General features: G+C 42.0%; 2 protein-coding genes across 3 annotated transcripts in view; one reads left to right on the top strand and one right to left on the bottom strand.

Annotated features, from left to right (window-relative positions):
• Positions 1-6,901, bottom strand: part of ALDH7A1 (aldehyde dehydrogenase 7 family member A1) — a 20,379-nt gene extending 13,478 nt beyond the window's left edge. Inside the window, exons 1-5 of the mRNA XM_061369126.1 lie at positions 6,697-6,901; positions 6,525-6,578; positions 5,635-5,700; positions 4,847-4,927; positions 2,679-2,802 (exon numbers count right to left, since the gene is read on the bottom strand). Of these exons, the coding sequence (XP_061225110.1) occupies positions 2,679-2,802; positions 4,847-4,927; positions 5,635-5,700; positions 6,525-6,578; positions 6,697-6,870 (499 nt within the window). The 5' untranslated portion in view covers positions 6,871-6,901. The remainder of the gene's footprint in view (positions 1-2,678; positions 2,803-4,846; positions 4,928-5,634; positions 5,701-6,524; positions 6,579-6,696) is intronic.
• Positions 6,902-37,619: 30,718 nt separating this feature from the next.
• On the top strand, positions 37,620-61,783 carry FEM1C (fem-1 homolog C). 2 transcript variants are annotated; one of them, XM_061369142.1, is made up of 3 exons: positions 37,620-37,715; positions 38,225-38,949; positions 57,692-61,783. In XM_061369142.1, exons 2-3 carry the CDS (start codon positions 38,406-38,408, stop codon positions 58,999-59,001), a joined length of 1,854 nt encoding a protein of 617 aa, XP_061225126.1. In that variant the 5' UTR covers positions 37,620-37,715; positions 38,225-38,405; the 3' UTR covers positions 59,002-61,783. The 2 variants fall into 2 exon arrangements, with proteins under 2 accessions (XP_061225126.1, XP_061225127.1); XM_061369143.1 differs by lacking the exon at positions 37,620-37,715 and adding an exon at positions 38,042-38,138.
• Positions 61,784-72,089: the final 10,306 nt, after the last annotated feature.

Here is a 72,089-nt window from a genome sequence, read left to right as displayed (position 1 = left end):
CAGACTCTGGCCTCTTGAGGAACCTGCTTAGTAAGGTTCCATGGGATAGCCTCTGGAGGGGCCCAAGACTGATGGTTGATATTCAACGATCACCTGCTACAAACTCAGGAGTGTTGAGTCCCTACTAGGTGGAAGTGCAGCAGGAGGGCCAGGAGACCTCCTTGGATGGGTAAGGAGCTGGTGAGGAAACTTTAAGGGAAAAAAGAGGCTTATAAAAGGTGGAAGCAAGGACAGGCAGCCTGGGAAGAGTACAGGGATGTCATCCGGGAAGCTAAGGTTAGGAAAGCCAAGGCCCAGTTAGAATTAATATTGGCTAGGGATGTGAAAGTTAACAGGAAGGGATCCTACTGTTACACTGCCAATAAAAGACAGACTAGGAAGAATGCAGGCCCTCTCCGAAGCTCTCAGGAGAGCTGGCTACTCTAGATTTGGAAGGCTGAGTTTCTTAAATGACTTCTTTGCCTCAGTCTTCACTGGCAAAGGCTCTGACCACAACACCCAAGTCTTGGAAGTCAGATGCAGGGACTGTGAGAATGAAGACCCTAGGTCCCCTGGTTCAAGAACATCTTAAGAACCTGAACTTGCACAAGCCCATGGGACCTCATGAAATCCATCTGCAGGTCCTGAAGGAGCTGGCAAATGAAGTTGCTAAGCCAAGCCACTGTCCATCATATTCAAAAAATCATGGCAGTCAGGTGAGGTTCCCAACAACTGGAAAAAGGGAAATGTAACCCCCATTTCCAAGAAGGGGAAAATGGATGACCCAGGGAACTACAGACCAGTCAGTCTCACCTCTGTGCCTGGCAAAATCTTGGAGCAGATTCTCCTGGAAGGCATGCTAAGGCACATGAAAAAAACCAAGGTAGTTGGTGACAGCCAGCATGGCTTTACTAAGGGGAAATCCTGCCTGACCAATTTGGTGGCCTTCTATGATGGGGCTACGGAACTGACAGACAGGAGTAGCACAGCTGATGTCATCTACCTGGACTTGTGCAAAGCATCTGACACTGTCCCACACAACCTCCTTGTCTCTAAATTGGAGAGACATCAATTTGATAGGTGGAGCACTCAGTGGATAAAGAACTGGACAGATGGCGGCATGCAAAGAGTTGCGGTCAATGGCTCAATGTCCAGCTGGAGACCAGTAACAAGTGGTGTCCTTCAGGGATCAGTGTTGGGACCGGTCTTGTTCAACATCTTCATCATTGACATGGACAGTGGGACTGAGTGCGCCCTCAGCAAGTTTGCCGATGACACCAAGCTGTGTGGTTCAGTTGATACACTGGAGGGAAGGAATGCCATCCAGAGGGATCTTGACACAATTGTGAGGTTGGCTGATGCCAACCTTATGAAGTTTAACCATGCCAAGTGCAAGGTCCTACACCTGGGTCGGAGCAATCCCAGGCACAGCTACAGGCTGGGCAGAGAAGATATTCAGAGCAGCCCTGTGGAGAAGCACCTGAGGGTGTTGTTCGATGAGAAAATGAACATGAGCCGGCTTCAGTGTGCGCTTGCATCCCAAAAAGCCAACCTTATCCTGGGCTGCATCAAAAGGAGTGTGACCAGCAGGTCAAAGGAGGTGATCCTGCCCCTCTACTCTACTCTTGCGAGACCTCGCTTGGAGTATTGTGTACACTTGTGGTGTCCTCAATATAAAAAGGACATGGAAGCATTGGAACAAGTCCAGACGAGGGCAATGAAGATGATCAGGGGACTGGAGCACCTCCCGTATGAAGATAGGCTAAGAAAGTTGGGGCTGTTCAGCCTGGAGAAGAGAAGGCTGCGTGGAGACCTCATAGCAGCCTTCCAGGATCTGAAGGGGGCCTATAATGATGCTGTGGAGGGACTCTTCATTAGGGACTGCAGTGATAGGACAAGGGGTAATGGGTTAAAATTTAAACAGGAAGTTTTGATTGGATATAAGGAATAAGTTCTTTATTGTAAGGGTGGTGAGGCACAGGAATGGGCTGCCCAAGGAAGTTGTGAATGTTCCATCCCTGGTGGTGTTCAAGGCCAGGCTGGACAGAGCATTGGGTGACATGGTTTAGTGTGAGGTGTCCCTGCCCATGGCAGGGGTGTTGGAACTACATGATCTTAAGGTCCTTTCCAACCCTAACTATTCTATGATTCTATGTGGAAAAATCTAACAACATGCAACATGAAGTTTCTACTATTGAAACTATTCAGTTAACAGAATAGCAATTGCTTGCTGATCAGTAACTGACAAAAAAGTCTCTCATTTCTATGTACATTATTGAACTTTTTACATACTTTCTGCCAGCACCTTCATTAACCAAGAAATCAGAGAATCTAATACTTCAAGGAGTGGAGAGAGAATCTATTGCCTCTCTTGGTACATGCCACAGGCTACGTACATCATTAGGTGGTACTTCTGCCTACGAGTGTTATCTATTCCTAGACAACATGTTCCCTAAATAACTCCCAGAACAGAGATTTGCTGTACTACATCACTGTATGTTTCAGACACAACTCCATCTCTCCACCTGCACTCAAAAAAAAAAAAAAAAAAAACCTCAAAACCAACTATAAAACCAAACCAAATCAAAAAACCCCAGAACCAACTAACCAAAACCACCAACCCCCCCAAAAAAAAAATCCCAAACAAAACAAAACAAAAAACCACAAACAACAAAAACACAACATACAGAAATACTTACTTTCTGATGGCAAAATAGGTCCACCAATCATTCGGGACAAACCAACAGCATAGTCACAGACATCAACATACTCCTGCACCTCCCCAACACCCTCAACTAAAATCTTTCCCATTTCCAAAGAGACCTGAAAAAAATAAGAGCAAAACCAAAGTTTCTGGTTTTCTTTTTTCTTTTTTTTTTTTTTAATTCCCTTGCATCCCAAATACATTTCCCTCCCACTAATATCAGGTATATCTGTACACCAAAGACAATTTAATTTTTTTTTTTTCATTAGAAGAGACTCACCTTCACCTCAGTTATTCACAGCTTAGAGAATGAACATGGTTCCAATAGGATTCCAAAAGGAGGAAATTAGAAAAGAAAATTAATGAACAGAGGAAATCAAAAATGATCTACTGAAAGGAGTATCCTACAGTAATGAGGTTTATAGATATAGATCACTGGAACACTGAATTTCCATCAGGGCATTTTCATATATTGTGGACCAGGCATTAAATAAATTGGAAAAGAAGGACTACTCTGCTCCACCAAAAGAAAATGGTCATTTACATTTTTCATAAGCAAACTACTTATTTTACAACATCTCAAAGCAAGTTTCAGACACTGCTGAAAAAAGTCTACGCATCTTCAGTATTTTAGTAAACTGCAATATTTAGGATCAATATCCTTTCTTTTTAGCTGAAGTCAATCCTAAACTATGTACTTCTATTAAAAGCATGTTTGAGGCATACAGCAAACATACAGATTATCAATGGAAATAAGATAGTATTTGAAGACTTTTTCCTCCAAAAGTGAGAAAATTAATTAACTTAGTAATTAAGAAGTCACCCATTTACCCCCATTTAATTTTACAATCATGCTCTGATATCTAGGTGCAACTTTCATGCCGATATCACCTACCAGTTTAAACTGTTGACTGTTCTTTGGAAAAGGTGTTAAGTGAGGAATAGGGTTTGAAGGATTGCCACAAAACTTTAATCCGCATACGAAGGTTAAAATAAGGGTGACTAAATGTATTTCTATGTATTTCTATGATGCCTGTGGTCATCTTGAGACAGAAGGATTTTAGCCCCTATCTGTGACCAGAAATGGAGAGACATCAGGCATATTTACTAAGAACCAGTGGTAAGTTTGTAAATGCAGTAGAGATGCATCTAGATACTTGGCAAGGACATTGTCAGGCAAGGCTGGAAATCTGCAGTAGCATATGAAAGGGTGAGTTGCCACACAGTTGCCTTTTACATAAAGCCAAGAAAAGCCTTAAAATCTAGACGCTTACTGCACAGTTTTCACCCTTAAGTTCACACTCTATCCTGAAAGAGCTAGAGAGACCTATCTGTTTGTGGAAATGAGAAAAATGCTGTGGCAATAAGCAACAAGTTTTGTTCAAGGAACATACAGCAAACCTCTGTCTGTCCACACTCACTAGGGAAACTGTGCCATTTTTTAATATAAAAGTACATTAGCACTCTAATTCCACTACAGAAAATGCTGAGGACACATCACAGGAAACTGCTGGACAAAGTTTTGTAGGTTAACAATATGGGCTTGGCTATACTTAGTTATTCACTGAAAACTGTTTCTGAATAGCAGCACATACAGGCAAGCCCTGTAAAGTGGCAAGTTGCCATCTTGTATCCTTTTCCTCCCTAGCAACTGGTAAGTATTTTAAAGAAGCAGTCCTTCAACCTTTATGTCCTGCATAGATCTCCTGCAAGAGATCTCCTTAAGACCATCTCACCTTCTGAAGCCTTACATCTCCACATGTCAGTTCGCAAAATCCTGTGGACCTCCAGAAAGAACTCAAGGTTAAAAGCTCTGTATTGGAGTAAGGTCTTTTTCAGGACACTTTCAGTATTAGACAGTGCCCTACCCGACACGCTGGTGGGAAAAGCAGGGCAAGGGCTATAACGCTCCTCCCAGAGTACAGGCTCAGAATGAATTACACTTTTTTCCCTATTATATAGTATCATCTTCACTGTAGGATGCCAGAATGCAACCTTACTTCTTCTTTTTTAGTTAACTTTCTGTAGGCAAGCTAACAAAACTAATAGCATTTAAACAATTACTAAGGTTAGTATTGCAGAATGGCAAGTTACAGAAAAATAAGAAATACAGTTTTGACCCCTCCCCCCACCAAAATTAAGCAGCTTCTTAGAACACCTTACCAAGCTTCCCAGAACTTTGATTTTTTGTCTCAGGGCATCACCAATCTGTCGTACTATTTCTCCACGCTTTGGAGCAGGGATCTAGTCAAAGCAAAAGAAAACAGAAGCTACTTCAGATTGAAGATCTGTGACTTCTGCTGCACATATACGCTGCTAGTTTTCCACCCCTGCAACAAGATACCACTGGTTGCTGCGCTCTTCCCTCTATCTTCCGAAGGCATTGTTACTTGTTCTTTTCATGCACACTGCCTTACAAAAACTGTTTCCTGCCTCACAGAGACTTATACTGCACACATTTGTGTCCATTCAAGACCAGTTCTACTGAATACTGCCAGAAGCATTCGGATTATTAGTTCTGCTACTTAAGTTACATTACCACAATGCACCCAAACAATCAGCTGCACCACAAGAAACAAGCAACAGTGTTCTCCCTCGAAAAAAACATGTAGCAACACAAAGTTAAACACAACCACGGGGATAATTTGCTTGCGACAAGTTTTCTGAACTTCAGCAGATGTGTTCGCAATGGCTTACAGGCACAAACCTAAGTGAACTTGCCAGGCTTTTCGAAACAAACATTTTCCACAAGCCGATGTCCTCACCTCTGTACATCAGCAGTAACGTACACAAGTTGTCTGGGTTTGTTTGTTGAGATCCATATTGCAGATTTTTGCTTTAATGCAACATACACAACATGAATATGTTTCTACACCTCCACCTGACAGGACAATTTAATGGGCTTTACCTGCCAGAGAGCTGTTATAAAAGACAAGTCTTTGTTAACTTACATCAGCCCAAATCTTCCATGCCTCTTTAGCCTTCTTTACTGTTTCTTCATAATCCTCCAAACTAGCCTACATGGAGAAGCATGTCAAAGAAAAGGTTAGGAAAATCAAAACCCCAAAACAAATGCCACAGAAAAGCTCTTGCATCCAGCTCAAGACAGTTCTAGTGGGTAGTACTGCACTAGAGAATACACACTTTCACATAAAGTTTACGTCCTGACAATATGGTATGTTGAGCTGCCTGAAGTTACTGTTGAGGAAAAGCATATGTGTTGCCTGAACCAATTAAAAAAGAGTGAGCATATGACAAAGATGATGAAGGACACTCCACACAGGATGGAGGCTGTAAGGGAGGCATCATATGTAAATTCACATGTCTGCTTTTATCTTGGATACTACCACTATTAAGAGTATTAAGCAAAAGCTGTGAGTAGTGCCCTAATCCACCAGCCACACTAGGCATCAACAGCTAATCGAATCCCAGCATACCAAAGGAGTAGGTTAGAGCCACAGCCCTATTCCAAAAACAAAAAAGTTCACAAATTCACCACTTCATGCCACGTCGCTCTTGTTCATACCTCTCCTGGACACTGCTCCACCGAATGGCCACAAGCCATCCCTATTCTGCAAGGCCAAACAAAGAAAACAGGCCCTCGCTCGTCCCAGCAGTAGCTACGGTGCAGAGGGAGACAGGAGGATGGGAGGTATAACAGCCTGGTTTTCCTACCAGAAGCCACACACCATCCGAGCAGCGGTGAGCCTCACCGCCAGCCTCAGGGCCCAAAACTCCATGGCCCCTGCGGGTCCGTGCCCCCCGCCGGTCTGGCCGACGGGAGGAGCAGCTCTCCTCAACAGCCCTTTGGAACACCCCCGCCCGAACTGCCCCCGCTCACCTGCCGGACGCTAGCGATGGGTTCGTTGTTGGCTGGGCAGAAGGTTGTCACCACCTAGAGCACAGCAGAGCGGCGGAAGCGGGTCAGTGCCCAAGGCCTTGCGGCTGCCCGACCCTCTCCTCCCTGTGCCCAGGGGCCCGCTGCCCGCCACAGGCCGCGCCGCCGCCCGCACCTGCCCGCGGCCGCCCCAGCGCCCATTGTAGACGCCCGGGTTCTCCTCCTGAAGTCCCAGCTCCCGCAGCCAGGCGTAGTCGGGCTGGCTGACCAGCAGAGTAGACATGGCGGCTGTCGTAATCCCGGCCCGCAGCGGCAGCAGAGCGGCAGCACCCCTCTGTAACAGCAACATCGCTAAATGCTGACGGGCAGGGCGGGCGCAAGCGGTGATGCGCTCCCCGCCTCCCTGCCCACAGCGGCGATTGGTGGAGGGGCTGCTGCGCCCCCCTGCCGGGCCCTGCTCCCTGCCGGGCCCTACCCCCTGCCCCCTGCCTGCCGCCTGCCTGCCCCCTGCCTGCTGCTTGCCGCCTGCCTGCCTGACCGCTGACCGCCGCCTGCCCCCTGCTGCCTGCCTGCCCTCTGCCTGCTGCTTGCCCCCTTCCTGCTGCCTGCCCCAGCCCACTGGGGGTGGAGGCAAGTAGAGCAGAGCACAGCTGGCACAGAGTTCCAGATCCCCCTTCCCGCTTACCTCCAAGGACTGCCACACACTCCCATGGGCAGAAGGTCTCCCAGTCGAGTATTTCTATTTGCAGGATAAAATTGGAGCACACAGGCATCAAAACAGATGGGAAACATAGCTATCCTTACTGAACAAAAAGGCAGTAATAATAATGAATGATTATAATATGGAGTATGCATTACCCTTTTCTTTAATACCATGCTTGAATCTCAGTGAGAAGACGTGGCTCGGCCTCCTAGGCTGGCCACTTGCCCACACTCCAGTGTTTGTGATTTTACAGTCTTTTTATGTCTCCCTCTGTACAGGGCTAACACACTTCCCTCACTTGATATGGACTCACCTTGCAAAACTGCAAGTGTTTTTTATCCTGTTTTTTTAAACTTCAGAGGCTCTGAAACTTTAGAGGACTTATTATGATCAAGAAATATTGTTTGTTTTCAGGAATGCAATGTTTTCTGAATGACCAAACCAATGAGGAATAAACCCCAAGACTGAACTTTAAGTGTCTTAGCACATAATTAAAGGATAGAAGAAAAATATTACTGATATCAAAAATGCCATAATTTATGCTTTGGTTTCCACAGCCGTGCTCGTTTTCTTCTGTAGATTGTATTACATATAAATAATGTGCTTTTTAAGAAACAGTTGTTCAAGTAATTTTGTTGAATGAAAAGTATCTTTGGGTGGTGTAACCATAGTAGTGTTATAAATTAGTCTGGCAACGTTCAAGAGCTGAATATGCCGTTGGCTTCACTGCATGCAAGATCAAATTGTCACTTGCACAAGGAAACCAGGCTTGGATACCATAAAACTTTTATCAGAAAGGCAGCAATCCGTTCACCTTTGAGGGGAGTATATAAAGAATCTTGAGCAAAAGCAACCCAAAACGGAAATTAGTACATCTGAAAGGCAGAACTCTTTTTAAGCAGGGGGATGATACATTTCTCCTACCTGGAGAGCAAATGCCATCAACAGAACATCAGCGCAGCCTTTCTGCCACTGCTCTGACACCATGTGTTTACAGCCTTGACCTCAAGACGCTATCCTACCAGTGCTGTGGTAGATCAGCTCCCAGATCTGTTCATTAGAAGGTAGCAAAGCCTACCAAAAACCTGATAGACAGGTGTCCATCACACCTGAATGTGAAGAGTTAGTATTAAGAAATAGTAAGACTAGTTGTATTATAAGCATTTGTAAAATAATTCTTATTTCCTCTTAGTTCCTGAAAATTCATTATATATTGAGTAACATACTGATTTCACTTGTTCTGCAAGGAGCTCTAAAGGGTTTTGACTGAAATTTTACTTTCTCCCAAGGGATTCTCCCAACCAGTGTCCTAAACAGGCCAAAGTCAGTCTTCCAGAAGCCCAAGGTGGGGACGTTCTGTTCTGCTGTTCCTTCTTCCTGAAGGACTGTAGTGATAGGACAAGGCGTAACGGGTTAAAACTTAGCCAGGTTAAGTTTAGATTGGATATAAAGAAGTTATTTAATGTAAGGGTGGTAAGGCACTGGAATGGGTAGCCCAGGGAGATTGTAAATGCTGCATCTCTGGCAGTGTTCAAGGCCAGGTTGGACAGAGCCTTGGGTAGCATGGTTTAGTGTGAGGTGTCCCTGCCCATGGCAGGGGTTTTGGAACTAGATAATCTTAAGGTCCTTTCCAACCCTAACTCTTCTATAATTCTATGATTCTATAAATCTTATCCCAATGTTGATGATGAAGGCAGTTAAACAAATGGGGATTTTGTATAGCTATCATAATAATCTTTGCAAAGGTTTTTCTCAAGTGTAACTTAGCATGTAAATGTTTTTGTAGGTGGTAAGATAGCTGTGAAAACAGCCAACAGCCTCCTCCTTTCTATGACTTTAATTATTCACTGCTTTGCTGATCTGCATTGCTTGTCCTTTCAGTAGTATTGCTTGATGAGAAAGACTGGCTGTTCAGCTCCTACAAGCCTTAGGCAGAGTTCTTTTTAGTGATTCAGAAAATTGCTATAGGGACATAAAAAATAAAATTAAAAAAAAATGTCATCCAAGTCTTAGCTCAGGTGACTCTGGATTTCGTTATTACAACATTGTGTATTAGATTAACAGGGGATAAGAGGTTGTAGAAAAGAGGCCTGAGAACATGACGATATGGTGAAGGGGTTAATGAGGTGGCAGAAGGCAAGAGCATGACCCCACTTTGCAGACAACAGGACAGGCTTGCTCTTCTCTCCTCCCCAAAGCAGGGTCACCTCTTTGGCAAGGTTTGCAGTTCTGACTGGGTCAGATCCTATCAGGTGAAACTAAGCTTAATGAGCTACCAATTGTTTTTTCCACGTAAGCTCAATTAATTGTGTCTAGCTTGGGATTTTAGCACTAATGCAGTAAGAATTTATTAATGGCAATTCTAAATCTTCAATGGTATTTCAATAAACTGCACTAGTCATGAATCTGTAATCATGAAAGTTCTTAACTGAACATGACTGAATGCAGAGTGTCAGATTGGTTATAAGAAATTAAGCTACAACCAGCCCCTCTCATCTCTAAGGACTGACCGGAACACAAGAGGGGGTATTTTCTGTCAAATTTCTATATTCTTGATCAACAAGAGCTTGAGGGAAGAGAATATTCAAGTAAAAAAAAAAAAAAAAAAAACAAAAACCCCATGGTATTTTACAAAAACTAGCATTGTATCACTGAGACATATGCTTGAATTCAAGCCCAGGAATATGTCCAGAGGAAAAGAAAAAGGTATTTATTTTTTATGCTTCAATACCCACCTCAATCAAAGCCTACAAGCACTGAAGAGACACTTTCACAACAGGTCAAAAGGAAAAGGAATTAAAGGGATTAAATTCCAGGTGAAGCCCCACAGGTTTTGAGGAGCAAAGATTGTCCTAAGAAACCTGGCTCAGCAGCTATTAACAAGCTCGCCCTCCTTCTCTCGTTCCCTCCCTCCATACAATATTCCCAGGAATATTACAGGCTTTGGGCAAAATGTGGCATATCTGGAAGGGCTTTGAGTTTGTTGCTGTGGAATAGGTTGCTGTTAACTCCTAAAAAAATCTGGACAAAACCCAAACCCTTCCCCTGCCTATTTTGTTAAAGGAGAGAGGGCTTGTATTTGACCTAATCAGCATCCTTAGAGCAAATGAACATGCAAAGCCTGGCCCTATGTGTAAATCCAATGGTTATGGGTCTTTCTAGGCTGAGAAAGGCATCTCAAGAAGGACTCAACTGTTTTCTTCCAACATAAAGTGGAATTACTTAACACTCCTTTTGAAACCCTTCAGTTGAGCACTAAGTTCTTCACTTAATATACTTATCTCCAAAATGAAAATACCCACTCCTGGACATCTGTATCAGTCAAAGTAATGGTTTGCTTCAATGCTTAACAAAACATACAGGGTTAATTAACCCTTCATGTTGACCCTGAAATCCCTTTGATTTCCTGGCAGCTTAGAACTGATGGGGACAAAAAAAAAAAATCCACAAAACCCAATGTAATTCCACTCAGAAAGTTATTGAAAAAAAAAAAGATGATATCACTATTCAGCTGCTTCTTGCAGTGGAGTATTCATATTTAATATATGTATATCTTTCAGCCCACACGACCAACCTTTCAGTGTTTATTTTGGGTTTTATTTTCTTTTTTTTTGCAGAAGACAATAGATCCAAACAGCTGTAGATTAGAAATTTTGTGGTAAGATTTCATTATAAGATGGAGAAAATGTGCTTTGGTTTTTCAAGTTGGTAAATCAATTAAACACACATCAGACTACATTGACTAAGCCTAAACCACTGGGGTTCTGACTAAGGATGTTCTTAAATGCTTTGAATTAAGGCACTAATTGATGAATAAATATCTAATAAAATGTGAGAAGTTAACAGAACCTTCTCTAGTATGATTCTGAGATTTGTCTTTCCACAAATTTATGCTCTCTGACCAGTCTGAAAATAGCTTAATCACTATTAATTTTAGGAAATTAATTTTAGGAAAACAAACAAGCCTGATGAGCGTTTCAGAGGCTGCTGACAGCTTGATTTGAAAGCAGTGAAAGATAATAAACTATTTCATAGGAACTGACTGGTTCCATTTGTATCTAAATGATAATTGAAAGCTTCTGAGAATCCTTCTTTAGTACTATGTGTTAGGATACTAAGAAACTTTTATAGTAATTTTTATTATTGTTTACATTTAAATAAATAAATAGGAATATGACGTATTTGGTGTGTGATAATCCTATAGAGTTCTTTCTGGCATGCTCATTTTTATTTTTTTCCTCCATCTCGTGTAACCTGCATCAGCTCAGAATTAAGTCACCTAGATAGTAGCTACTTTAGCAAATGAAATAACGGTTTTTGTGGTTTAAGCCCAATCAGTAACTCAGAACCACACAGCTGCTTTCTCACTAACTGCTGTGTTTTCCACTTTAGTTTGAGAACACAGCACTGCACCAGCTACTACTGTTACAGCTGAGCCCAGGACAGCATTGCATATTAATAATAGTAATAGACCAATAAGAACATCAGAAAAAAAAAAACCAAACAGGAATTATTTTACCACTTTTGTCACTAATTGCTTTAGAAGAGCTTTGTTTTAAGTTTTTTATTTAAAGAGTTTTAAATACTTCATCCAAAATATTCAGTTAGTGGCAAGAGTTACAAAACAGAGATGACACAGTCTAGTTCAAAAGAAAACAGCAAATAACACGCGTTTTAAAATTTTGCCTTTAATAACCTGTTCAATAGAAAAAGAACTTCAATTTAAGCAAATGCTAAAATTCAATTGGCCTAAATCCTTAGGTGGTAATTAGTGACAGTGACTTCTTTTAAGACTTTTATATATCCTGAACACACAAGGGCTACTCAAATACGTTGAAAATATAAAATCACCTTGATTGTTATCTTTCGTATCAGTGTTTACTATATAATGAAGTTGACTTAGTGGGAACCTTCTGCAAAATTCAGCTCTATGGACCGTGCCAGTGTGTTCAGTTCTAACTGCTTCAGTTCAAACACACCTCCCATTTGGGCTTCTGGGGAAATGAGGAGGTGTTTCTAACAGATTGGAGCTTAAATTATACGAGAATTGAGAAACCTGAACTTCCTAGGGAGTGCTTTGGAGCAGACTGCCATGAACTTCAAATCTGTGAGGCGGCAGGCTTGAAGGCAAAGCTTACTTCCTTGGGACCTCAGGTCTCAGCAGCTTTGTGACTGAGAGGAGCATGAGTTCCACTGGGCAGCTGCAGCATCTGTGGAACCACTACAAAGAGAAATAAAGAGTCTGTATGTATGTGTACATGACCTGAAACAACATTCTACTGGACACCTGTAGCAGCTAAGTAAGGCTTGATTTTACTCAGTGGCACAATGACAGTCAACTAGAGGGTCTTCCTGCCACTTATGTTCTTAACTAGTGGAAACACACCCCATTAACAACTTGCTTCAGCACACATAATAGTATTCAGTGAGGAGCAGGGCTTGCCTGGAGGCAAATTCTGCAGGTGGTAGTGGGCACACTTAACAGAGATCTCCCCTGAGCCAGGCACCTGTGTGACATCCATGGTCAGAAGCTATAAAACCTTAATTTCCTTGCACTTCCTGAAGCATTTACTGCCAAGACAGTCTTGTCCAAAACGCTTTTTCACATGAGAAAAGTTTAATGTTTCTGGAAGAGGTTCTTAAGGTTAAAACTTCTACTATCCAGCAAGATGACCGTAGAATCAAAGAATGGTTAGATTTGAAAGGGACCTAAAGATCATCTAGTTCCAATCCCCATGCCCTGGGCAGGGACACCTCACACTAGTCGAGGTTGCTCCAAGCCCTGTCCAGCGTGGCCTTGAGCACTGCCAGGGATGGGGCAGCCACAGCTTCTCTGAGCAACCTGTGCCAGTGTCTCACCACCTTCACAGGGAAGAACTTCTTACGAATATCTAACCTAAATCTCCCCACTGCTGGTTAAAGCCAACCCTGTTTGTTCTATTCCTAAAAAGTCCCTCTCCATATTTCTTGTAGGCACACTTTAGGTATTATAAGACTGTTAAAAGGTGTCCCCTGAGCCTTCTCTTCTCCAGGCTGAACAAGACCAAGTCTCTCGGCCTGTCTTCATAGGAGAGGTGCTCCAGCCCTCTGATCATCTTCATGACCTCTTCTGGATGTACTCCAACAGGCAATGGAGAATGGGATTACCTGAAAAGATAACTTGTGTTTTCTTATGCATAGGTGACATACTGTAAAAGACAGACACATTTTTGCATGTGAAAAAGCATTCCTTGCAATATAATCATAAGGCTGCTTTGCAGTTTGTATGAATGTCCTTAGTGCACAGCGTGTGAACACACAGGCTGATAGCAGTCATGTGAACATACACAGAATTGATACTAAAATGTTATGTAGGAGTCATTTCTTTACATTCAAACAGTATTCTGAATGACTCGGCCTCCCCTTCTTGAAGTTAAAGCTGGAAGGAGACTCGTCCTCAATAGCAAAGCTCATATTTGCCACAAAGGGTTACTGTTATTCACAGGATCTACTTTTCTTTCAGCCTTTCTGACACTGGTAATAGAAGATACATGCACGTATGCTACAGACTAAAATCTTTATAGAAAGCAGTTGAGCCAATGCCTTGGAAGTCTGCTCAAATATTCTCCCAGAGACTGAAAAGCAAAAATAACTCTTTGTAAGAAAATTGCTTTTACAGGGTAATAAATGCAAAGTGGTTGGTGGGTTTATAAAATATTGTATAGGAAAATATGTTTTTCTGTAGAAGTGTTATCAGGCAAATCAGTTTTCCCTCACAAACGTACTGAGCTAATCAACCTTGTCTTGGAGAAATGTGACCTCTTACATGCAATTCATTATTTTTCTAATTTGGAAAAAGATGTAAAATGTTACATTTTTCTTTGGTACAAGACTCTTTTCTCCATCTTCTTTGAGTGAGGGTGCTTTGATGTTTTTCTGCTCTTGACAGCCTTTATTCTGTTTTCTTTCCTGGAAGCCAGTTGTGCTGCCAAGACAGGGCAGCAACCAATCGAGAAGCTCCATGCTTGGTCCTGTATTGGGTGACAAGGGAATTTAATTTAAAGGATTGTTAGCACAGAAGCTTTGTGTCTTACTATAGTTACTGCTCAGTGTACATAGCCCACTCCCAATTCATTCTTACTGCAAAAGCAAACCTCTGAATTGTTCTATTTTCCTCATGTTGTCTTTCAAACAAAAGAAATAACCCCAAATTTCTGCTGAATCATTGGAAACCGAGTTCTGTGCCATGCTGGACAAACAGGCACTGTCCTGGGGCTACTATATAGAAACATTGACAACATACCTGCATTTCCACAGCTTTACAGGAGACTAAATGCACATAAAAATCCAGTGTACAGCTACAATGTATCTTTATGTCTGTGTATAAGACATTTTAATGTTTCACGCTGTTACCTTCCTACTGCAGGCTGCATTACCATAATACACTGCTCTGTTTTCTAATGAACAGCATTTTGTCTCAAGTCCACCATTCCTGTAAGACCCAAAGCCACCTCCTTCATGTGTAAGGCTGCATGATCAGCTCAACACGTATGTTTGAAGACATACTTTTTCCAATAGTCATTGATTTGATCCAGGTTGAACCTGCTTCAAAGAAGAGAGGAAAAAACCAGACAAACAAAAACCCCCAACAAACAAGAAAACCCACAAATAAACAAATAAAAACCAATTAAAACCTAAACAAACAAAAAAAACCCACCAACCTGGTTGGTTTTAATGAAGTTTATTATTTTTACTCCAAAAGGAGGTGCAGTGTTTTGGCCCCTGCCTCTGAGGACGTACGGTTCTCCTGCCCATATTTTTGAGTTTACAACTTTAAAACACATCATTCACAGAGGACTTCCACTTAATGAGGAAAACATCTGGTCTAACAGAAAATGGAGGCTCTGCATGACTTTTGTGTTACTGCAGGATAGGAGTGTTGCTGCTCTCTGGGTCTCTGCTCTTCCCCTGTCAAGCATGGACACTTTCACTGGAAAACACCTGAAGCTCTACTGGTAAGATGAAACTGGCACTTAAGGAGAGAAGTACACTGTGCAGAGCTAGACAGGGATAGAACAGTGGGAAAGAGTCAGGTGGTGGATGTCTCCTGCCACTTGTATTATACTTAGACTTGAATGGACTACTGCACAGGAAAGGTGTCCAGCTGGTATCAAGCCCATGTCAGAGACCTCTCTGGCTGGCCAAGGAGAGCACCCATGGTCTGACCATGCCATGCTCGTTTTCTATCAGATAGGAGGCAGTGGCAGCAACAAGCTTATTAGTGGCAAATAGATTAAAAGAGCAGATGGCAAATGCAACATGGGAGCAGTGCGGTTATGCCAGGCAGACACCACTTTCTGTGTGGGTGCCACTGCCTTCACTGTCTGAGGCTAGACTCTGCCCTGGATGTCCTCTATTAAGCAGGCAAGGGCAGTGAAGCCCAAATTAATTTAAAGACCAATTCAGTTGCCTAAATTCCCTGGCAGGTGTGAGCGTTGACTGCACTTTCATGCTATATCTAAATCAGTTTGGCAGCTGCTGAAGGACCGCTCCTGCCCTGCTCTCCCCTGGGGGGTTTCCTCAGGTCTGCAAGCAGTGTTAGCAGAATTAAAAACCCCAGCGCCTTCAACTGCTTTGTGCAAATGGAGGATATTCCTGTAAATTCAGCTCAAGTTGTGCACATGAATAAGAAATAAACAGGAATGAGACAACAAAATGCTGGCTGTTCAGTTTTCTGCAGGTGATGTGCCTTTTATCACCTCTCAGAGCTGATGTATTGGCTTTGTAATGCTTCTGGCAGCTGGGAAGCTCCTGTTTAACTGTCACTGATTTTAGTTGGAGGTTACACGCAGGATGGATGAGATTCCACTCTGCCATCCCTACGCCAACATCTTCACCAGCACAGCCACAGGAGCTGGACCCCTGTATGGACTTTCCTGTTGGTGGCAGCTGGTGGGTCTCCATGGCAAGTGCCTGGCCTGCTTGCAGGCTGGATTTCTCATCAGCAAAAGGGCCTGGAAATGAATGAATTTGAATATCAGATTTCTCCCAGCACTTCTGCCTTCTTTCATTAGCACAATAGCATTCTCCAATAACTTGGTTTTTTAAAAAAGGCAAGAAATTCCTTTTTTACATTGTCCTAGCAATCAGTACTCCTTTTGTCTTTCTCTTTCCTTTTTTAAGAATGGAGAAAGCAGACATTATTTACACTCGCCAATCATTTTTGGACATGTGTGGTTTTGTAATGGGCAGTAGTAGCTCCAGACAAACCACTCTCGGCAGACAGCAGCAAAAGGCTAACAGCTTGAATACAGGTCTAGGACACTGCAAGCCAATTAATGACGTCAGGCCTCTCTGCTGAAATCAGGGGACCTACAAGCAGGACTTCATGAGTTTGCAGCAGTAACAACTGAGTCCGTTTTCTAGTTTTGTGACTCTGTGCACTGACAAAGATGCAGAACCTGCTGCAGAATAAATTTGGTGTTAATCACCAATAATCTTTGCAGTGAGGGCTTGTAATGAACATGTCTTGAAAAACTTTAATGATGGTATCAGTGGCTCAGCATGAACCATTATGCTCTGGAAAAAAAATCGTGCATGCATCTTGGTATGTGTTTCAGTCTTTCATCTCTCTATTAAATGCTCTTAACAGCAGAAATTACAGTTCTCTGATACGTGGGAGGCCACTGAATAACCGTGTTACACAGGAGAAGACTTCTTTTTTTGTCTTTCAGACTATTAATTCCCTGTAGGAGGATGGTCCTGGCTTTGCCAAACAAGTGGAGAAAATTTTCCACCATTCTACAAACGAACAAGAGTGAGAAATACAAAGCAACGAAAGGATGAAAAAGAACCTAGTACTTTTTATGGCAAAAAAACTGTGAAGACAGAAGAATAATGCAAAACTTATATTCCGTGATCATGTTTTATAAAGAAAGGGAAACTCTTCTTTCAGTTAAACTAATGGTAAAGTTCTCCGCCAAAGCATGTTAATTAAGGACTGCTGAATGTGTGCCATATATGAAGGTACACCTGTCACTGTGTCTACTTGTAATTACAAAATGCTGCCAACTGGAAATCCCAGCAATATTTGGCTTTATCTTGTGAGTAGTGCCAGAAATATGCTGTTTTCCAATAATGACATACAGCTTTTCACATCTTATAGCTGATACTGAAAAATATTAAAAAAAAGAAATACCTGTCATCACAATGAAATCAGAGCATTATGAATGGCACTCTACGAAATATGCTGTTACTTTGAGAAATGGGTACTTCAAAGATTCTTTAGTTTTGTTATGCTTAGGATTTTTGCTATAAAGTCAACATTTGCCGATTTGTTTTGTTGTTTCAAGAAACATTTTCTTGGCTCTGACTAAACTTTGTCAGGCATATTCTTTAAGGGAAAACATTAGGCAAATAGTGAAAAAAGAAAATAGTGTGGGAGACCAGCTTAAGGACAACTGTTCTTAGGTGAGTTTGGAAAAGGAAAGCCACAGAAATGTCACCTGTTTTAATTACTTGTATTTTGTGCACTTCACTTATCCCAGTTTTTAAGCATATTAAGATGGATCTTCAGTGTTCTTCTTTCCTCCTGTACTTCATAGGACCATGAGTGTTATGATTCAGTAAGCCAGCTTGCATCAGGTTTCACTGTAGTTTTATATTGATGATGTGGAATGTAATTCCTAAAATAGCATTGGTAATCTTTGCTTTTCTACTAGAAATTAAACTAAAACATGACGGTTGTTTCCCAAATGACTGAAATCTTGTTATTCCCAGTGTAAGGATTGTCATCTCTGAGCTAAACAATTTGCCCCTTACTGAAGACAAAAAGCAGCAAGAGGGGCTTAAGTGTCTGGATCAGCATCAATGCCAGGCTTGTAGGAGGTAGCTGACTTGACAGCTGTGCCATTGCTTGCATACGGTGTGATTCTGGACACAGTATTTTGTGTTCTGCCTCTGTTCCCTGCTTTGCAAGTGAGGACAATAACAGCTATGTATCTATGTCTCAGAAGTTTAGGGTAAGAGTCAGTTATGGACAACCATGTGTCCAGGTAGGAAGGTTCTCTTTTAATCACCCCCAGTGTCCCCAGTGCTATGAGTGATTCCTATCAGAAACAGAGGGGTGCTTATGATCCCAGCTCTGGCCACCAGTTCTCAACAAAGGAGAGTGGGGACGAGTCTCTGCTCTCCTCCTCTCCCCTTGCGCAGTGGGGTGGACAGAGATGCCCTGCAGGAGATCCAAAAGCACCACAAGCATGGGTGGAAGGTTTCAGCTGTGGGGTGCTTTCAGAGTTTTCACAGTGCCTATTCATTTAAGTGCTGTCTACAGTACTTTCTACCTTTTCTTATTCCCCCCACAGCGTAAATGTACTTTATCCTGTAATGTTTAAAACAGTAACAGTAAGACTACCTGTCTATAAACCATCTATCAAGTGTATAAACCAAAACAATGGGAAGATTATGCAAAAAAAAAAAAAAAAAAGACGGAAGGAAAAGTGAATGGGAAGAAGTCTAAAAGAAATAGGAGGTGAGGTGGTCAGTTCTGGGCTGTTACACAGCTAAATTCTTCCAAAAGGGGAAAGCAGTTATCAGGTTTGGATAGAATCTCAGCAACCAAGAGACTCCTCTTCCTGAGCTAACAGGCTGCTCCATTGCTGTTGCTAGTCATTTCTTCCACCTCTATAAAACCATTCTTTCTGACTGATCCCAGCACATAGCAGTTGGTTTGCTGGCAAGAAACCCACATTTGCAGTGATAACCCACTGCACTGCGCTCAGACAATGTTTGAAGGTTCAAGTTCCCAGATCATTTACACTCTAATGTTCTCTTTCAGCAGCTAGTGCAGAAAAAGAAAAAAGGCTGTTCCTGTGAGTTTTGCTGTCTCCTGCATACTGCCTGCAAGAACCACACAGCTATCTCGTACACTAGGTGTCTCATTTTCACGCAGAAATGTGTGCTTTGTCTCTACTGACCACCACCTGTCTTCCTGGTGGTCTCAAGAGGCTGCCTAGTGTGCTCCAGTCCTGATGGCTGACAGCTGCCTAGCCACTAAGGGAGAGTCTGTCTGGGAGCTGCATGCTCCAGTTGAATAAAACTCCTGTTCCTTGTCTTAGGCTGCATTTGCTGCTTAACAAGGCTCTGCTGTACCTCTTTGCTGCACAGTTGCCTTTGTAGATTTCCCCAGCACTGCAGCAGAATGCAGTACTTAAAAGGATATGTGGGGATAGTCTGGCTAAAGGAGGAAATTTATATCCTGCAGGAAAGAAAACGTGGAGGAAATATATATCCTGCAGTAACAAAAGAGCAAGAAATGCATGACATCTAAACATGACCTGCCCTGGGTCTCACACTCATGGGTAACCTGAGTGACCCTCCCTGTCTTCGGTAAAGTAAGAGAAAAACAGCTCAGGAGTTTTGAGCATACTGATGTGTGAGCAATACTGCATTACAAACCACATACACAGAATTATATCTGAAGCTGAATTACTGCTCTCTGGTAGAAGCCAGAGCACTGTTGCCATGATTACTGCATTTGCACGTGAGCCTTTTTCCTGTACATTAGAGCACCCTGCATCTGGCAGCCTCTGAGCTGCCTCCTCTCTCTGGAAGTCCCAAATGTCACCTTGACACCACCTATCTCCTCGATACACTGTCCTGGCAGAAGTCTACACAGCATCAAGAGTGTGGACAGACCTCGGGAATGCTGAGCATTGCATTGGATGTGTGCAAAAGGCTCCTGGCCCTGCTGAGGGGAGGGGTTGGTGGTTTCCTGGTACAACTACGGTACTTCAAGTTTTAATAGTTGGAATTAACGGCAGTATTAATGCAAAAATTATGGCAGAATTGATGGTAGTATTAATGGTTGGAAATTGGACATACCCAAGCAGACAAGGAAGTGGTGAGTCCAAGGGAAGGGACAGCAAGGCAGCAAGCTGGAAAAGTGCTCTCTGGTGTCAGTATCACTTTCCTCTCCTTGTAGTCTGCTTGTAAAACATTTTGTATTTTGTAATGTTCAGCTGTTAAACAAGAACAGCTGTCACAGAATACTACCTATATTTTATTTACCTTATGATAGAAAGCAATGCACAATTGGAAGAAGAGCTGGCACACTCCATATGCCTAATGGTGTATTTGGCTTTCTCTGCAATAGGTTATTTGTGATTTTAGATTTTCCTTTGCTCTGCCTAAAGGCCTATACTTCACCAAAAAAAAAAGCCAAGACTTATTAACTGCAATAAGCCTTTTTTTTTTTTCTGACTTAAAAGTACAATCCTATTGCAAAATTTTGGCTGCTACCTTGCCCTGTTCTGCATTCATCCCTTAGAGAAAGAGCAGGGTAAATGCAGCAGCTGTTCCTCTCAGAAAACATCAATTTCATTTGGTGCAACCACTAGAAGGGGCAAAAAATGCAGCTTCTCCTCAGATTTCAGTGCTGGGGATAATTTGCCTCTCCAGCTGAAAACAAGAATATGGGGGGTACACAAGGAAAAAGTGCCTGAGTATCCAAGGTACTAGTGGCATAAATCCAAGAGATTTATAAATCTTAAATAAGCTAAGGCAATCTGTAGAGAACAGTTTTAATGAGCTCAGTGCAGCTAGCGTTAAAAGCCAAGCAAACAGCTCCAATCTGCTCTAACCGGATCTTCTGAGGCATATTCGTGAGAAGCCCCAGTAAAGTGCATTTTAGTAATCCAGCCTGCAGAAGAAAATGGAGTATATATACTGCAGCAGTGGAACAGGCAGCCTAGATAAGGCAGGAATCAGTTACATGGAAGTCTGTTGCAGACTCACTCAGAAATGCACCACCGCGCTGTTAAAGGCAAGTGTTGGAGAGCTTCTGAGTTCTCCTCAGGCAGGTCAGGGGTCCTGAGGAGGGAATGCAGGGCAATACCCAATGGATGGCTGTGGCTGATGGCAGCTCGGCAAGGAGAAGAACCACTACTGAAATTACACCCATCTTTCCTATCAGAAAACCACCAGACAGGCAGAGACATCCTGCACAAGGAAACTGAGAAACTCAGACATTAAAAATAAAAACAAACAACAAAACGAAATGTCTGCTTCCTAATTTAGAATTAAGCCAGGCTGGGAAATAGTTTTCCTGTTACCCCATGTCCTCTGTTTCTTCAGGGTCAAGCTAGATTCAACAGTCCTTCTCACAATTTAACAAGAAGTTATCACAGTATCACAGTATCACAGTAGGTTAGAGATTGGAAGGGACCTCAAAAGATCATCTAGTCCAATCCCCCTGCCGGAGCAGGAACACCTAGATAAGGTTACACAGGAACGTGTCCAGGCGGGTCTTGAATGTCTCCAAAGAAGGAGATTCCACAACCTCCCTGGGCAGCCTGTTCCAGTGTTCCGTCACCCTCACTGAGAAGAAGTTTCTTCTCAGGTTTAAGTGGAACCTCTTGTGCTCCAATTTGTACCCATTACCCCTTGTCCTTTCATTGTTTGCCACTATTCCCAGACATCTTTTCCCTAAGAGGCCACACACTTGCCTCTGATCAGCTGCTTATGGAAACGTCTAGTAGTCAAAAAATAGAGGCCGAAATCTCCAAAGGATATGCATATGTGACTGCATGCATGTGTGTGTATGCACACACCTCAGTTTGGACAGAAGCCGCTGGGAAATAGGATTTTTTGCCACAGACAGAATGATTCCTGGATACATTTGGGAGTGTAAGATGCCACAGCCAGTCTGAACTGCTCAGTGCTTCTGCAGGCTTCAATGCCAGTTACAGCTGGAGATAGCTAAAAAGCTGGGATGCATATAGCACTTTCATCTCAAGCCAAGTACTGAAATACTACTGACATGCTCCCAGCCACTGAGCAGCTTCTTCAGGAGCTGCAGCTCACAGCATGTTGCAATCCAGACTGTTGCCTAGCACTTGTACTTTGCTCTCTGTGCGCATGCTGGCTGCTGCTCATGATAAATGAAGTATTTCTCTGATTACACACACACACCTGCCTTCTACTGACATCTATTTCAGAAAAAATACCTTTACTATAAAAATGTTTGCCTCCAACCATTTTGGACACCCTGGACCCTTTTATGCTTTCTGACCTCCAGAGTGCTCCCTGGCCAATTAGCTCCATAGTTTTTATCTATAGTGAATTGGCAGGGTGGGGACTTAGAACAGCATATTCCCAAGAATCATGACTAGCCTGGTAGATTTCATTATAGGTGAAATGTCTGTTCTATACTTGGAAAGAAGAGGATGTTATGTATTTTTCATTCCACCCACTGAGGAAATCTTGTAAATCCTATAGCTAAAATTCTGTATGTTCATCAGCATTGTTGGTTTCATTTTTTCCTTCATCTGGGATCAAAGAAAGGAAACTAACAAGTGGATAATAAATATGGGGAAATAAGAAGGGCATCAGAGAAACTGTAAGCAGCCTGTTCTGCAAGTTTCATACCAACAGTATACAAGAGCACAACCCGCAGTTTAATAGAGCAAACGATTAATCAAATGAATCTCCTGTAATCAAAATCACAGTGCATGTCCAACATGTCTCTGGCAAAGGATCACACTATGCCAGGGCATGGCTTGACCCCAGCATGGCTAACAACATGAACACGACTTCCTCTACCCAATAGTGGCATAGTTAAAGTATAGTGAGCTAATTTTTAATGGCAAGCTAATTTTTTTACCACATCTTTTATCTACAGCTTAACCAACTGTTGACTTGAAACAACAGTACTGATAAAAATGATGTTATTTTGTAAGGTGCAAATATTGCTTTGGCAGAGAATTTTACTCTGGCAGTTGCTTTTATTGCATACACGTGTACAAATATAGAATTTTGTAGCTATAAAATTAGTATGCTTTGTACCAGCTTTTCATAAAATTTGAACAAACTCAGTATCAATTTCTTCGTATTTCCCTGTTTTCATACTACAGCTAGATGAAATTAGTGAACCAAGTATTGTTATGGATACTGGGGCTAAAACCCTGGCTCAGCAGACTTCACTGAAAACAAAATCTTATCCTTACACACCAGGATGAATAAGCAGAGATGCTTATTTTCTCTTGAGAAATTAGTTACTTCCCCAGGACCAAACTTTTCTGTCTTGGTCTGTGTCAACAAGCAGGCTGTAAATGGTTTTTGCTATTGGTTGTTATGTGCCAAAGGACAAGGAAAGCTCACAGCTTGCAAACCTGCCAGAAGTTTTCAGTTCCCGCAGACTTGCATCCCTAGTGATTTTATGTCTTTTCCAACAATTTTAACACTAATCTGCACCCAGTTTGTCCACTTACACAAATACATGTCCAAGAGTTCTGTAGACAAGCAAGGTTTACCAGTTAAAGAAGAGACTTTATCATCTGGCTTGCCCAGAGTGGACCTGCATAAGAAGGTTTTAGAGAAAAGGGTGACCAGCTGGATTACTGATGTCTCCTAAAGGGAGCAATCACAATTTAGGACACAGCCTAAACATGCAACTCCCGACTCAAGCATGTGCTCAATCTCCCCCTCTCTCCAACCGGAGCATCTGTCTGATTTCTGCAATTGCATAGTTGTCAAGTCTTCTCAAGGAAAACCTAGGATTCATGCTGTGCTTTAAGAGGTGTTCCAGTTTACTGAGTATTTTGGCCTCAGATCATATGCTGGGAATTGATCACAGATGCCTTAGGCATCTCTGTTAAACTTACTCTTTTCTCCCGCTCCCCTTCCTGGGAGCATTCCAATTCTTGTACTCTATATTCCCTTCTTGACCCAACTCTCAGCCAGTTCTGTGTACCAGACGGGGTGCTCGTTTAGTTAAGATGCACATGACATACAGTACATATTGCAGCCGGACTGCATGTCCACCTTGCAATATGCAACAGTTTTCTGAGTTAGTTGACCTAACAGAAATAGAGTCATGCTGGAGAGAGCTTCCTTACCAGGATATTATTTCTGAGCTTAAGGATGTGCTTTCTTCCCTTTATTTTCCTCCCAATTACTGTTGACTAAAGCTTGTAAAACTCTTCAAATAATTTCTCTATTCTACTCATATCTCTCAAAAAGATTCTCTATTCTTCTTATCCCTACTTATTTCTAATTCAGCATTCACACACAGTTGCATCTTTTAATCTCCCTCCATAAATTTGATTCAGAGAAATCTCAAAGGAACTCACCAACAAAGTTTAAGTTGACAAGCTGATATTCTTTCTTGTGGCACCGGGAGACATGGGGATCGCTCCTCCTGGCGTGTCTAATCCAAGCATCAACCAGGCTGTGATTATATTGTCCTTAAACATACATATTCATTGGGTTACATACATTACATCTGTAGAGGCAGTGTTCTCACAGGAGAACGGGTAATTGGTACATAAACTCTGAATAATCCTGAAAGATACAGCAAGGCCATGAGAGGCCCAAGGAAGCTTAAGCAAGCAAGATAAGAAGAAGCTGGAATTCACTGAGTTATGAGAACTGTGGACTGTTGGCAAGCTTTTGAGGTCAAGTTCTCACACTTGTGCTTAACCAATTGTATGTTAGTCACTAAGGGTCTTCAAGATATGTATCCGATCATAATATGCCAAATCACTGTAAGTGCACGTAAGAAATAGTATATAAGGAGTTAAGCCTTTGTAATAAATGGCTTTTGTGTGATCATATTGATCTGTGACTCGGTCCATATATTTCCCACTGCAAATGATGCCCAACGTGGGCCCCCCCATTTTTCATATTGAAACTGAATTAAAGCGCATGGCACCGAAGAAAGTAGAAAACATAGAGCCACAGGGATGTCGGCTGGGTTCGATCCTGCAAGACCAGGATCGGGAGGTAGACACCTTGGAATGGAGCCTTGTGAGCCCGGAAGACACGGCGCAGTGCAAATAAGGTAACAGCTGACGGGTCTGGAAGAGGGTTAGGATGGAGAATCAAGTAAGTAGATAAGAAACGGCCATCCTTAAGCTCTTCCAGCATATCCTCTCAGTGAGAGGGATAGAATATGATGATAATTTGTTAAAAATACTATTGCTCTGGAGTAAAGAAAAGGAGCTGATCAAAGGGGTTAATGAAGCTTTTGATCTCGGGACTTGGGAAAAAATTGGGGCATGCCTGTGGGATGCAGTTACTTGTGTGTCTAAGGAGGCGAAGTCTCTTCCTGCCCCCTGGTGACTACTGAAAGAGACTGTAGCCGCAATGAAGGCTGAGAAACAGGCAGCAAAATCAGCTTTTACAGCTCTCTCTGACTCGCCTTCACAACAGCAGGGGTCGGCACTACAGCCATGGTAGTGTCGTCTGTTTCGGGCATAAAACATTCTGGCCAAAAACTGGCGCGCCATAAGGTACGAATGTTTGAGAACCCTGCGCCATTCCCCTATTCTTTGTCGACAACGCCTTTATTGGCGGTAGCTCCAGCTGATGGTTGAAGAGCCAGTAGCAGCTACCGGGCAACCGAAACAAACTGATGTCAACCCTTTTCGTGCTGCTACTGCCCCTAAACTTAATCTCCAAGATTTTTTTGCCAGGGCAGGAGTCTCCTAAGGAGGAGAGTGTAATTCTGAATACACCAGTGTAACTCTGAATACACACCTACACTACCGCTTTCATCGCTCCCACCGGAGCCACAAAATGAGTAGGACTGGGGACAATGGACAAAATCCTTAGATAAACAGTTACAGGACTTGCGAGACCGTCTGGACAATTTGGGGGAGGAGAGGGAGCAAGCCCCAGAAAAAAAAGGAAAAAAAAAAAAAAAACCAGAAAAACCAGAAAAAACGGGTAAGATCAGTCCTTGTGATGTGCCGATACCACCAGCTCCTACATCTAATAAAGTTAATCCGAGTGCCATGAGATGCAGAGGCTGCATTCAGGATGCAATAACAGACGGTACTATTTTACCGATAGATATTCCCCCTGCATTTCCTGTTATTATAAATACTAAGGGACAGCCTGTCTGGACTCCTATGGACTGGAAAGCTATGAAAGAAGTTAAGGGAGCAATTACTCAGTATGGGTTGTCTTCCCCAGATACACAGCAAATGTTATCTGCTTTCTTTTCTAGTACTGTTCTAACTCTAAATGATTGTCTCAGAGTGGCTGCAATTTTATTAACTCTTTCACAGCTCCTACGTTTTAAAAGTGGGTTTAAGGAGCTTGCTGCAAGAGCTGCAGATGAGAATTCAGAGTGTAAACCTCATCACCCTTTGCATGGTGTTTCATTTGAAATGTTACTGGGAAAGGGACAATTTCACCCTGATAGGAGTACAAGCTCATATGAAAATTGAAGTTTTAAAGCAAGCACAGCAATTGACTTTAGCTGCTCTGAAAGCTGTGCTGGAAGCACGAAAACCTAATCCTTCCTATACATCAGTAAAACAGGGACCTACTGCACCATACATGCAATTTACTGACAGATTGACAGAGGCTTTTGAAAAGAATATTGATCTGGCATCTAATGCTAAAGAATCGATGCTTATGTCTCTGGCTATAGAAAATACTAACCCCGCTTGTAAGTGTATTTTGCAGATTTTGCCAAAATCTGACGGTCTTCAGGAAACGATGGATGCATATTCTAAAGTGGGCACAGCAGAGGAAAAGGCTGGATACATGGCTACTGCCTTCGCCACTGCTGTTAAACCCCTTCTACAACAAGGTCAGGGTGATCGTGGAGGCACTAAAGGTATGAGATGTTATAATGGTGGACGGACGGGACATTTAAAAAAAACAGTGTACTGTAAAGAAAATTAGTTCAGCAACCCGCCCCCCTCAGGGTGGTGTTACTGGTTTTGCAGATAAATGTATTAAATGTGACAAATTTGGCCACAAGACAATTGAATGTCGTTGCTTTGCAACCTGGCTTGCCTAGGCCTTCAATAATACCTCAGGGTGGGGATTTAATAATAATTGATTTAAAAGACTGTTTTTTCACAATTCCTCTACACCCAAGCGATTTTGAAAAATGTGTTTTCTCTGTCCCAGCAATTAACAAAGAAGAGCCTGCTAAGAGATACGAATGGGTTGTTTTACCTCAAGGTATGAAAAATTCTCCTGTTATTTCTCAACTGTATGTTGCCTGGGCATTGCAACCAATCCCACAAAAACTGAAAAAATGCGTAATCTATATCTGGATGTGTAATCACTATATGGATGATATCCTAATTGCAGGCAAAGATTTAAACAAGGACAATCTGATCTGCCTGCTATCAGAATTAGCGAAAGCAGGACTGGTAATTGCACCAGACAAGGTGCTGAAGCCCCTTGGAAATATCTGGGGTTGATCATTTCCAGAACTAAAATTAGGCCTCAAAAAGTTAAAATTACCACACAGATAAAAACCTTGTCTAACATGCAATTGATGGGTGATATCCAATGTATCTGCCCTTTGTGTGGAATCACAAATGATGATCTGACAGATCTCATACCCCTTTTAAAGGGTGAGTCAAAGGCAGAAGAAAAAATATTTCTATCAAAAGCTCAGTATGAGGCCTTAGATCACATCAAAAATCACTATCTCTTATGCTTCTCAATGGAATCCAGATTTACAGGTTATTCTGCTTATTGTCAACAGTGAGTATCATCTATTTAGCCTACTAGCACAGTGGGATCTTCAAAAAACTGATCCTTTATGCATTTTAGAATGGATTTTCCTGCCTTATCGATTATGCAAAACTGTAACTACTCGGTTAGAAGTATTTGCTGTTTTGATTGTAGGAGGTCGTTCACGTTGTCAGGAAATTATGAGCTGTGATCCCCACAAATTTGTTTCCCACTTACCAGGGTATGGTTAGACTGGGCACAACAATCTAGCTCTGCTTTTCAGTTGGCTCTTATAGGTTTTGTTGGTGCTCTTAATATACATTTTCCATTTCATAAGATGTTTACAGTGCTAAAGAATAATCAGTTTGAAGATGTTACCTTTTATCCTAGTAAACCTGTTGTAGGATTAACTGTCTTTACAGATGCAAGCAAAATCAATCACACAGCCAGATATGTTTGGCAAACAGACGATGGTTGGAAAGAGCAGAAGATACTTGGTCATTTTTCTGATTCACTACAAACACTAGAGCTAAATTCTGTTATTGCAGTATTTCTGCAATGGCCTGACACCCCTTGTCAGTGATTGAATGAATTGAAATTTGAGCTTAGGACATCAGTTTTATGGATGTTTTCAGTCCTTCTTATAGTGAAGGGAGCAACCTTTTTTACATTAAATTAAAAAAAACAAAAAACAAAAAAACAAAAAACCCAAACAAACAAAAAAAAAAACCAAAACAAACAACAAAAAACAAGCCCCCACCCCCACCTCCGAACCTCCAGGGAAACAAGAGCAGTGCGGGATACAGATGTATTGTGTGCTCTTCCGGTGGTGGGAAGATCTCTCGTATGCTCTTATCAGGGGTTATTAGGCAGACAGTGATGGACCGTGGACTTGGGACCTCATATACAACTCATTTGATACAGTCTCTCTGTGATACTCATGTACTAGAAGTTGGTAAAGATAAGTACGTCCAGGTTTCTATCAACCTTTGGAGACCTTTATAGATATTGCTGGCCACTTCTTCAAACATAGGCTGGCCACCTGTGTCGGAATGAGTGTGCATTTTGGTCATTATAAAAGCCCAAGCCTCATGCGATGTGGGGGAGGCAGAGCCTCTGCGGGGATGCCCACTGAGGCTGAGCCTGCCACCTCGCACTGCGGTGATGCTTCTCAGAGCTGGTTTACTCTTAGTCTTCACAAGGTCCTTGTGCCACGTTCTGTACGTGGGACTGTGTAGTGAGAGTAATGATTGTCTGGATTTTGCGCTTCAAATATTGTAGTTGTGTGGAGTGTGCTTGTGGGATCCCATACGTGTGTGTGTGTGTTGGGGGCAGACAGTGTTCTGTGTATTTTTTGTTGTCGGATTCATGTAAAAGTTTTTAACGGGTAGCAGTTTAACATTTTAGGCAAGAAAGGGTTAATGAAAAAGTGCGGTTGCCGGCAGGTGTTTATGGCTGCTGCTGAAGCAGGCAGACAGCTGTAGCTGCTGCTGAGCAGGCAGGGGCAGGCGTTTGTAACTGCTGCCGAGCAGGCCGGTGTTTGTAGCCATGCAAAGCAGGGTGAGCGACTTTGGACAAAAAAAGAAAAAAAAAAAGAGAAAAAAATAAAACAAAAAACGTAATCCTCTCGATTTATTGAAGTATTGAGGCAGTTTGTAGAGACACCACAAAAAAAGCCTAAAGAGAGCCTGCAACAAGCTGGGTGCATGATAGGAGCCTTGCTTAGTATGTTTAAAGAAACCTGGGGTTGAATCCAAGATTGGAGGAACAGATAGATCAGCTGAAACAAGAACTGCTAACTGAAAAAAGCGAGAGGTGTAGTGCAACAGTTACAAGCCTTATGAGCCCTCACCTAAGCAGCATCAGGGTGGCAGAAAAAAAAAGGGGGTGGGGGCAATGATGCAACAAACTCCTCGACTGTTAACAATGTGCAGTTTAACCTGTCTACTTCTCAAGAACTGATAACCTGGAGGAGGGGGTGTATTTGTGTCCTCCTGCCTACAGGTCCATGGTGACTGCCTGCAAAGTTTGTCAAGCCTTGCCATAAGCTGGACAGACGAGTGGAGGAACCCCATGCCTCAGCTACAGGAGCTGACCGTGAATACCCCAAGCAGAATGAGATAGAGGAAGAGAAAAACCAATGATTGCAAAACATCATTTGGGGGCAACTGAAAAGTAACAGCCTGAATATATGTGCTCGTAAAGTAGCTATTATTAGATGCTGTGATTTTGTGTATAAAACCACCCGTATTTACTAGCCAGTTGCTAATAAGAAATTACACCGTGTATTATATAGACTTGTCACTTGTAAAAGAGATGTTAGAGTATGGAAATTTGCAGGAGCTGCTAGAAAATGCTAAGGCAAAAGCTAGAAAGATTCTAATACAACGGCAGTGTTATAAAGCAGGTAATGGAACAAATTAAGAGGGTGGGAGAGCTCCACTGGTAAGAAATTTCTTTGGCTAGTCCCTCGCTGCCATCAGCATTTTCAACATGCTGCTACACCCTGTAATAGTTACTCTGCTAATGTAAATCTGTGTGTGCCTTGCCATGATAACAACTTGGTACTGGATGAAGCAGGTGAAACTCTGCATTGACAACAAGGTGCAAGGACTGAGGCTGATCAAACACCTGCTATCACAATCAAGGGCAAGACTGGGTTGGCCTCTGTGTGCCACTAAGAACCTTTAGCTCCATTGTTGGCTAAAACCTAGCAGGCATGGAGCAGTGGGGACACATGCCATGCCAGACCTTGATGTGAGGGATGGCTTCCCCTGTTATCAGAGAGTCATACAGGAGAAAAAAGGCGCAGGCCCAGCAGCCTGTAGTTGGCATATATTGAAGATATGATCTAGCCCAAATCCCCTGCTCAAGTAGGGTCATCCAAAAGATATATAAAACAAAAAGGGGGAGATGTGGAAGCAGTGTTCTCACAGGAGAATGGATATTTGGTACATAAACTCTGAATAATCCTGAAAGATACAGCAAGGCCATGAGAGGCCCAAGGAAGCTTAAGCAAGCAAGATAAGAAGAAGCTGGAATTCACTGAGTTATGAGAACTGTGGACTGTTGGCAAGCTTTTGAGGTCAAGTTCTCACATCTGTGCTTAACCAATTGTATGTTGGTCACTAAGGGTCTTCAAGATATGTATCCAATCATAATATGCCAAATCACTGTAAGTGCATGTAAGAAATAGTATATAAGGAATTAAGGCTTTTGTGTGATCATATTGATCTCTGACTGGGTCCATATATTTTCTGCGGCATACATCATACTTTTAGAGAATGCCTCCTGCATGCACACTAAAATGTGGTAGTGGGCTTTGCGACCCCTGGTGGTTATTTCTTCATGACTTTGTTTTAGGATCATTGTATCACCACCAGCGGTTCTGGCAAAGCTTATCTTAGTAATTTCCTTTTCTCTATAGCTGCTAACAAAGCCTAACATCTTGAACTTACTTATTTACAACCCAATTCTTCAATCAACCCCATTCTTCAATCCCCCCTTTTCTTGTCCTATTGGAAATTCTTTTGCAACTGAGTTATTTCATATAGTTAAAGTTTCCTCAAGTATTTGTCTTTTTCTACTTGATGCTTAATTTTGTTTCTCTTCCATTTGTTGTAGTTCATCATGGATTTTTTGCGACACCAAGAGCATTGGACTGTTATACATGTAATCAAACCATTCCTATTATTACCAATACAGTAAGAAGCAACTTCTCAACCAGGAGAGATTGGGTACCCGTGATGTTAATTTTCCCCAAATTTCCTCAAATCCCCATAAGGTGTTGTCCTGTGCCACCTCATGAAATATTTCAACTTGTTTCCACATCTATCTCAATTTGTCTTAAACGCGACAGGGAGACCAAATACCCAGTCTCTGTCCTAATTCAGGTAGCTGAGTACAGATCCAACAATCTCTATTGTTTAAGACACTAGTAACATTTTGTATCAATCTCAGATATAGATTTTGATTCCATGCTTCTACATCTATTATTATACAAGTCCAATGTAGTCTCATATGTATGGTGCCTGAAGACTTGACGCGCCATGTGTTTTCTCAGTTCTGGTGTTTTTCTGGTTCTGACACCTTCTTTGATTCTTGAGTAGTGCAACCGAGCAGGCTGTTCCTTTATTTTCAGTGCTGTAAAGGTAGTCAGTAATACCTGCTATAGTTCCCTCAACTTCTCTTCTAGGGGATCATCTGCAAAATTCTTAATAAATCCCAGTCTCCTGACATAAAAGGATGAATAGGATAATCTAAACCTTTGGCCCTGGTCCCTAACACTCTGCCATTTATTTCTTCTTACTGTTTCCCCAGTTTTACCAAGAACTGTTGAAGGTATCCTTCTCCTTCTTCTTGAAGGCTCTCTCCTTTAAATTGAGATTGATATGGCTTTCCATACAGAATCTCAAATGGGCTAATTCCTTCCTTTGACCAAGGTTTAGTTCTGATTCTCAATAAGGCAAATGGTAATGCTTGATACCAATATAACTTAGTCTCTTGACAAATCTTCCCAAGCTGTTGTTTAATTAAGTGATTCATTTTTTCCACTTGCCCACTGGGCTGAGGCCTATATGGAACATGTATTTGCCAATCTATTTCCAATTTCTTGCTGACTTTTTGTAATAATTTTTCCACTGTTGTCCTGGATAATCCTTTTCCAATTGTCCCTACCTGATTCCTTTTTTCACTCTTAGGGTTATTTTTCAGACATGGTTGACATTGTTTTGTAATTAATTGCACTATGGTATATAAATTTCTTCCTATGATCTGTTTGTTTAAATGCTTATACAAGACATTACTTCCCCAATGAGTTTTGTTATGTTCTCCTTGTATCAACTTCCATAATTGATTATAGGGGATCACTACTCGCTCATCAGGTATTTTTATCCAACCCTTTTCATCTTCCAAGTCTTCAATTAGTTTCATACCTTCTTTAGAGTACCTAGGTTTATTTTGATCAATTACCAGTTTACCGTCAGGAATTAAGGAGATAACCTCAACTATTTCTGTCTTTGCCACCCATTTAGCCTCACGATCAGCCAAATTATGTCCAGTCTCTTGATCAGAGCTACCCTTTTGATGTCCTTTACAATGTATGATAACCACTTCATTAGGTAATCATACAGCTTCTAACAATCACAGAATTTCTGTTGCATGATTAATTTGTCTTCTCATGGTATTTAAAAGTCCTTGTTCTTTCTAAATTGCTTCATGTGCATGGACTACACCAAAGGCATATTTGGAATCAGTCCGTATGTTTATCCGCTTGTCCTCTGCCAACTCCAGGGCTCTAGTCAGGGCTACTATTCCTGCCCTTTGTGCTGAGATGTTAGAGGGCAAAAGTTTAGCTTCTATTACCTTTGAAATCGTAGTTATGCCATATCCTGCTCTTCTTTTACCATCTTTAACAAAGCTGCTGCCATTCGTGAACCAGGAATCTTCACCCTCTAGAGTTTCCCCCTTCAAGTCTGGTTAGCTGGAGTCCTGAAGGAAAGATGCAGTATTCACAACATTAGTGATAACAATTTCCATATCATCCAGTTCTACTAGAATGGCTAGATACTTCAAGAATAGTTGGCGATAGCCAACATGTACCTTTTTGTTCTAGGACTGTTGATTCTACGTGAGATACGGTGATCTTTGTCCCAGTGTAAATTTTCCAGCCTCCTGGATGTTTAAGATAACTGCTGCCACTGCTCTCAAGCATCCAGGCCAGCCTTGTTCATACAGCTGTTTTGAAAAATAGGCCCCTGCTCTTTTATAAGGTCCCAGTCTTTGAGCCAAAACCCCAAGGCTATTCCTTGTTTCTTGTAGGAATATAGCCAAAAGTGTTCAGTTATGTCCAGGAGTCCTAGAGCTGGAGCTCTAATGAGGTCTGTAAACTTTTAAACGCTTCTTCAGCTTGATCTGTCCATTTTAGAAAGTTTGGATTGTCTTTTAGCAGCTCATATAAGGGTCTTACCAGAACACCATAATCATGGATCCAGAGTTGACACCATCCTGTCATTCCCAGAAATGTCTGGAGATCTTTCACTGTGGGTGGTTGTGGTGTTTGACAGATTGCTTCCTTCTGAGCTGCTCCAAGTTCTCCTTGCCCTTCTGTTATTTTGTATCCTAAATAAGATAGTGGAGTTCAAATTAGTTAAGCCTTCGATTTAGATACCAGTATCCGTTTAGCCCCAGAAAGATTAACTATTCTACAGTCCATTGAACACATTCTTTCTCAGTTTCAGTATCAATTAACAGGTCATCAACATACTGTAGTAAAGTGCCTGTCTGGTGGGTGCTTCCCAGGATTCTAATTCTCCTGCCAATTGATTTCCAAAAATGGTCAGACTGTACTTAAATCCCTGAGGTAACACCATCCAAGTGAGCTGTGTCCTTCTTCCTGTTTCAGGGATTTCCTATTCAAAAGCAAATAAATTATGACTTCCTTTGGCCACGCGCAGACAGAAAAATGCATCCTTTCAGTTCAGAATGGTAAACCACTTCTGATTATTATTCAATTTAGTCAATAAGGTATACAGATTAGCTACTACTGGATGAATATCCTCCAAAATTTGGTTGATTGCTCTGAGATCTTGAATTAATCTGTAACTTTTGCCATCGGATTTCTTTACTGGCAAGATAAGAGTATTATATTCCGATTCACATTCAATTAATAATCAATATTTTAAGAATTTATCAATGATTTCTTTGATTCCCTTTCGATCCTCCAATTTTAAGGATATTGTTTTATTCTAATTGGGCAGGCCCCCCTTTTATTTCTACTTTAAAAGGCAAAGATTTTTTTCTCCTTATCTGGAACAGATGTCCATACTCCCAGATATACCTGATTAAGGATTTCTTCTATTTCAGGGAGATCTTCCTTTTCGCTTTTCTGTTGAATTAAAGATAAACTCAAAACTTCAATTAATTGATCGGTTTTGACTCTTAATTCCATTTTGCCTTCTTTAAATGTTGCTTTTCACCCTAATAAAGATTTTTGAGAATTCAGCATGTATAAAAATTTATGCATTCCTATTTGTTTTCCCAATTTATACTCCAAAGGTTCCAGAAAGAATACATTTTTTCTTGGTGGCCTATAGCTCCCACATCTGTAACGAATGTCTTTTCCTTCAGATTAAATAGCAAATAAATTGCTCCTGTATCCCCTAAAAATTCCATTTCATTTTCTCTAGTCCCTAGCTTTAATTTAATCAGTGGATCTGCTAGGGTAGATTCCCCAGGTCCCCATCAGTCTAGCTCTAATTCAGTCTCCAGACCCACTTTGTGGGTATTCCTTTTAAGCTAGTGTCACTTCCAACCTTTGAATTCCTTACAGTATGCACACTGATCCCATTCCACAGGAGAAGAATTCACTCTTTCACCTCTGCCTGACATTCCTCCTCTACCTCTGCATTATCATCTCACGTAAGTCCCTCCACCAGTTTCTACTTGTCCCAAAGCAGCCACCATAGCCGTGGCTATAGGACGACTCAGTTTTTCTTCTCCACTTGTTCCTGATTCCTATATGCTCTCCACAACTCTTTAACATTCTCAAGTCCTTCTGCTCTGTTGCAAATGACAGCAACCTCTTCCTCGTTATCAATAACAGATGGGGTAGATGCTGAAGGTGGTCCTCTCGGAAGTACCTGTGAAACAATCCTACAACTATCTTCCTGATTACTCTGTTTCTTTTTTACTTTAAACATCTTTCCCTAATATCACAGGCTGAAAAACATCTCTCCAGCTTAGCTTTCTGTTTTAACGTGTCCTTTTCCAAACCCAAAATTAAGGGATATGGTGGAGTGGTATTAATTTCACATTCCGTCTACCACTCTGGGTGGTTTCTTAAAGTGAAAAACATATCTGCATACATCAGTTCATTGCATTTTCCTGTCATCTTAAAAATAACATTAATTGCAACAACAAATAATTCGAAGTCCCATTTTTTTGGCCATTTTTTCTGAGCCTCCACGGTGTATAATGGCCACTATTGGTTACAATATTTCATTAAAGTCTTTTTATTTACTGAGCCCCTGGGGGATCCTCCTAATCCTTTCCAATGAGCCAGAATACATCCCAAAAGGCTCTTTTCTATTATTTCCTTATACACGCTATGCAAACGCACACTCACATGGGATCCCGAAAATTCCACTCACTCGCTCACAAATTTTGAAAACAAAGACAAAAACATACACCAAATACAAAAATACTAATTAGCAGCATGATAAAAATGGTTTGCCATTCATTAATTACTCAAGCACAGCATCAAATACTGGTTTTCAGAAACTGGGTCAGATACCAGGGAAATATAACCATGTTCCTGCATATGACATCTCCTATGCCTTACGGAACAATTCAGAATGCATACCTGTATACCAAACTGATGCTAGGAGCTGGCTATATGCCTTATCTATGAGATTTTTCTATCTCGATTTACAGAAGGCTTTCTTATTCCTGCGTACTCCTTATGGACTATTAACCACGTTCCCATGTTCCTGTATTGGATGTCTCCTACGCCTTATGGCACACTAATCGGTGTTCCTGCATAGGACGTCTCCTATGACTTACAGAATGACGTAAAACAAAACAATCAAAAGAATATCTTTACAATGATAGTGATGGTCCTTGTCTGCTCCCGCAGTTGATCCGAGTGAGTCAAGGGGTCCCTCTGGGGAAATTTGTCCCGGGGGCCCTAGGGAGCCCTGTCCTCAGCGGGTCCTGCAGCCAAGCAGAAAAGGGTCCCATCTGGGGTTCCAAATTGATTCAGAGATATCTCCAGGAACTAGGCAACAATGTTTAAGTTGACAAGCTGGTATTGTTTATTGTGGCACCGGAAGACATGGGGATCACTCCTCCTAGAGTGTCTAATCCAAGCATCAACCAGGCTGTGACTATATTGCCCTTAAACATACATATTCATTAGGTTACATACATTACATCGTACTTTTAGAGAATACCTCCTGCATGCACACTAAAACGTGGTAGTGGGCTTTATGACCCTGGTGGTTATTTCTTCATCACTTTCTTTTAGCGTCATTGTCGTACTACCACCAGCGGTTCTGGCAACGCTTATCTTAGTAATTTTCTCTATAGTTGCTAACAAAGCCTAACGTCCTTGAAGTTACTTATTTACAACCCTATTCTTCAATTAACCCCACTCTTCAATCCACCCTATTCTTCAGTCAACCCCATTCTTCAAATTAATACCACCAGCTCCTTAATCACTTTGTTTGCTCTCTAAATCCTCATCTTCAGTTTTCATCTTTCTGGTTCTGAGGCCTGTGGACAAAACCAACGTATGAACCAGTCTGCTAAAAGGGACAAACAGCAACCCAGGCTATAATACAGTGCTTTTGTACATAAAATTGCAAATTGAATGTTTTCTCTTTGTTGGTGATGGTTTTCTAGGGTTTTTTGGAGGTGGAGAGACTACTAGGTCACATTGCAAATTGATGTCCAAGTGACTGACCATTAATGTCAATTGGTCTTCTCCAAGTTTGTGTGTATGGTGTCCCTCCTTTCTGAAGCTTGCAGATAGAATGGTTTTGGTGAAAAAGGAGCTTAAGCTCACCCAATTTCAACCTTGCTGCCACAGGCAGGGACACCTTTCACTAGACCAGGTTGCTCCAAGCCCCGTCAAACGCGGCCTTGAACACTGCCAGGGATGCGGCAAACACACCTTCCCTGTTCTGCCCCCTTCTCAGTAAAGAACACCTTTGGCTTTTCAGACACCACTAGCCCCGCCCCTAGAGCTAGCCCCGCCCTGCAGGGGGCGCGCCGCGGGGATCGATCTCCCCTCCTGGCGGCTTTCTGCCGCCCCCTGCAAGCGCTTAAGCGGCGGCGTAGTCCCGCCCCCAACCCCGCTGCGATTGGCTGGCTGGCGCCCGCGCCCTTTTCGGATTGGTCTCTGTTCGCCGAAGAGGCGGTGCTGCGCCGCACCCCAGAGTAGGTCTGGTTGTTGGTTTGTGGGGACGGCTGTTACGGAGGAGCTGGATCGAGCGCGGCTGGAGGCCCGCCGGTAGCGTCCTGGGAAGGTAATGCGCAGGCCCGGGTGGGCAGGGAGGTCGGGGTGGTCCCTGAAGGAGCGCTGAGGGGAAGGGGTGCGGGAAGGGCTTGTTGAGGAGGGCCGGAATCCTCTGGGCGGGCGGGAGCTGCTAGGGAGTGAAAAGGCAGGCGCAGGCTCTCCTCTGAGGCTTAGCTGGGGTGTGCGCTGGCTTTCCCTGTGCGGGACGTGTCTGCTCCCTGAGGCAGCGGGAGCTCTTCAAGCCGCACCTCAGAACAAATCGGGGGCAGGGCTCTTAGCGCTGTAAGGGAGAAGAGGATTTCTTTGCTTCTCGTATGGATAACAGGCTGGTAGGATCACCACCCCACCCCCCCAGGAGGTTTTCTCTGGGGCGCCGCGATGCCTGGGAACGTCCCAGGGAAGGCGGCTGGACGTTGGCACACCGCAGACGCAAGTTAATGTAGCTGTAGAAAAAGCACAGTTGCGGTTACTTGTCTGTGAAGTAGGAGGTGAAAACATCCAGAACTCTTTCTCTTGCAGATTCATAGCAAGCACAGCCTGTGCTTTGTCAGGACCCCGTTTGGAATCTCCATGTTGACCCGTCTAAATGAAAGTCTTCTGAGAAGCTGAGGACACTGTTTGGGCTGTGTGTATCCAGTAAGCTTTTGACCCTGAAAAAGGCAGGCGTGTGTCCTTCAAGAGGCAGAGAGGTGCAGACTAGATGGATCTAAAGACAGCAGTGTTCAATGCAGCTCGTGATGGCAAGCTGCGGCTCCTCTCTAAGCTGCTGGCAAGCAAAACAAGAGAAGAGGTAGCCCTACTGATATCAGAAAAAACCAGTGGTGCCACACCACTTCTGATGGCAGCCCGTTATGGTCACCTTGACATGGTGGAATACTTGTTGGACCACTGCTCTGCATCGATAGAAGTTGGTGGTTCTGTGAATTTTGATGGTGAGACCATAGAAGGGGCTCCGCCATTATGGGCAGCATCTGCAGCTGGCCACTTGAACGTGGTGCAGTGTCTGTTAGATCATGGTGCATCTGTCAACAACACAACTCTGACAAATTCAACACCGCTTAGAGCTGCCTGTTTTGATGGTCACCTGGAGATAGTAAAGTACCTTGTGGAGCACAAAGCAGACCTGGAAGTATCCAATCGTCATGGGCATACATGCTTGATGATCTCATGTTACAAAGGCCACAAAGAAATTGCTCAGTATTTACTTGAGAAAGGAGCTGATGTTAACAGAAAAAGTGTTAAAGGTAAGTTTGGGTTGGTTTTTTTTTCCCTTTCCTTGTGATGCATAAGGGTGAGGTTACTCATTTAACCTTTGTCAGGAGGCTGACATCCAAAAATATTCTTTTAGTCTCGTAAGGTGGTTGAGAAAGAGATGAAGTGTATTTAGTAATGTTCTTACTCTTCTTTTGTCTACTCCTTTGCTAATACAGGTTGTATAATTTCATTCTGAATTCACACGTTTTAATCTTAACCCCATAATTCTTAAAAAGACAGTCATGAAAATTCACATTTATGTGTATGCAAAAAGCTAATGAACACACTGCTAACTCCTCTTTATAGATGTTGGTGTAGCGACATATTCAAATATATCAGCATGTATTCTTGTTCTTCATACTATTTCTTAACAATACAGATATGCGGGACATAAAACTGACCTATAGCAATAAGGCTGATACAGAAAAGGTGCATAAAGGAGAGAGAATATTTTCTGCATTGGAAATGAATAACCACTTCGCTCTTTGACGTCCTTTTCCTCCAGATTCTTAAATAATTTTGGGCCTTTTTCAGTGCTAGAAAACAAAAACATACATGAAGATTAAAATAATGAAGCTGCAGGTGACTGTAATCCAAGCAGAAGGACTCCTAGTGGTAGGCAGATCACAAATGATACCTCTGTGCACCTGTTTAGTTATCCTGGTGTTATAATTCAAAATGAAGATTTCTGGCATTTTTGCTGTGATCGTAATTATGTGGCTCTCTCGGTTTAACCACTGTTTTTCATTACATCTCAAACTTGTATGTGGGTGTGATATTTGCTTGAAAAGCATACCTGTTGTTGGAGATTACAGTTGATTTTTTAGCTCACTGAGCTAGGATTGTGCTTCAGCAGCTTTTATATCAGAATCGTTCGGATTGGAAGGGACCTCTGGAGATATCTGGTTCAACCCCCTGCCAAGGCAGGGCTACCCAGAGCAGGTTACACAGGAACTCGTACAGGCGGGTTTTTAATGTCTCCAGAGAGGGAGACTCCACAACCCCACACTGTTTCAGTGCTCTGCCACCCTCAATGTAAGTGAGTTCTTCCTTGTGTTGAGGTGACACTTGTGTTTTAATTACTGGCCGTTGCTCTTCATCTGGTTTCTGGGCACCACTGAAAAGAGTCTGGCACCTGTCTTTGAGATATTTATGTTACGAACTTGCTAATAAACCTTTTTGTAGTGCAAAAGGCAGTTTCCACTGCCTGTTTTAGGCAAATTACATTTTTAACAGTATACTATACCTTAAAGTTACTTCTGTTAAAGTATAATTTATGTCTAGATTGTTGTATGATACTGGTAAATACCAAATATGAGAGTAATTCTTGGAAAAACTGTTCAGTTAAATATGCCTTTCTTTCAGCAAATTGTGCAGATATGTGGGTTTAATGTAAAGAAAACTAAACTACAAATTTGTCAGAAAGGTGGGCAGAACAAAATAAATCTTCCTTTGTAAGGACATAAGGTTGCTCATGAATCATCATGGACTGGTGATGGGATAAAAATGTAATTTTTCAAGATAGGGTTCTTGGAATAGCTAAATATAAACTGTGTATTGCTTTTTAGCTTTAAACCTATCCCTTTATATGTTAGGTGCGAACAGAGCAGTGCAGTTGAATGATGTGAAAGAGAAAATTATATATCTCTGCAGCTCTTTTCTCCTCATTTTGTGTTGGTGGAGTAGGCTTTACTATACTGGTCCTTACTCACTTGTGCATAAGTGTTATTTGCTTTTGTTGAGACGACTGAGTGGCAGCCACGCACTCCTGAGAATTTTCTCTCTTAATTCCTTCCTCTCTGCTTCCTTTAGCTTCTGTGTGACTCGCACAAAGCCCATGAGCAAAGATTCATTAAGTGTAACTGATCCTTGTTTAAATTAAATTTGAAAAAGTTGGGTTGGGTATGCTTTAGCTCATTAAAACTCATTTTATACTTAGACTGCCATGTGTACAAATGGATGTGTGTACAAAATGGGTATCAAGTATGTGGAATAAGTTTTTGTATGTGGAAATGCTGCTGATACGAGGCAAATACACCTTTTCTTTTTGGCATCTTAAAGCAGTTTGATCTCTGAAATTGTTTAATAAGCAGCAGTGGGGTAGAAAGAAAGTGCTATAAAATCTGAAAGTGAAAGTCGGCAGTGGAAAGACAGGAAAACCGATAGCCCTAAGTATTGCAGCAGTATGGGTATTGCAGTGGCTCTGTTTTGCAAGCATGCTCAGTACCTATTAATTTCCAAATTAGTATTTCCAACAGGATTGATTCTATTTTTTCACGTCCACCTCAAAGACTTTGTGTATTATTTTCAGGTTGTACTCCTCCCTGCCCTTGTGATGGGGAGTTAAAGAGAACCTGAGTGCTCTGCTCTTGAGTAGGAAAAGTTGTTGCTCTGTATTGTGTCTGAATTCTTTTTAAATAGACCCTTGCCTGGGCCATGTACAGGGAAGCCTGCTGTTCTGTGAAAGATGTGAAAGCTTTAGTTACTGTAAGTTTTGGTTCATTTTAAAATGGCAACACTATACAAACAAAACTATGTAATTTCAGTAGATGTGCTCTTGTGGGAGATTAGTATGTTTTCTTTTCCAGATATTATTCTTAAAATGGGGACAGAGGGGGGAAAGAAGTGAGAGAGAAGGGGAGATGTGGGCAAAATTACTTGAACTATTCCTTGCTTTTCCACTGGGTCATAATCTTGCAAGGTAGAACTTTAAGATGTGAATAAAGCCCAGGAAAATCTAAAGTTTGGAAAGACATGAAAAAGTTTTGAGAGTTCCAGGGAAAGGTGAGAAAATGGGTAAGTTCACAAACATCTAAAAGTCTGGGTGACAACAGAGGCAGAGTATATAACAGAGCAGGTGAAAACATACAGTGAAATCCTGCTTCTAAAATACAGGCAGAATCCCACAGCTGTGTTTTGGACTATGGAAATTCAGCTGCAGATGTTCTTGAATGTCTGTTTCGAAAGTGCAAAAGCACAGCTAGAGAGTTAGATACTCATGGGCTTCAGAGTCTGAACCAGATCAGATGCAGCCCTGAGGTAGATGGTCAGTCTGGCACTGTCTCACAGGACATGGTGGTGAAGAGGGGAGGTAACATAGTGTAGGTAAGTGCTCTACTGTGAAAGGTGCCCAGTGGTTCTGAATTTGAAGTATGAGCCTTTAGTTTTCTTTGTTTCTTCTGTTTTTTCAATCTGAACTTTCACAGTTTCCCCAAACTTTTATGAAGCACATAGACAACAGACATGTAAACAAAAGAGGTCTTAACAAATGTTTAGTATAACAAGAACAGTGTTGGTGGGGGGGGAAACTGATACGTGGGTTAAGAAGGGTGGGATATTTCTCACTCTAGAGCAATTGCTTAAGTGAAGCACAGACCTACCTACCTTTGTGCTGGATGAGAAGGATGTTTCCTGTGTCAGCTGCATTAAGTTTTCTCCTGCTCCATTGCAAAGCCTGCCAGTGACCTGTTAAGAGTGGTGCTTCCTTACTATGTTCAGAATTGACTGCTGTATTCCTGAATACAGTGTTTCACTGATGTGTTTCTGTGCACAGTCTTTGTTTGGCTGCTATGTGTAGGAAGGGAAATGCTTGTACTTGCAATGATAGCAATCCTTGGGCCTTCAAATTACAGATTTGGGCTCCATGGAGGATATACCTGGGGCTGTGTTTGTTGGATTTTATGCTTAGAATAAATTATTTCATATAATTGTTGTAATAAAGAAGGCAAATGTAGTTGTCGAGCTGTCATGTATCATATTTGAGGAATCATGACAGTCCGGTGAAGTTCCTGCTGACCAGAGAAGGGGAAATATAATCCTCATTTTGAAAAGGGAAATGGGAGGGCAAGGGGAACTACAGGCCAGGCAGTCTCACCTCAGTGCTCAGCATGATCATGGAGCAGAAACTTATGGAAACTGTGCTAAGGCATGTGGACAAGAAGGGGGTGGTTGGTGACAGCCAGTGTGGCTTCCCTAAGGGCAAAATGTGCCTGACAAAACTGATGGCCTTCCATCGAATGCCACCACGGTGCTGGTGGATAAAGGAACGGTGACTAGCAGCATCTGCCCGAACTTATACAAAGGCATTTGACACTGTCGTGCATGACATCCTGGTCTCTAAAGTCAAGAGAGAGGAATCTGACAGATGGACTACTGTTGATAAGGAATTGGCTGGATGGTCACACTCAGAGTCGTGGTCAATAGCGCAAGGTCTAAGTGGTTCCTCAGGGACTGGCATTTTAATGTCTTTGTCAGTGGCACGGATAGTGGGATTGATGCACCCTCAGCAAGTCTGCTGTCAACACCAAGCTGTATGATGTGGTTTACACACTGGAGGGAAGGGATGCCATCCAGAGTGACCTTGACAGACTTGAGAGGTGAGCCAATACCAGCCAAAGTTCAACAGGGCCAAGTGCAAAGTGCTGCACCTGGGTCAGGGCAATCCCAAGCACAAATACAGGCTGGGTGGATACTGGATTGAGAGCAGCCCTGGGGAGAAGGACTTGGAGGTGTTGGTTGATGAGAAAAACATGAGCTGGCTTCAGTGTGCACTTGCAGCCCAGGAGCTTGCACCTCAAGGGAGGTGATTTTTTCCCCCCTCTGCTCTCATGAGACCGCACCTGCAGTCCTGTGTTCAGCTCTGGGGCCCTCAGCACAAGAGTGCCGTGGACCTGCTTGAGTGAATACAGATGAGGGTATAAAGATGATGAGGGGCTGAAGCATCTCCGCTATGAAGAGAGGCTGAGAGAGCTGGGCTTGTTCAGCCTGTAGAAGAGAAGGCTCAGGGCGGACCTTATAACAGTCTTTCAGGGTCTAAATGGGACCTACGAGAACTCTGGAGCTGGACTTTTTACAACAGCATGTAAGGATAGGGACAAGGGGCAATGGCTTTAACCTGACAGGTGAGGAGATTTGATTTTAGACATTAGGAAAAACATCTTCCCTGTGAGGGTGATGAGACACTGGCTGCCTCAGTGTTCAAGTCCAGGTTGGATGGGCCTTGGAGCAACATGGTCTAGTGGAAGGTGGCCCTGTCCATGGCAGGGGTTGGAACTGGATCAGCTTTAAGGTCCCTTCAAACCAAAACCATTCGGTGATTTTTTTGTGATTCTGTTTTGCATGCAGACTGTTTATAGGGATCTTACCTTCCTGTTCTAATTCCAGCCAGGACACTCAGATCTTGCATTTTAAAAATGAGCAGTGCACAATTTGGTAATTCAGGTTATGCTTTATCCTTTTCCACCAGACTTGCTATAGCAGCTGATACTCATCCCCTTCGTTCTGCAGTTAAAGTACACAGCTGCTTGGTATGTGGTCTCTTTGTCTTCAGGGTGATATTAGTGGTTTCTACTAGTGCTCTTTACTACTTCTGTCCCTCTTCTTCAGTTAGCAGACTAGTCTGCTGGCCCAAAGGCTCATTTTTCTTCTCCTGAGTATTAAGAACATTTCCTAAGGATTGCTGGACTGTGTGCTCCTTTAGGTGTCTTTCGAGTACTGCACAGGAGCATTTGGTTTCAAGCCCTGACTGCATCATTTATGGTGCTCCATACTACCATAGCGGTTGGAGGGACTCACTGATTTTTCAAAAATGCAGAATAACACTATGATTCAAATCTTGTTCTTAAATTCTACTGGGACAGTAATTGATCAGCATAATTTTGTAAAATAATGTGGAGGACAAGGCTTGTTGACTTTGCTTCCTCACTTTGGAAACTATAAAACCATACAGACTTCAGTCCCTATGGGTATTGTGTCAAGGTTATACATACAGTAGTACTATATCAAGGGCTGGTGTTATTTCAGTCTTGTCATTTATGTGGGATACTGGAAAGCATAACCCTCAAACCTGCTGGTAAAGGAAAAAAACCTTTTACAGACTTGGCAGACCCAGAAACAGGAAGATTAAAGAGACTTTCACTTTTTGCTCTATGATCAGTGTAGTTTAGTTTGTGTTAAAAATTAATTTTCTCTTGCAGTAAACATGAAAGAATCTGAAAGGTTTGTTCTCTTCTGAGGTTGCCAGTCTTGTCTGCTTGCAAAGATTCGTTTTTGGGGAGGGGGGGAGAATAAAAAACAAAACAAAACAAAAAAAAACCCAAACAAAACCTCTCTTTTCCCTACCCAGTGAATAAACCCTTGCTCTAAAAGTGTTTAGGGTCTTTTTTCTGGTTTGGGTTTTTAGGTGTTTTGTTGGCTTTTTTTTTGTTGTTGTTGTTTTGGGTTTGTTGTTTGGTTTTTTGTTGGTATTAATGATGTAGTGCACTCCATTTTTGAGATATTTCATGCTTGATGCTGTGGAAACTGAACTTCAGTAGGAATGTTTGTAAATAAGGAGGATACAGTTTAAAGAAACAAATTCAATAATTTCAACTAAAAAAGAGTTTATGTTGAAATTAAATGGAGAACAGCATGCTTTGTATGGGTAATCTTGATTATGCAAGTTCTTTTGAAGTGCTGTGGTGAACGACGGAGCAATTGTTCCCTTACAGCATATGGAAACTAGATTGAAATAACTTGCTGAGATTAGCAGTTCTTCTCATTTTTTTTTCTTAATTTCTTCTAAAGGGAACACATACCTTTAGCTTTTCTTTGTCATTCAAACTATTTATAGGGATCTATAGCAGTTTTCTTGTGCGCTGTCCATGTTTGTATGTACATAGTAATACATTTATTTTTTTGTAATCAGTGAATCTCTTAGTTACTTAAGTGATGTGTTAGGAAAAAAAATTGATGTTACATGAACAACTTTATAAAAGTGACTAAATTAATTTGTAAGGCTACAAAAATATACACATGTGAGTAATTTTACATACTGACCAGTCATTTAAATGAAATCTTTTTTCTCTTATGCTTAAACATCTTGAATATGAAGTCAGATTGATCCTAAATTATAATATAAATCTTACTACTCAGAAACCAAGCATTTTGTGTTAGGAAATAGATGTACTTGGTTGGCTTCAAGTCACTTTCTGTGTGACTGCTTCATTTTCTTTCATTCCCATGTCACACACTACCAGTCTATTTTGGGAATTATTCGCTTCTGACATAGAAAGAAATGGCCTAATTATGAATTTGGATGCTAAACCCTTACTCTGATCATTTTTTGGTAACAGTGGATAGTTAGAGAATTAGGTCTGTGTAGTGTTCATACTAGCTTTAAAAAGTAACAAAAGAATAAAACATGAAGGTATGGTGTCAGTTGACCATACCTATTTTCTTACTTTGTTTTTGCAAGATTTGGAAGGGCTGGAGGTAGGGTTATTTCATTTCTTTGTTGCTTTTTTTAATCAGAGGAAGTTACTAGATAATATGAATAGTAAAGTGCAATACAGATAGCATTTGTAAGGAGTATTAATGATAGTGGGAATTGCTTTCTAGCAGGGAATCATATCCAGTCTAATTTTATTTCTGTGCAAGAACAATGAAACTTTCATGTTGTTGTAATGTTAACTGTCTTCTGTATGTAATTAAATCCCTGCAGAAAATTTTGAAGTAAAAATTGGATTAAGAAAATTTATTGAAACCTACTTTGAAATAACCATTCACACATTTAAAAAAAAAAGTAATTTAACCAACATCTTTGTATATGTCTCTTGGAAAACTGTTATCAAAGAGAAGGAATATCAAGTTTTCCAGCCTTCTCCTTTTTTAATACAACAGTAGATGTAGTGTTGGCTTTTAGTTTGTTACAAAAATTAACTGCTGATTTGTGTTCAGCCACTGTATATTCCTGTCTCTATAGACAATACAGTAGTTCTGAAATTACTGAGTTAATTCACAGAATAATGGTTGATTTGCCATACTTACTTGAGCTGTTCCAATTCCTGCTCAGTATGTCAAACATAGAGCAGGATAAAAGTTTTCTTTTTCTTTTGGGTTCTTCTAAAATTTCACACTTGATGCACTTTTATGTGTAGATGGCTGCTAATCTTGTTATTTCTTGGGGTTTATGTATATGTGGTGGGGTTTTTTTTGTTGTTTTGGTTTTTGGTTTTTTTTCTGTTATTTTTTAAATTGGCAGTTCTCAATTATTTGTCTACACCATCAGCATTTCCACTCTTAAAAATTTGTTGGCTTTTACAATGGTACCTGTCACATCCAGTAAAACCTAAGTGAGGTGCAGCCACTAAGAGTTAGTGGTGATGGCCTTCATTTGTTGATTTGTACGTGGCTTAAAATAACTATGGTTATTTTAACTCTAAGGCCTCCTAAAATATAAGTAGCTAAAAAATTACACTACTTCTGTTATGCTGTCAGTAACAGCTGCTTAAACCAAAGTAAAAAATTGTAATACATTTTTTTTTTTAAACTAAGGACATGCAGCTGTGCAGAGTACTGAAATTTTGTGGAGCCTTAAACATATTTCCATATGCTCTGCATAGCTGCCTTATAAATTAATGACATGCAGACTGTTGGATAGGACCTGAATTTACCCAGATGTCGTGGTTTAACCCAACCAAACAGCTTGTTCACTTACTCCCAGTGAGTGGTGCCAGGCGTTAGTCCGCCCCCCCCCTTCCCCAGGGGCTGCCGCCCCCTTTCCCCGCTCCCAGAGGGGTGGGGAGGAGAATCGAAGGAATGCAACTCCCACGGGCTGAGATAAGAACAGTCTAGCAACTAATGTACAATACGAATCACCACTGCTACCACCAACGACAACAATGATAAGAGAAAACAGCAAAGGAAAGGAGTACAATACCACGCGCCGAACCACCAGTCCGACCCGGCCGATCCCCTCCCCTTCCGGGTCCCTCCCAGTTCCCCCCTCGGCATGACGTGCTGTGGTATGGAATACCTCTTTGGTCAGTTTGGGTCAGGTGTCCTGTCTCTGCTTCCTCCCGGCCTCCCCTCCTCCCTGGCAGAGCATGAGACTCACAAAGTCCTTGGCCAAACCAAAACATCACCTCTATCAGCTTTGTTCCCAGCCCAAAAGTCAAAACACAGCACTGCACTAGCTACCAAGAAGGAGAAAAAATGACTGCTGCTGCTAAACCCAGGACATTATCCACCCCTTATTCCATACCATTCACGTCATGCTCAGATCCTACATTTTCAATATACCATCACTCCGATCTCAGTGCACTTCTATCTTAGTGCAAAGACTAGTCCCTATAAAGCTGCTGATTCCATCTGGTCCATGATGTCAGGCGCCATCTCTTGTAACAGTCTTTCAGAACAGGAGAGGCCGCGTGCAGTATTGGGTCGTTGCCTGCTGATGCTGATCATTCCCTTACTGTAGAACTTGTCCGGTTCTGTCAAAGTTCGCTCTCTCTTGGGATGATGGTTGGAGGGAAGTCAGGGCTAGTCGCTGGTGGCCTGAAGACATCTGGTTGATGGGCTATTAAAGTATTACACAGCAGGCAACAACATACAATTAAGTTCATTGGCTGTTTTCCCCTAAAATTAAATCCCCTTGAGGTACACATCGGACTTCCCCATCATCCTGCATTACCCACCAAGTGTATCCAGGTCCCTGAGCAAAAGCAATCCCACGAGTGGGTTTGCTTTTACTTGAAGCAGGAATAACCCAGACTGCCTTCCCCAGCAAATTCTTCATATGCACCACAGGAACTTTGTCCCCCTCTACAATATGTAAAAGTTCCGATTGGGCTGGGCCAGCTCTGTTGGCAGATCCTCTAGTGTTGACCAACCAGGTAGCCTTTGGTAAGTGTGTATCCCAGTGCTTGAAAGTTCCCCCACCCATTGCTCTCAGTGTAGTTTTTAACAGCCCATTGTACCTTTCGATTTTCCCAGAGGCTGGTGCATGGTAGGGGATGTGATATACCCACTCAATGCCATGCTCTTTGGCCCAAGTGTCTATAAGGTTATTCCGGAAATGAGCCCCGTTGTCTGACTCAATTCTCTCTGGGGTGCCGTGTCGCCACAAAATGTGTTTCTCAAGGCCCAGGATAGTGTTCCGGGCAGTGGCATGGGGCACAGCGTACGTTTCCAGCCATCCGGTGGTTGCTTCCACCATGGTAAGCACATGGCGCTTACCTTGGCGGGTTGGTGGCAGTGTGATATAATCAATCTGCCAGGCCTCCCCATATTTATACTTCAGCCATCGTCCTCCATACCAAAGAGGTTTTAACCGTTTGGCTTGTTTAATGGCAGCACATGTTTCACACTCATGAATAACCTGGGCAATAGTGTCCATTGTTAAGTCCACCCCTCGATCACGGGCCCATCTATATGTTGCATCTCTGCCCTGATGGCCTGAAGTGTCATGGGCCCACCGGGCCAAAAATAATTCACTTTTATGTTGCCAATCTAAGTCCATCTGAGCCACTTCAATCTTAGCAGCTTTATCCACTTGTTGGTTGTTCTGGTGTTCCTCAGTGGCCCGACTCTTGGGTACATGGGCATCTACATGACGTACCTTCACCACCAGGTTTTGCACCCGGGCAGCAATATCTTTCCACAGTGCAGCAGCCCAGATAGGTTTACCTCTGCGTTGCCAGTTGCTCTGCTTCCATTGCTGCAACCACCCCCACAGGGCATTTGCCACCATCCATGAGTCAGTATAGAGGTAAAGTACTGGCCACTTTTCTCATTCAGCAATGTCCAGGGCCAGCTGGATGGCTTTCACCTCAGCAAACTGACTCGATTCACCCTCTCCTTCAGCAGTTTCTGCAACTTGTCGTCGAGGATTCCATACAGCTGCCTTCCATCTCCGATGTTTTCCCACAATACGGCAGGACCCATCAGTAAACAAGGCATACTGCTTTTCACTTTCTGACAACTGATTATATGGTGGGGCCTCTTCAGCACGCATCACCTCCTCCTCTGGTGACATCCCAAAATCTTTGCCTTCTGGCCAGTCCATGATGACTTCTAGAATGCCTGGACGACTGGGATTTCCTATTCGAGCTCGTTGTGTAATTAGTGCAGCCCATTTACTCCATGTAGCATCAGTTGCATGATGCGTAGAGGAGACCCTGCCTTTGAACATCCAGCCTAGCACGGGCAACTGGGGTGCCAGGAGGAGCTGTGCTTCGGTGCCAATCACTTCCGAAGCAGCTCGAACCCCTTCATAGGCTGCCAGTATCTCTTTCTCAGTTGGGGTATAGCTTGCCTCAGATCCTTTGTATCCCCGACTCCAAAAACCAAGGGGTCGACCTCGAGTCTCTCCTGGAGCTTTCTGCCAGAGGCTCCAGGTAGGGCCATTCTCCCCAGCTGCGGTGTACAATACATTTTTTACATCTGGCCCAGTCCGAACTGGTCCAAGGGCCACTGCATGAGCTATCTCGCGTTTAATTTGCTCAAAGGCTTGTTGTTGCTCAGGTCCCCATTTAAAATCATTCTTCTTACGGGTCACGTAATAGAGAGGGCTTACAATCAAACTGTAATTTGGGATGTGCAGTCTCCAGAACCCCACTGCACCCAAGAAAGCTTGTGTTTCTTTCTTATTAGTTGGTGGAGACATTGCTGTTATCTTGTTGATTACATCTGTGGGGATCTGTCTACGTCCATCTTGCCATTTTATTCCCAGAAATTGAATCTCCTGTGCAGGTCCCTTGACCTTACTTCGTTTTATGGCAAAACCGGCTTTCAGCAGGATTTGGATTATTTTCCTCCCTTTCTCAAAGACTTCTTCTGCTGTATCGCCCCACACTACAATGTCATCAATGTATTGCAGGTGTTCTGGCGCTTGCCCCTGTTCCAGTGCAGTCTGAATCAGTCCATGGCAAATGGTAGGGCTATGTTTCCAGCCCTGGGGCAGTCGGTTCCAAGTGAACTGGACACCCCTCCAAGTAAAAGCAAACTGTGACCTGCACTCTGTTGCCAAAGGAATTGAGAAAAACGCATTGGCAATATCAATCGTGGCATACCACTTGGCTGCCTTTGACTCCAGTTCATACTGAAGTTCTAGCATGTCTGGTACGGCAGCACTCAAGGGTGGTGTGACTTCATTCAGGCCACGATAGTCTATTGTTAGTCTCCACTCTCCATTAGACTTTCGCACTGGCCATATGGGGCTATTAAAGGGCGAGCGGGTCCTGCTGATCACTCCCTGACTCTCCAGTCTACGGATCGGCTGATGGATAGGAATCAGGGAGTCTCGGTTGGTGCGATATTGCCGCCGGTGCACTGTTGTGGTTGCAATTGGCACTTGTTGTTCTTCGACTTTCAGCAGCCCCACAACAGAAGGATCCTCTGAGAGACCAGGCAAGGTGGACAGCTGCTCAACTTCTTCAGTCTCCAAAGCAGCAATACCAAAAGCCCATCGGTACCCTTTTGGGTCTTTGAAGTACCCTCTCTTGAGGTAGTCTATGCCAAGGATGCATGGAGCCCCTGGGCCAGTCACAATACGGTGCTTTTGCCATTCTCTCCCAGTCAGGCTGATTTCAGCCTCCAGTACAGTCAACTCTTGGGATCCTCCTGTCACTCCAGAAATATAGATGGGTTCCACCCCTTGACAGCTCGATGGCATCAGGGTACACTGTGCACCGGTATCTACTAGAGCCTTATACTTCTGTGGGACTGATGTGCCAGGCCATCTGATCCACACAGTCCAGTAAATCCGATTGTCCCCTACCTCCACCTGGCTGGAGGCAGGGCCCCTCTAATAGTCATCACAGGATTGGACGCTTAAGTCATGTTGAAAGGGATTATTCTTCTTTATCACAGGAGCTGGAGTAAGATCAGCTCTTCCATTCCACCTGGGAAACTGCTCACCAGAGACTGAAGCCGTAGCTCTCATGGGACGCTCAGTCTTGGCCTTTGCTCCTCTTTTCAATTCACTCACCCGTTCCTCCAAAACTGAAGTAGGTTTTCCATCCCACTTTGTCATGTCTTCTCCGTGATCCCGCAGGTAAAACCATAGGGTAGACCGTGGTGTATACCTCTTGTATCTCCTTTCTCGAACAGTGGGACGCCTTTTGCTAATAGCTGAAATGCGTGTTGGTACACGCGAGGAGTTGGATAAGTCAGATATATCGTCCCTCAATTGTTTGAGATCCTGGGACAGTTTTTCCACAGCTGAGATGATGGAAGGGGTGAGATTGTCTTCGAACTCGCGGAGTTTATGAACCATTTCATCCACTGTTAGTGGTACTATGTCATTCCAGGTTACTGTTGCCAATGAATGGGCGTATGATGATGGTGCATTCCGTGTAAGTTTTCGCCACATGGGTCGTGTACATTCGACTTCATCTGGATCTATGGGTATATTCCCGTTATTCGGCTTGATGTGATAGATCATCTCTACGATGGCTGATTCTCTCAGAGACTGGATACCTTTGTCTATAGTAGTCCACTTGGCCGAACGACTCATAACATCGTCCTTGTATGGAAACCTTTCTTTGACAGCTGCCAAGAGCCGCCTCCAAAGACTGAGGGACTTTTTCTCTCTTGCAATTGCTTTGTCAATTCCCCCTTCTTTAGCAAGTGATCCCAACTGCTTGGCTTCTGTACCTTCTAGTTCGTGACCATCGGCCCCATTGTCCCAGCATCGGAGCAACCAGGTGATGATGTGCTCCCCTGGTTGACGGGTAAAATCTTTTCGCATATTCTGTAGCTCGGTTGAGGTCCGAAGTCGAGAAGTCACCTCTCCTTCTTCTTCTTCATCATGTGATGATGACTCCTGATCATGTTCTGGATCGAGTAGTGAACACATTGTTTCTTCATCTTGCTTTAACCTTCCTGCCTCCTTTTTGCTTTTTCTCTTGCGTACAGGGGCAACCGATATTGGTACGAATTGGTCCTCTGGTTTAGTTGCAGTTGTTATCACTGTGGTTTGAGTAGCGACTGTACTTGTTGCTGGGGGTGGTGTAGCTGCTGTACTTGGAGCTGGAGTATCTGTACTGGCTGTTGCTTTGCCCTCAGATCCAGCGACATTTTTTTCCTTTTGAAGGTGCTGGAAAGCATTGAACATGGCCCTGTAAGCGTAGGCCAAGCCCCAGCACGTTGCCATGATTTGTCCGTCTCTGGTATGGCCAGACTGACCACACACCTCATTTAAGTGTTTTACTAATTCTTCTGGATTTTGCAGTTGTTCGGTGGTGAAATTCCAAAGTACTGGAGGGGCCCACTGACCTAGATACTTGCCCATACTGTCCCACACACCCTGCCACTCATGGCTGTCCAGCCTCAGAGAAAATCTCTTGGTCCTCCTACTTCGTTGTTTAACCCCAGACAAGACCCAAACCTGACTCTGCTTAACTTTTGAAAACAGATGAAATAGTTGTGGCCAAAATACACTCTGTATACGTGCCAACATGGTGATCCCCATCACAATCAGCAAACAAGTCTCAATAGCATTAAAAGGCCATTCAAAACTCTCAAATGATGCTGTAAGTGCTCTGGGGGGAGGAATGGGAGGGTAAAAGAATGCCTCCTTCACAGGTTGACCACCCGAGAAGGAGAAAGAATATGTGTAATTGCTAAGCATTTCTATTATATACCTCCCAAAGTATAAAGGTGGTGACCATACTGGGAACATAAACCAGATAAGTTTCATGATCAATAATTCTATTGTGTTACAAGTCATCATCATAAAGTACACTGAGACAAGAACTTTAGCCCAAGCCCCACACTTGAAAAACACTAATACAGCAAATACCAGATCTAAGTAAATTACAACATTCTGAAGCTGATCAAGAGGAACAACTTTGAGAGCCAATAAATCAGCATTGTGATGAGTGACTATTAATCCGGTCAGATCTGTTGTTATCTCAGCCCCTTCGTGCCCCACGTTGGGCGCCAAAAAGAACTGTCGTGGTTTAACCCAACCAAACAGCTTGTTCACTTACTCCCAGTGAGTGGTGCTAGGCGTTAGTCCGCCCCCCCCCCTTCCCCAGGGGCTGCCGCCCCCTTTCCCCGCTCCCAGAGGGGTGGGGAGGAGAATCGAAGGAATGCAACTCCCACGGGCTGAGATAAGAACAGTCTAGCAAGTAGTGTACAATACGAATCACCACCGCTACCACCAACGACAACAATGACAAGAGAAAACAGCAAAGGAAAGGAGTACAATACCACGCGCCGAACCGCCAGTCCGACCCGGCCGACCCCCCCTCTCCTCCCGGGTTCCCCCCCAGTTCCCCCTCCGGCATGACGTGCTGTGGTATGGAACACCTCTTTGGTCAGTTTGGGTCAGGTGTCCTGTCTCTGCTTCCTCCCCCGGCCTCCCCCTCCTCCCCTGGCAGAGCATGAGACTCACAAAGTCCTTGGCCAAACCAAAACATCATTTTTATCAGCTTTGTTCCCAGCCCGAAAGTCAAAACACAGCACTGCACCAGCTACCAAGAAGGAGAAAAAATGACTGCTGCTGCTAAACCCAGGACACCAGACAATGGCCAAGTTTATCTATGTGGATTTTTTTTTTAGTAGCAATATGTCATAGCATATATGGCTGGCAATTGCTAAGAGTGTCAAGAGCAGCATTATATGGCAATGGGTCTACAATGTGTAATATGAATAGGTGCCAGTGATCCTATTGTCAAAGCCAGAAAAATGTGTATTAGTAGATGTGAAGCAATAGTAGGAACTTTGGTAGTGTTAATACCTTTTGGCTTATTTGTATTTTATTCTACGACTTTTAAAATACCTGGAAAATACAGACTTGAAGGTAAAAAATAGGTGCCAATTCCAGTGTTGTGGAGCTCTGATGCATGGGATGGACTTGCATACACTCTGAAATGGCTGTATTAACTGGTGGCTCAGCCAGCACCCACATGCATCTGTTTTTTGTCTTCATCACTGAGTGCAGAAGTGCAGATGGACTGAGGGAACAGCCAGTCTTTAGTTCTAGGATGTCTGCTGAAGCTACGTACCAACTGGACTTTCTCCAGCGTAGTAAAAAGACTTAAAAGTATGGGCATTGGCGAGTTTGTATTTGTTGCATTTGACACTTTCCCATGTTACGCATTTAAAGGTATTGACATTTTCTGTTCTGTGGTGTGTGATAAGGACAGAGGGAATTATCTATAAAGATGCCAAATTAACAAACTTGTTATTGTACTAACTGCTTTTAGCTTTGTGGATCTTGATCTAAGAGATAATTTCAGGTGTCACTTTGGGGTGTTTTCCTCAACCTACTTGTTAGTGATATAATTGCTGGCTGCTATTTACAAGTGTTTCATGAAAGGAATGTTTTGCAAGTGAAACTTGCAATCTGTTAATGAAACAATCTGATATTTTCTGTGTTTTTCTGTTTTGGGGTTTTTTTCTGGTTCTGTTTCCTAACCCACTGTAGTTGTCTTAAGAGACTGGAAATACAATAGCAAAGCATACTATCAATAGCTGACTTGTTGGCATTTAAAAAAAAAAAAAAGCCTACTAAAAATGCAAATAAGGAAGTTTCAGGAAACTTCTCTCTCAGCTTTAAAAAGCCAAATCCAAACGTGCAGAGAACCCTTATAAAAGAAGGTCTCATTAGTGAATATGAAAATGTACTAACAGTGTCACAGCAACTGATGATCTGATGCGCAGATAACTGCAATTTGCAGGGCTAATGATGTAAGATCTCTTTAATTGGGGGTGGGATTTTTACATAAGCTTTCACTTAATAATTTAATATCAGTGGAAGGCTGAAAAATGCTATGCCTGAATTTGTAGAATGTATAACACCTTATGGAAGAGCAAGGTAAATATAAACTGTGTAATTTTAAAGGCAAAATTTTCATCTTGTTGAAGCCTCATAGTTAAATCGTTTAACTGTGGTGTCCAATGCTTGCTTTGTAATTTTCTGTGAATATGGTTTTCAAACAGGTGACACTAGTGCTTTCTAGAAACTTTCCCACACAGTGTTAGAATGCGAATGCCTTTAAATAAAAAACTCTGCAATGTCATGCAAATGGGAAATAATCTGCATGTAAATGATTAGACACTTAGATGTTATGTGTTGAAGGTTCTTGGTTGGATTTTTTTTTCCCTTTTTGCCTGTGGTAATCCTAACCAGAGGAGTAGAAGAATTAACTTGGGACTTTGGGTTAAAGACCTAAGAAAGCATTAAGAATAGTTTGTCTGGGTCTATACATGTGCTTGGCAAATTATCCAGCTCCCTCAGAATATACTGGCAGTCTCAACAGGCCCCAGCTGAGACGAAGGGCCTGTTGTAACAGTTATTGCTTCAAAATGTGTAAGTCAAAATGTCTGGTAGATGGAGAGAAGAAGGGTTATAGTATAGAGGCATGCAAAGCCAATACTGAGTTAGCCCAGCTTTAATTTTCATACAGATCTCATTATTTTTTAACCATTTCTGGGGATAGAGAGGAAGGGAAATTTGACAGAGGAAGACGGGAAAAGTGAAACAACATGGAGACAGACAGCTTAAGTTTCTGTTTCATACTTGAAAGCAGATACAAAATCTCTTACAGAATATTTTAGCTGGAAGGGATCTACAGTGATCAGCTAGATCCAGATCATTGATAAAAGTACTGAACAGAACTGGCCTTAGAATTAAGCCCTGAGGAACACCACTGGTGACCTGTTGGATATAGGTAGCCCCATTCACTACAACACTTTGAGCCCTGCTGTTGACCCAGTTCCTCACACAGCACACAGTGAACCTGCGTATTCCAGAGCTGGACAGTTTGTCCAGAAGGATGCTGTGAGGGGAGCATCAGAAGCCGTACTAAAATCCAGAAAAAGTACAGCCATCACCTTCTCCCACCAGGAAGGTGACCTTATCATAGAAGGATATCAAATCGGTTAAACAGGACTTCTCCATGCTGATGGATGATTGCATTGTCCTTTAATGCCTTTCAGTACTATCCAGTATAATCTCTGTAATTTTTCCAGGACCTGAGATTAGACTAACAGATCTGTAGCTTCCTGGATCTTCCCTCATGTCTTTCCTATGAACTGGAATAACACTGGCTAGCTTCCAGACAGCGGGGACCTCCCAAGACTGTTTGGTAGACGATAGAGAAGTTCCTGCCGTAACATCCGCTAGCTCCTTCACTGCTTGTGAATGTTCCAGCTGGTACAGCTGGTCCCTTAAAATTTTGTTGTCCACAAATTCAAAGTCGCTGTTCCCACACTCAGTCCTCCAACTCTGGGGACTGGGCATCTCAAGGTCTATCCATATTATTAAAGACTGGGGCAGAAAAAAACATTGAAAGCCTCCACTTTTTTTATCATTCTTACTAAACCATCTTCAACATATATTGGTCTGGTTTCTTTTTTTCTCTTTACACCTCTTGCTATTAACATACATAAAGCATTTGTGTTGTCTAACAGCACTGGCCAGTTTCAGCTCTAATTGAGCTTTGTCTTTTTGTGTCTTCTCCGTGCATACATGAACCACAGCTCTGTAATCTTTCTTCAAAGACTGAATGTGCTTTCAGAGAGTGTACAATTTCTTTCTCCTCTTGAGCTCTATAAGGAGCACCTTGTTCAGCCAAGCTGGTCTTTTACCCTGCTTGCCTGACTCTTAAGGAATTGCCTGCTCCTGTGGTTTTTATGTAGTAAGGAATTCTGTTTTAATTATGGTGGGGTTTGCTTTTTTGAAATAATGAGACAAAGAGGTCCTTAAAACCTCTTTCATTCTTTCAGGCAATAATATAAAATGTTTTGGTTTGTATAATTGCTTATCAGCCTTGATACTTAATCAGATCTTGGATATTTTGACTTGTCATGTAAACCTTCATAGACCATAGATGTCAAAACAGGTAGCTCCTTTTTATTAAGTATTAATGTTTGGTGATTTTTAAACTACTTTAAAACTGTTAGAGTGCAAAGTTCAGACTATAGCTTGATTATGATTTGTGTAATTGTATTCTCTTGCAGGAAACACAGCGTTACATGACTGTGCGGAATCTGGAAGTCTGGAGATCATGGAGATGCTTCTGAAGTATTGTGCTAAAATGGAAAAGGATGGTTACGGAATGACTCCCCTTCTGTCAGCTAGTGTGACAGGCCATACAAATATCGTGGACTTTCTGACACAGCATGTGCAGACCAGTAAGGCTGAGCGCATAAATGCCCTGGAACTTCTAGGAGCAACATTTGTGGACAAAAAGAGGGATCTGCTTGGTGCCTTGAAATACTGGAAGCGAGCTATGGAAATGAGATACAGTGATAGGACTAATATCCTGAGCAAACCTGTGCCACAAACACTAATTATGGCATACGGTTATGCTAAAGAAGTAAACAGCTCGGAAGAGCTAGAAAATCTTATTGCAGACCCTGATGAAATGAGAATGCAAGCACTATTAATTAGAGAACGAATTCTTGGTCCTTCTCACCCAGATACATCCTACTATATTAGATACAGAGGTGCTGTCTATGCTGACTCTGGAAACTTCAAGCGTTGTATCCATTTATGGAAATATGCTTTGGACATACAGCAGAGCAATCTTGATCCACTGAGCCCAATGACAGCCAGCAGTTTGCTATCATTTGCTGAGCTTTTTTCCTTCATGCTTCAGGACAGGGCAAAAGGCCTGCTAGGCACTACTGTCACATTTGATGATCTCATGGGTATACTGTGCAAAAGTGTTCTTGAAATAGAACGGGCCATGAAAGCAACCCAGTGTTCTCCTGATCCAATACAGCTGAACAAAGCCCTTTCCATCATCTTGCATTTAATTTGCTTGTTGGAGAAAGTACCTTGCACCTCAGAACAGGAGCATTTTAAGAAACAGACTATTTACAAGTTTCTTAAGCTTCAGCCTAAAGGGAAGAATAACTTTAGTCCACTTCACCTTGCTGTTGACAATAAAACTACATGTGTGGGTCGCTACCCAGTTTGTAAATTCCCCTCTCTACAAGTTACTGCTATCCTAGTGGAATGTGGTGCTGATGTAAATGTCAGAGACTTTGATAACAACAGTCCTTTACACATTGCTGCACTGAACAACCATCCAGACATCATGAATCTTCTTATCAAGTCAGGTTCTCACTTTGATGCCACCAACTCACATAAACAAACTCCTAGTGATTTACTGGATGAAAAGGAAATAGCAAAAAATTTAATCCAGCCAATAAATCATACTACTTTGCAATGTCTTGCTGCCCGTGTAATAGCGAATCATAACATATGCTACACGGGGCACATCCCTGAAAAACTAGAGAACTTTGTTTTGCTCCATAGATGATAGTGTGGAGTGCCAGAATACTGGTTTTGAAGCATGACTTCATGATATTTTCCTTGAGCACTGTTATGATACACCAGCATTCTCTTAGCTTGCTTCATCTTGCTCTTATTGGCTAAAGCATTGTTAGTATCAGATCTGCAGAGTTGGGTACCTAGTATTTAATATGAATAGTCCATATAATATATTTTGTGGATTATTTAGAAATATAATGTCATATTTAGACTCTTAAAATTGTCTGCCAAAGGCTTGTCTATTCTGGTCTTACTTGCCTGTTGGTGTTTGGGACTGAGTTAAGTATCTTCCACTGGTGTCTTTACTATAACTGTGTGGATTGTATACAGTTGGAAGGTCATCTTTTTGGTTTTGCTTGAGCATTTCTACTCTTACTTTTTCTATGGACTCATTGCTGAACTGTATAAGTTGTATGGACTTGTTAACATTTGCAGCTACCATAAGTGCTTTTATCTTCTCTATGCACTGGCTTAAACATGACTGTTGCGTGTGAGCATATTTCTATGCAGCACTTGGCCAATTTCAACTTAAATGCCGATTTTGGAGTTTGTTTGGAGCTTTTCCAAGAATGCTGTCTTCATAGCATGATAAATTTTGGAGTTACTTACCAGCTCTTCAAATTTGGGTTTGACTTTTTCACTACTGTAATGGAGTTTGTTTTTCTTCTGATCCTCTGGAAATTTGCTCTGAATTTGGGAGAATATCTCACTTTTTCTCTTTGTAGTCCACTTGAACTTTAAATCTGAAAATGTTTTATTGCATTGTGCAGTTAGGGGAGGAGTCTTCATTATGTACAATTGACACCTTCCCCTTTGCACTAATGTCTTGTTTGTGCTGGTTATGTGACTAGATGTGAAGTTGTTCAAAGTTTAACCTCAAACTTAATGATACACTTTAATGAGAAATAGATGAAATGTATGGTGTAGTTTAAAATTTACAAATCAGCATTATCTATATAAGAAACTAAAGCATGTTGGTGGCATGATGCTTATTTATCCACATTGAGACATCATCTAATATAGTAACTGGCTGTATGGCAGGATGTTGGAAGTTCTATAGCATTGTCTTTTCTAATTCATTTTAAGTGTCTTTATCAGTACTTGCATGGCTTTTTCACCTCTGCTATGTCAGCTCTACATGACAAAAAGCAGAAGTTCTGTTGTGTATATAGCTCCTAATTAAAGTACCTATTTTTATAATATTTGCACAACAGCTTAAGCTTTTACAACAGAAAGGGCTCTTTTGACTTGATAAGAAATCTATAAATAAAGATCATAAATGTGAGTGCAATTCAGGTAATTAATTTAATTCAGCACTTTACTGTTGATTAATAGACTAGAATTTATTATGCAGATGTCTTAAAGTGAATATTATTTCAGTTGGATAGAATATAGTTTACTTGTAAATTTAGTGGTATAGCATACTGCTTATTTTTGACTTGATATTTCATTTCAGTGGTGGGCCTACAGGGTGTACCTACAGGGCTTTTGCTCCAGAAGGTCAACAAGTCCATTTAGGCCTGTGTTTAGGCCTTCCTGTTCTTCTCATTTTTCTCTTTTCTTCCTATTTGGGATTCTTTTTTTTTTTTCCCTATTGAAACATACTGCTTCTGATCTACCAATGCAAAAAAATATTGGGAACACTGCTGAAAAAATTGTACGCCCCGCAGGGCTGTAACAGCTTTTATAATTGATTATACAGTTCACAGTATGGCTCTCTAGAGACAGACACTGATACCTCCTTGCTTGTTGAGACCTCCAAAGTTGTATTTTTTTGGGGGTAGGGGATAAATGCTTAAAGCTGTTTTTCTTCTAATTGTCTTGGGTTTCAAATGAAATACTTGATCCAAGAAGATTAATTGTATTCTCTTAAAAAAAAAATAAAATAAATGCTTTTCTTACTAAATTATATAAGACTTTATTCCTATTTTTGTACCGTTTATGCTGGTAACAAGATTCCAGCTGTCTTTGGTGTCTTTGTTCTCTTTAAATGCAATGTAAAGACACATTCTGAAATGCAAGGCAACAGTTAGTTTTCCATATGTACTTTACAGCAGTCACTGGATAGGAAGTAATTTTGTGTTTTCAGAGTCCCCAAAGATCTGTCTCTTATGGACTGGTTTACAACTCATTAAAATAAACCTGTTTCCATTTTTACAAAACACTAATTTTAAAAAAGGAATAGAGTGGCGTAGCAAAATCCTTACAGGATGATTTATAAGAAAGGTAAAAGCCTCATGAGTTAAAAATGTGCCTCTCATGAGTTTTATATCAACTGCAAGGTGACAGCAGCAGGATATAACTGCTCTTGAAATAGCTTCCTCACGATTTGAAATACAGAGTGCAATGCCTGCTACACTCTAAAATGTTGGCAAATGTAAGTAGACTACACACTACACACTAATTTCCATCTTCTGTGATTATGATGAAACCAGTTGGTATTTAATGCTTCAAAGTAATTTTGGAAAAATTGGTGGGAGACATACTAGACTGCTCGTATCTCTTGGCTTTTGTGAATTGAGCACTCAGTGAGGGCTGAATGAAAAGTTATTGCTGTTTTGGTTATAAATAACATGGTATTTGTGTTCTATCACAAAGACTTCCTATGCAGGGCTAGCTCCATGTATGGAAATATTGGAGTTTCTTTTTCATGTGAAGAAATTTAGTTGTAACAGTAATGTGAAAAGGGAATAACAAGCATATTTCTCTGTTCTTACTCTCTTTAGGCTCCAGATGCAGATTACATTAAAAAATATGTTTTGGAGAACATCTTTCTGTGTCTGTATATCTGTTACCGCTAGGGCTGCTGCGGTACTGGTTGGTAGGCTGCTTTTCTGTTGAGTGTAAATAGTTAAATATGAATGCTGAAACTTTAGAGTTCAGTCTTCATGTCATTAAGAATTGTACCTTAAACAAAACTTCATGTTTCATTCTCCTCCTTTCTGTGAAACAGTGGTGCAGCCAAACCTTTAAATTCTGGTAGTGGGTAATAGTAAAGAGAGGCTTAACTGGATGACATTATTTTCCCAGTTTCTAGAAAATGCCATTGTTCTGAGAACTATGAAAACTAGTTTTTTTTATTTTATAGCATAGACGTAGTTAGCAAAACCTTGTACTTTTTCAAGAAAGTTGCAAATCAGTTTTCTCCTTAAAGCTTTTGAAGTCTGTTCCCTATTGCACACACAACTTAAAAAAACAGGAATAGAATACTCTAAGGTTGAGAGAAATAAGGAAGATCTTTCTTAAAGGCCTGTAGAGAGTAGGAGACTTTGAAGAACAATACCACTGTAATTTAAAAAGTTCTTTATGCACAGTAGTTATAGTCCTATACTTAGAGGCAGCATACACTTCAAAGAACTCAAATTTTAGACTTAGGCCTAATCAAAAAAGATGAGGTTCTGGATGAGAAAAACTGGTCCAGAGCTTTTACAGGAAAGTGATTGTCACAGAGATGGCTTTATGAATTGAATATAGGTTATCTTAACTGGGAAAGGGAAGAATGAGGAAAGAACATTTATGTTGTTATTTATCCCTCTGCAGCTGCAGATGCTGAAAGGTGGTTTTGTCTGGAAGTGCCTGCTGGTTACCTAAGCTGTATACCCATGCAGAAATGCTTCTTGGCAAGAACAAATGCTAGCTGTCAGTTGAAGACCAGAACTCAGCATACAAATAAAGTAGCACAGGAAGAGGTCAAAAGAGGCCAAGTGTGTTGGCTTCACGCAAGTATGTTATGCTATCAAAGGCAGCAAGTTTGTTTCCCACACAATATTCAGAGGTCCATATACCATCCACAGTGAAAAGCCCTTCCTGTTCTTGCCAAATCAAAGCCATACCTTGCAGTTGATCTTCAGTATTCAGAAAGATTCAGAAGAGGGTTTCTATACTCAGAAGTTAGGGATAACAATAAATGCTTTCTGATCCCTACAAATATGGATCAGAAGTCAGTTAGTGTAAGGCTATGATGTAAATGGCAACCATGTCTCACCATCAGGTTGTAAAACTTGTGGGTTCCCACTTGAAATTCAAAGAGTTGCTGCTTGAAGATTTATCAAGTCGTAAGTTCCTTGCCAAATGTGTCTTTAGAGGGCTATTTGTAGCTCCAGTCCTTCAGTAATTAGGACCTTAGTTCCTATTTGATATTTATTTTTTCACAGTTTTGTATGTTTGAACTATTTATAGTTTCAGCAGTTGTCTGCCCTTCAGATGGGAGTTATCCCCTCTCAGCCCTTATGTGGTGAGGCTAAACCAGCCAACCAGCCAAAAGCAGAACCCAAGCTGTACGGGTGAGCAAAGGACAGGGAATCATGCAGAGCAGAGTAAGCTGACCAGATGGTTCAGTTCTCCCTTTTCGCTTCCCTTGCTTGTGTATTACCAGAAAAAAAAAAAAAGGTTCACTGAGTCACTAAACATTTTTTGCTGCTGAAACCACAATTTAACCTGCCAATTCTTTCCTTGTTACAATGAGAGGGGCTTTTCATAGTAATCAGAATTGTTTTCTTTTCAGATACTCTATCTTGTGTTCTCCTGTTCCAATTTTTGTTGGACATCATTTTTTTTTCTGTTCACACACATCATTATCCTAACTGGAGCATGAGGCAAAAATGCTTAGTGGATGAGATACGCTTGGATTGTTTCTTATTTCCAGTCCATAGTTTCAGAGTACTAAACTTCTTTCTCTCCTTTTATTTTTTTTGCATGTGTGGCTATCAGGCTTGCATTGTACTTGCTAGCCTGTTGGCTAGCCTCTTTGGCTAGTTTGGGTCAGGTGTCCTGTCTCTGCTTCCTCCTGGCTTCCCCTCCTCCCTAGCAGAGCATGAGACTGAGAAGTCCTTGACTGGAGTAAACATTACTTAACATACCTATGTTTTTAGTTGTTGCAATAAGCACTGTTCTCAGACTAAAGTTGAAAACACAGCACTGCACCAGCTACTAAGAAGGAGAAAAATGACTGCTACTGCTTAACCCAGGACACGCTCTTTTTAAAAATCCTGCATTTCAGTTCTCCAAAATGGAAATTGTTGTGTTAAAAAGCTTAAAATAACATGAAACAAATTCTGGAAAGAGAAGTGCACATGTGGCATAAAACAGTTCTGTGGGAAAAAGGAATTGGTACTTCTGAAAATATGCCTACTGTGGTCTGCTCTCACCTGAGTTTCCAGCAGTTTTCCTGGGTCACAACTCTGTGCATGTCTGGAGTTAATTTCCCACCTGTCTCATGTCCTGTTTGTGCAGCAGTGTTCCTCCAACTCGTGATACTTTGCCCTCATGCCCCACTGAATGCAGACGTGCACTCTGCCTGGCCCCAGCTGCCTTTGCCCTGCACTGCTACTGGGACACAGCTGCCAAACCAATCAATTCTTCTCTGACATGGATGCCTGGAGAAGTCTGGTGCAGAGGATGAGCAATGGTAGCTATTAAAAATGAAAAAAACCTAAAATCTCAGATTTCCATGCATTCTTTGCAACCTTTTTCTAACCATGCCATCATTGCTTCTCTCTCTGTTCTTCATGGCCTTTCTTTCACTGTTACCAGTTGCTCCAGGGAGTTCTGTTTTCCACTCTTCCCCTGCTGCTATTGTGACTGACTCAAGCCTGTGTTGAAATGAGAATCACTTGTGAATATTTGGCCTGTGTCATGCCTTAAGTAGCTTGTGCTATTTCTAAGCTGTGTCAGCTGGGCAGTGGGAGGTCTGGAAGAAATGTGGGATTGAGCTTGCTTAAGAACAAGATCTGTCTGCAGATGTGCTCTCTATGCAGGTATTGCTGGTTTAAGCTGTTAAGATTCCATAAGCAAATCTCATCCTGGAATCAGTAACACTGGATTTCTTTCCATGCAGAAAGTCCTTAAAAAGCTTTGCCTCTGTTTAAACACCTGGTCCTGTATCTTCAAACTTGCAGATTTTGCAGTTTCTGGCTTCTGAAAATCTGCCTTAAAAATGTGTCTTTCAGGGTCTTTCCAAGTCCCACTAGTTCGTCCACCAGCTTGTTGCTTTGTGACCTCATTTTGCCCTTCTGTGCTGTGGAAATATGTTCTAACATTAGGAATGTGATATTTCATGTGTTGCTTCTCAATATGCTTATTGATACCACAAAGGTGGGAAGTGCATTAAAATTGCTTCTTACCGGGCGTACTGCCTGACTCTGGCTTGCTATTAACAAGGCAAGGGTTGCTTATCTCGGAGGATAAATTCCAGTAGACTAAAAAAGCTATTTTAAAATAGGTGATAGTGAAAATTTGTAAATTACTACTGTGGAAACATATTTTGATAATCTGAATTGAATATGGAGCTATATTCTTAAATCCAAAAAGGAGAAAGTGAAACACCAAGCATGCTGTGGTTCCACCTTGGAATAAGATAAAGGCACGTACTGGTGGGTCTGGAGAAGCAAGTAAATTCACTTATTTACCCTGTCAACACCCAGATTACTGCTAACTTCACCATGGCTGGATAATTAGACCTCTGTGGACTTAGAGCAAAGAATGCTAACTCCACAGACCTCGCCAAAGGCTTCTCAGGCAAAAGAAAATCTTATTTTGCACTGGCAGTGGATTGCGTTTTGCAACAGAAGAGGGAAGAAAGTCTAGAAAGTGTCTTGTAAAAGTAGAAGAGATGGTCATTTGGACTTTAACAGGCTATAGGTAACTCAGGGGTGCCTAGGAGGGATGTCTGTTATCAAACCCTGCATTCAGCAGCTCCAGTTAGCAGCCTCTCCTGACCATCTTGCATCTTTCATGCTGTTGGGTAAAGGTCTGAGCAAGTGCTAAGGATGAGGCTGAAGAGCTGCTGCTGCTGCAGCCAGCAGCAGCAGGGATAGCAACAGCTTCTGCTGGAAGTCCTCTTCTGTCCCATGTACACAGCAGACCTTGTCCTGTTCTTCAGAATAGAGACTGTGTAACAGCGTGCTGACCTAGGTGACCCCTTACTTTGAGTCATGCTGTGATCTGGAGCTAGGATGAAATACCATGTCAAGGCATCTGAACATACTGCTCTGACTGCAAGCAGTATGGACATGAGCCAGGGGGATGCCACTCTCACCTGATAAATCCTTGAATCCTGCTTTGTTTAGTTTTCAGCTAACTTCAGCTGTGTGATCTTGGTCTTACACCAGCAGAAATCAGCCAAGAAGAAGAGTGGAAAGCAAAGCAAAGCTGGTTTAGCAGGCGATACTAGATTTCTTCTGTGGGGGTGAGAAGATACTGAAATACCACTCAGTGGGAAAATGAAGTATCATTACTATACTAATGGCAAAAAAGTAGTGCACAGCAGCCACTACAGAAAGATCAGAGTCTGTGCCCACATACTGTGAACTGCCAGTCTGGAAAAGAAATCTGAAATATCACCTCAGTCATTATAGTAAGCTTTGATCCCAGAAAAAGAATCCTAAATAGAAATGTAGCTTAGAGTGCTTCCTAAGCAGCTAAGATTTTATGCATTGAACCATTCTCTGACATGATTTCAGGAATAAAAATTCCTAAAATCTTTAATTTTTTATTTAATCCACTATGATTGGGACTCCTTCTGTAAGGGGCCCCTCTGCACAAACTTTATACCTTCTAAAGCAGAGTTCATCCTCAGAGTCCATTCTTCAGCAGACTACACAGATAAAAAAGCATCCTTTTAATAAGGAATATTCCACCAGAGACAGAGAAAAAAATGTTCTGGTCATTGTGCAACAGCATCAGAAAACTAAAAAGCAACTTAGTCCTGAGTAAGTACTTGTTTAAAAGAGACATTTCAGGAAGTAAGGAGGAAAGTACATGCTTTCTTTTGTACAGAGGTGGGATTTTTAATTAATCAAGGATATCAGGATATCAGAAAGATTTACAGATCAAGAACCTTCCTGTAATTTGTAATCTTTGCCTCCAGCTGAAGGGCATCCTGAAGCTCCTGGACTGGATCACCTTTCCTATGAAGACAGGCTGAGGGAACTGGGCTTGGAGAAGAGAAGGCTCTGGGATGACCTTACATTTGGCTTTTCAGTTGCTAAAGGTTATCTGCATGAAAGCTGCAGAGGGGCTTTTTACAAGGGTGTGAAGTGATAGGACAAGGGGAAATGGCTTTAAGATGACAGAGGGGAGACTGATACTGGAACTCAGAAAGAAGTTCTTCCCCATGAGGATGGTGAGACACTGAAACAGGTTTCCCACAGAAGTTGTGGCTGCAAGTGTTCAAGGCCAAGTTAGATGAGGCTAGGAGCAGCCCTGCCTGTGGCAGAGGGGTTGGAACTAGATGGTCTTTTAAGGTCCATTCTAACCCAAACCTTTTATGATTCTGTGATTCTATGACTTGGTATCTGGGGTTGGGCACATGTGGGTGCTGAATAACAACTTAAAAGAGGCTAAAGACATTCCTTTACCATTAACTAGGCAGGGCCCAGTGACCACCATTCAAAATACATGTGTATAGCTCATGGCATAAATATGCATGTGCGTGTGTGACAGAACACTTGTGTGCATAGGCATGCACTTGCTTATAAATAGAGAAGCAAGCTCTTTTTGCTGCAAGAGCTGTGAACTTTCCTTAGTAATTAACTGTGCTTTTAACATCTCTCTTCTCATTTGCCCAAAGAAGCAAAGGCAAAGCGGAGTGACCTGAAGTCATGGAGCCAACTGAAGATACTAGATAGCTAAACTGAGGCACTAAGAGAATCAGAAACATTAACTACCATTGTTTCATGGCTTGTGTGGCTGATACTGGCCCTGGAGAAAAACATGCACTTGAAGAAAGATTCACAGGCAGCAAACTCATTTTAGTAAAAATTACTGATTTTGTGTATTTAATGGCACACGACACAACTGCATATATAGATAAATAGACATTTTTTCTGGTTTGGCATGGCTAGAAAAATGTGTGACAACCTAATGTAGAAGGGAGAAGAAATCTTAAACTGCCTTTGTTTCCTTCCTACTGTGAGCATTTTACAATTGACTGCAAGCGACCCCACGTACTTTTGGCCTGCAGCCCATGCAGATATTTCTTGGATGAAGTCTGGCAGGTGTTTACAGAACATCTCGATTGAGACTGCTCATTGAATGGAATGAGGAAGAAGAGTATTTTCCAATGTTGATAATGATAAAACTTTTTTGAGAGGAACACCTACAGTTTCAAGCTCTTTAAGACTTTTTTTTTTTTCTGACAAGCTTTTGTGAGTGGATATTTCCCTCAAATTGAATAACTGTGTAAAAGAGAACTGAAAAAAGTAACTGTGTTTTACATCAAAATGATCTTACTAGCTGCAAAGTGGAAGTACGGTTTGCTTAAATAGCTTACTTGCAAAACTAGTTATCTAAGAATTTGTCTAATTCTTCACATAAATGAGGGCTAGAAATCTCTTTGGCTTGTCTCTAGTGTCTGAGAGAGTTCAAAGCACAGTAATTTTCCATCATGCCCTTTGAAATGCTGCAGTAGAGAGAGCATGGTTTAGTTGGCGCGCACGTCAGTGTGTAATTACTATTACTGAAATATGTCCATAGCCATGGTTTGTGCTGCAGAACATGTACTTATAAGAGAAATCTCTCAAATAGACAAATTGGAAGTGTGAGTATCAGCAACAGATGCTCACACAGATCAAAGAACAGAGAGAGAAGGCTGCAGAATTAAAATCTACCCACTTTGCCTGCTCCTTGATTTCAGACTTGTGTTATTTAAAATCAACTGAAGACATTAGTGTTTGTTACTGTGATGTTAGCATAAAGGAGTGAAACAGTGGCAGAAATCTCACATTTGCAGACAGCATGAAGCTTTGGCATTCAGAAGCAAGTTGTTTTCCAGCTGTCTCTCCTGGGTCGTGGTGAAGGCTCACAATGGTACAGCAGTATTATTAACTATTCACATGCCAGCTAAAGCTTCTAGAAACGGCAAAGAAATGATGGGATTATTAACAGTGTTGTGCTGGCTTCCAAAATTTAGTGAAGCTTAGGAAGGTGTGCCATCACATTCTTTGTTTCTCCTGATTCCTGCTGTCTCCCACCTGGTGCTATGGGCATGCCCTGATGCAGTTTCACCGGGAGTCTGCACTTGCCTCACATGCACTCCTGTGTGAAGGTAACACATCCCTTGAAAGGGTACCTGTGCTGCTTTCTTCTTCCCTGGTACAGAAGTCACTAATTTGCTGGTGGTAATGTGTTCTGCAGCTGAAATAGCCATCCTGCTGTGTCCTCTGAGGTCAAGGCCTTCCTCTGGGAGGAAGTCTATGTTGTGTAAGGGCTTGCACACATCAGGGAAGCCTGTGCCACTAAAACACTTGTGCAAACACAGCGCTATAATGCCAGGCTGCCTGGACTCTCCCCATCCTCAAGGAGTTTGAGGTATTTTTTAACGTTTCAGGACGCTCTGGAGTAAACTTTGCTAGGTTTTGCCATGCAGGGCTGTAATGATGCAGACAAACTAGTGAAGGGCAGAAGAAGGAAAGAGATACAGTGGCTCAGCAAGCAGGGAATCCTTAGCAGCAGGGCTAAAGTTTCATCAGTCAGGGAGGAGCACTTGTGCAGCTGTTTGGCACAAGCCCCCTGGAAAGTTAAGAAAATTCTCAAGACAAGGTGTGGAAGCAGACGAATTACTTTTTTTCTTGGAAAATTCTTTTTTTCTTTTTCTGATTATATTCTTGCACCTTATGTATGAGGAAACATGCAGAAAAATGGGGACAGCCAGTAATAACATTACAGACGACATGGCTAATGCAGGAAATGTTTCTAAGGAAGGCTGTTTCGCATAGCAGCTCACATCATTCTGGGCCCCAAAGAGTGTTCTTGTAAAGTGTGCAGGAGTGAGGCTGTGTGATTACCTTGCTCTTTTGCTGCTGGGGGGATTTTGCAGCTACAAGTTTCTGAATTAGTGGTGTGCTTCTTATCAAGACATGGTATGTTAAAATTAAATTCATGGTCATTCAGAGATGGGAATACACTGTGTTCACTTCTGTGCAACGTGGAATTTTGCCAGGCATGTTAAAATCTCGGTTGTCACAGAGTACAGGGAACTTCTCATTAAGCTAACAGTAGTTGCGGTTTCAAGCACATAGAAACCTTTCAAAAATGTATTTTCAACATAGCTTGGCAAATTTCTGGTTTTGATAGTCTTGTGCTTTTCAGCCAGCTTTCACTCTTGATATGCTGTTGTAAACTATCACATCAAAGTGGTTTTGGAACAGTGTGTTTTATAGTATCACAGCCCATCAAACCAGACTGATAACTAAGAACATGCTTCTGCTCAACTTCTTCCTGTGAGTAGAGTCACTGCTCTCACGAGCAGTGTACTTTATGCATGACTCTTAGCCAAATGCTAAGTACGCAGGAGACACTGCATGTTTTCCAGCTGTTAGTGCCATTAGTTAGTCTTTCACGGGATAATCTAGGTTGGATGGGAGCTCAGGATGTCTCTCATACAACCTCCAAATGAACGCATGGCCAGCTGTAAAACCAAGGCCAGGCTCCTCAGGGCTTTAACCAGTCGGGCCTTGAAAATCTTGGTGGTAAATATTTCTTACAGAGTCATCTAGCCACTCTGAACATATAAAGAAATATGAAAAGGCTGTTTCTGTATTCTTAAAAAATTGAGTTCTTCCTGTTTCAAATGGCACATAAAAACCTAAAAGGAAGGGACACACAGCATGTTTAAGACAGCATTAGGAATGTTTCTCAAACTCTAAAATTAAATGAATGTGACAATCGGATATAGGTGTGATGAGAGGGCTCAATTAATTTGTGCCTGTGTAGCATTTATGGTGGGAGCTCCATAAATAAGCTGAGGAAACCTCTCTTACAGCTGATGCCAGACTTAGAGATGCCAACTAAAATCCATGCTCTCAATAAAGGGAATGAAATGAGCCAGGCAAAAGACCTGGCTCTACCATGAGAAGAAATGAGGACTGCTGTTCCATGCAGGAACTGATAGTGCCTTGGCATTCTTAGGCAGTCCTCTCTGGGGAGTAGGCCTCCTGTCTGCCCTTCTGCCTTTTTGCTTTGAATGACTGGACCAGAAATTGTTTTTGTAGCCCCAGTCCTGCAGCAAAGGAAGTCATCAACTGTGCCAGTATCATGTATGCAAACAGGAGGGCTGAGGGGTTCTCTGTGAAACCCTTTGGATTTAGGATTTTCTGAATAAAGTATCTGCCTTCACAAATATATTTTGTTAGACGTGGGGCTTTTTCAGTTATGTTGATGAGAGGCTGAGGCAAGGAGGATGAAATATGAGCATGTGAATCACCATACCATGAATTAATTATAAGTTGCCATCCTTTTTGTTACAGATACTTAAATCCTTATAAGTCTATTAGTTAGTACTTACTGAGACTGCAGCTAATTTTGGAGAGTTTAAAGAGGAACAAGCTGGTATACCTGGAGCCTTCTTATACAGGAGCTTCTTATGCAGGAGTTAATAGATGTCGTGCATCTCCAACCTCCCAACACACCTCATGAGCCCATCGCTTAACCCCCAGCCATGAAATATAAGGTGTGACCTTCACAGGGCAGAGCCCTTACAGTCCTTGAGGGGGACTTCAGTGCTCAGCCCTGTTGTGGATGCATGGAGTGACCTGACATTTCACAACTTGAGTCCCAGCTGGTGGGAAACCCTCATGCTCCATGTCCTTATTCATGTGTGACTCAATAGTGTATTTTGATAGGAAGCATGTCATTTGCCTTCAGTTTCCACCAAGGATGCAGAAATAGGAAACAAGTGTATAAACTGCTACTTGTCTGGGAAAGAGTAGTGCTTGACTCTTGCTCCTGTGTTCGGTCTGACAGCATGCACGTTGAAATGTGATTTAAGCAACACCTATGTGAGATGAGTCATAGAGCGCTGAACACATGTTGCATGACTTCCTCGTAAGAAGTGTTAAACAGCTGGTGTACAACATTGAACCTATCATTTCAGAACAGAAACTTCAAGCATGCAAGTTAACAGGTGTCCCTGCAAAATGCTGGGCCCATCAGGAAAGACTGATCTTTAAATATTCAAGTGATTGCATTTGCTTTGGTGACAAGTCGCTAAGCAACCTGGACTGCATCAAGGAAATACAGCCTCAGCAGTGCTTCTCAGTAGCATTGGCATCTTTGGCATTGAATCACCATGAATACCAT

Source organism: Neopsephotus bourkii, unplaced genomic scaffold (assembly GCF_033783945.1).
Source record: "Neopsephotus bourkii isolate Nb327-2 ecotype Australia unplaced genomic scaffold, CSIRO-AGI_Nbou_v1 NB_1476, whole genome shotgun sequence".
Taxonomy (NCBI): Eukaryota; Metazoa; Chordata; class Aves; order Psittaciformes; family Psittacidae; genus Neopsephotus; species Neopsephotus bourkii.
This window is presented reverse-complemented; position numbering and strand designations above follow the sequence as displayed.

Bases quoted from the DNA above. Each gene is read 5' to 3' on its own strand.
- FEM1C (XM_061369142.1), top strand. From the start codon at position 38,406: ATGGATCTAAAGACAGCAGTGTTCAATGCAGCTCGTGATGGCAAGCTG. The intron at 38,950-57,691 runs GTAAGTTTGGGT...ATTCTCTTGCAG, and splicing joins TAACAGAAAAAGTGTTAAAG to GAAACACAGCGTTACATGAC.